This window comes from Symsagittifera roscoffensis, chromosome 10 (genome assembly GCF_963678635.1).
Source record: "Symsagittifera roscoffensis chromosome 10, txSymRosc1.1, whole genome shotgun sequence".
In the NCBI taxonomy this organism is placed as follows: Eukaryota; Metazoa; Xenacoelomorpha; order Acoela; family Convolutidae; genus Symsagittifera; species Symsagittifera roscoffensis.
Window position 1 is genome coordinate 17,464,764 of NC_087071.1, and position 60,948 is coordinate 17,525,711.

A 60,948-nucleotide genomic window follows, 5' to 3' on the forward strand; every position below is an offset into this window, starting at 1 on the left:
ATAATTGAGTTAGTTCGCGTAGTGCGTATTCTTTTGGGTAATAAGGTAATGAATTGTTTCGATATTGAACAATTTCTTTTTGGTCTGAGTCGGTGATTTTGTATGTTACGTCAGTGGGTTTGGCAATTACTTGGTATGGTCCTTTACAAAGGGGTTGTAATTTTTTAGAAATTCCTTTTTGAGTGTTAAAATTAGGTATTGAAACAAATATTCCAATTTTCAAATCGGAGGCTGGTGTAAAGCGTGAATTTATTTGTTCATTAATGTTTTGCCTTTGTAACAACTTTTTTTTATACTTTTTGGTAAATTTCATTGTGTTTTTTATCTCTATTTAAAATCCATTCGGTGTGTGTACCGGAGGCTAATTTAAGAATTTGTGGGTGATGAAAATGATCTTCATCATGTGTGTGTAAAGGTAGGTTATAACAAATTGAGTCTTTATTCGGTTGACAATGACTTTGTGCATTTTTATGAGAGTTTGCTGTAAACATAATTGGTTTACGTGGCTTTTGATTAAAAACCATTTCATTTGGTGACATTGCTAGAGTTGTCGTAATTTGTGAATTATATGCTAAGGGGAATAATTTTACATCTGCTGACCATTCGGTGTATCTTGTATCATTTCCATTGGTGATACATCTAAGATATTCTTGTAGTGAACGGTTCATACCTTCGACTAAGCCGTTTGTCCAAGGTGCATGAGATGTACGTGGTTTGTGCTTAATGTTATATAAATGACATAGTGTGATGATTTCATTATTTATGAATTCTGTACCGTTGTCTGTAACTGAAATTTCGGGTAGTCCGAACTTGGCTACCCAGTGTTCATAAAGTGTTGTGTAAGCGTAATAAGCATTACAATGTGGTACTGGGTTGAGTGCTACATAATGTGTAAATGCGTCAATAATTACCATAATGTAGGAGTTTCCTTCAGATGATGGTGAAATTGGTCCTTTTGTATCAAATGAGATACGATGGTTAAAGTATAAACTCTGTCCTTTAAAATCTTGTTTTTGTGCTATTTGTTTTTGATTTGGATAAGGTTTATTTAGCTGACATACTATACAATCATTGCATAGTACTTTTATCCAAATTGGTGCATTTGGGAAATAGAAATTTTGTATAAAATTTGAATATGTTTTTTCTGATCCTGAGTGTCCTTTAATGTTTTGTGTATGTGAAATGTTAAAATCTATGAGAATCATACTTAAAGGGAGACATGGAACTGTAGATTCATTTAATTGGTATTCTAGAAGGTCTGTATTTTCATTGATTTTTGTATTATTAAATTTTCGAAAATATCGGAGGAGTGTTTTATTTCCTAAAATCGTGGTATCTGCTTTTACGGGTTTAGTTTTGTATTTATGCCATGATTTCAGTTGTCTAATTACTGGGTCAAGATTTTGATATTGTTTCAAGGTATTAATTGTAATTTTATCTGTTGGGGGGAGAAAAATGTTTTCAATTTCTAATTTAGATAAAGGAATTGTGTCAAGTGGGTCATGGAGGTCAAAAACTTGATTTATTGTGTATTTTGAGTCATTTGTTTGTGGTCCTGATAAATTTATTTTATCAGTTAGATTTTCTTTTTCAATTAACGGAAAAAGGTCTTTTTTATGCGAGTGTTGTTTTACTCTTTTTTGTTGGGTGTTATTTTTTATCCATTGTGAGTATGGAATTGGTTTGAAAGTTGATGTTCCAAGTAGGTCAACTTCGTAGTGGTTATTTTGGCAATCTAAGTAAAGTGGGAAGTGTTGTAGGTTATTTATCTGTGATTGTTCAACGTCAGTTTTTACTGCATATTTGCATTTTAGTCGGGGTGATGTTTCGTTTTCTGCAAAGTAAAATTTTATATTTTTGGGTATTTCAACTGTAGTTTTTCGTGTAAGTAATTCAGGTGGTGTATTTCGACTTAATGTATCCGGTAATGCAAGATTCTTTCCTGCTGTCCAAACTCTTGAAATCTATATTGAAATCTATAAACTCGGTGATTTGGGTTTGACTTTTGTGTAAAGAGAAAAATGATTGGTTTGTGATCTGTGAATAGAACTGTTGGATGTTTTGATCCAAGTATCAGAAATTCATATTCTGTAAGTGTATAAATTATAGCTGTACATTCTCTCATTAAAGTTGAGAGTCGTAGCTCTGCTTGAGTGAATAATCGAGAATTTGCTGATATAAGGTTCATTTTATTTGTACCATTGTGTGATTGTAATAATGCTGCGCCGATGCCAAAATTTGAAGCATCGCACATTGCATAGAATGGTTGATTTGGATCTGGAATTGTATTTGAAATTTGTTTAGTTAGAAGTTTTTTAATTTCTTCAAATCGTGTTTGATGTTCTGTATTCCATTCAAAATTATTTTGTTGTCCGAGGATATTATAGAATGGTCTTAAATATAATTCCATTTTATAAACGTATTTGCTTAAAAAATTCAACATTCCAAAGAATTCTTGGATTTTCTTTTTTTTTATTGGTGGTTGAAGGTTTTGAATAGCATCAATGCGTGATTTTAATGGAGTTTTTGTCTTTCTTTCTATATTATGTCCTAAAAATTTAACTCGTGTTAAAAAGAAGTGTGACTTATCGGGGGCGGCCTTCAGATTTTCGTTCTGAAGTATTTTGTGATAGTGTTCTAAAACTGTAAACATTTCTTCTTTTGTCTGTGATTGCATAAAAACATCGTCTAAATAGGTGATTGCGGTTTTCTTGAGTATTAGTGGTCTAAAAATTTTGCTCATAAAAGCTGAAAATGCTGCTGGTCCTATGGATATTCCATAGAATAGGCGGTTGAATTCATATTGCGGATTTCCAATAACAAATTGTGATAAACGTCGTGATTGTTCATCTAGTGGCATTTGATTGTATGCACTATTCATATCTGCGGTTGTAAAGTTTTTTCCGTTTATTTTTGTTAAAATAACTTGTATTGGTTCAATAGGCCAATTGCATTTTGATTCGTCTTTTAGTGAATTTAGACATCTAGCGTCTAAAACTATTTTTAATGATTCTCCTTTTGCTAAGATGATAACAGGGTTAATAAATGTGTTAGATTTTGGTTGTTCTTCTTTGTTTACCGGTGAGATAATTTTATATTGCTCTAAAATATCGAGTAATCTGTTTACTTTATCGTGTAAATGAATTGGTACTTTACTTGCTCTTTGTTTTTTGAAAACTGCGTCAGGTTTTAACGGAAGATGTAGTGATGAACTGATTTTGCCAACATCAAATTTGGATGTTGCATAGACTGATGAATATTTTATTAGTTGTTTGGCGAACTTCGTCTTGTTCAAATTCGTCTTGTGTTATTTGTGAATGTTGGAAGTTAAACATTGTTAAAAATTTCTGTTGATCCTCTGTATAGTTATTTATGATGAATGTAGGTTTGAAATATGGGGTTTTTGTGAAATAATCTGTATTTCTTTTTTCATTACTTATTATATTATTTATGGATAGTTCTTCGTTAAGAATTGTGGATTGACAAATATCTAATAATTGGAGTATGTTATTTACGCGGTATGCTTTTTCATGCATTGGTGATATTGTAGCGTTGGTTTTGCAATATCCTAAAAGTCCTAAGGGTAATGTTACTTGATACGGTGTATTATTATATACATGTAACGAAATGATGTCTGAGTTCGTTTTTTTCAAATATTTTATGGATGAAATTGTGATTTTGAAAAACTTATGGATAGGTTTGAGTTCAAGGTCTGACATAAAAAGTTGTTGTTTATTTTGATTTTTATCATATTGGTGAACTTGTTTTATTGAAAAGTTATATATGTTTCCTGATAGTGGTTTCAGGTGTTTCCGTTGTTGGTTATAAATTGGATAAAATTTTGAAAAGAATGGTGGTTGTTTATTTAATCTTTGAAAAAATGTTAGGGCTGTATTTTTTATTTTTGTGTACTTATCTTTGATTAGTATTTTACTATTCAAGATGTTGATTGTTGGTATATATTTCGAGATAAATGGTATTCCAATGATATTGTGTTTAATGTCAGTGATACGAAATATTTGTTTAAATGGCTTGTTTAAAATTTTATTTTGTTCTATTGTTCTTGTGGGGAGAAAAAATAATTGAACTTTTCCATAGTTTACTAATGTTGATCCTTGTGCTGTTGCTAGTTTACTGGAGGTTGCAAGAGGCGTTAATTTTGGGTGAAATGTTTTGATTTCATTCCATGTGGGCATGTTAATTATGTTTGATTCTGCTCCTGAATCAATTAAAAATCAATTTCAAGGTCTGGTGGTTGAAATTCTTTGTTTCTTGGACTTTCTAAAAGAAATGGAATTGTCCAAATTTTTTCTTTGGGTTGTTCTTTTTGTACATTTTGGTAGATGTGATGTGTATTCAAGCATTTTGGCTTGGCATTTTCATTGGGTTTATTTACAGTGTTAATTTCGTTAGTTTCTTGTGCCATTTGTGTAGTATGGATGGGTTCAATATAATATTGTGAAGGAGTTCCAATTGATTTTCATATAAATGTGATGAAAAAGGTTGTTCATATATAATAGGTTTGTAGTCGTTCTCGACTGCTATCATATTTATGGAGATAGTGTTTTCTGTATCACTTTCTGTGTCTGATGATTCACAGTTTATTTGATTTAGTTGTAATTCGTTGTTTCCTGTGTCGTCAATACCTGGGGGGTCTGATGTTGTTTCTTCATTTGATTGTACTTGATTAATATGTCTTTGATGTTTGGGTGTACTACTTCTGTAGCGATGTTTAGAATTATTATAATGGTTATTATTTCTATGTGGTGATTGAGAATAATTTCTATATCGATTATTATAACTTGAATGTCGATTTTGTGAATTATTTCGTGATCTGTTTTGATAATTATCGTTTGATCTGTGATAGTTTGATCTCTTATATGAGTTATTTCTTGATCGATTGTTCGGGTAATTCTGATTTCGGTTGTTCGAATAACTTCTATTTCGATTATTTGAATAGTTTCTATTTCTGTTATATGATGAATTTCGTGATTGATTGTTTGGATAGTATTTATTTCTTGTGTTTGATTGGGAATTGGATCTAGAAACAAATTGTGTTGTATTTGGCTTTGATCTGGAGTAGTTATTTCGACTATTTGGTCGATTATAATGATTTTGTGAAGAATTCTGTGTATTTCTTCGTTCTGGTGATCTTCCTCTATAAGTTGAGTTATATGGTGATTGATTCCTTGTGTAATTAGTATTGTTCGGAAGTGGTTTTCCCGATCTGTTGTTGCTGTATACATTTTTGTTTGGTAGATTTTGATCTTTTTTCATATATTGATAGAATGATTTATTTGGTTCTTTATATTTTTGAGGCTTGTTTTGGTTATCTTGTTGTTTTTGTCTACATTCAGAAATACTATGTCCGTATCGTCGGCAATAATTACACCATTTTTTGAAAGATGGTTTGCCTTTAAAGTTTGGGTGTTTTTCATAAATATTTAGTATTTCAGTGATTTTTTCAACGAGGTCTGTATCTGATTCCTGTATATTATTGATATTTGTGGTGTTTGTTTCGATTCGATTAACATACTGTAATTTCAGATTTTCTGTTTCTTCAAGTTTCATTGCGATTTTCGCTTGTTCCAGTTTGTCTACTAGTTTTCGAAAATCTAAATCGGGTTCTCGGATTGAGGAAGGATGGGATGCTCTCTTTTTTATTGCTATTTTCCTTAATTGAGGTGTTAAGGTCATCATTAAAATTTCTGTCATTTTTGTGTTTTTATAGTCATGTGTATTTAATGAATATGCTTTTCGAACTAGTGTTTCGATACGTACTGCTAATTGTTTGATGGTTTCATTTGGTAATCTGCGAATTTCATTACATAAAACTCTTTGGTGTTGTTTATTTCTTTCGGAATCAAACATTTTTAAAATTTCTTGTGTAAATCTTTTCCAATTTGATTTTATTTCTATTGGCAATACTGAAAACCATTTTTGGGCTGCGCCATCTAAGGTTGTTTGGTATAATTGGTTCAGGTCCTATATTTAAAATTAAATTTGCTGTTACTGCATTTAAATAATCTTCTACAGAAAATTCAGGGTCTATTCCTGTGAATACCATTAATGGTTTGTTTGATGTTATTGATGATCCACCCATAAGGTATGGATTCATTGTCATTTGTAGTGACTCTGCGGCATTTGGTATTTGTGAAAAATTTGAAAGTTGATTTTTTGTTATTTCGTGTTGTTGAAGGTAATATGGGAGTGGTATTTCACTTTGCATTTGAGTTGGTTGATACGAGTGTGTGATCATTGGGTTTTGTGGCTGAATTGGTTGAAAAGATATTTGTGGCTGAATTGGTTGAATTGGTATTAGTTGGGTTTTGCATTTGTATTGGTTGTTGATTTTGTGTATCTGTCGGATGTGGAGAAAAAATTCTATGATATGTATATGATTTTTGCACTCCTTGTCCGCGATATTCTTGAGTATATGGTGCAAAAATATCTGGTTGTAAATAATCATCATGAGATGATAAGTAATCTGTATGATGAGGTGCTTTTTATTTTTATTTTGCTGGAAAAATGGGTAATTTTCACTACGATCCTGTGGAGGATGTGAATTAGTTTGAAAATTTACTGAGTTGGTTGTTGTCATTGGGTTATCCCAATATCGAGATCTTACATGATTTTTATTAGTTTTTCGTGGGGGATAGTTTGTTTTCGATGAATGTGCGTAATTATAATTGTGTTCTGCAAAAACGTTTCTTGTGAGCGTTCTTCGTGTTTTTGACGGTACTATCATAGGTCTATTTGTTTGATAATCCATTTGTGAATATTGTGGAGCAACCGAGGGTTTAACGGTTGATTGTAAGGTTAAGTCTGCTAGTGAAGAGTGTGTATTTTTTGGTGTAGTTAAATTTGGACGTATTGGTGAAATGCTTTGTTGTGTAGTTGTTGTTGTTTGTACGATTTCTTCATTTATAAAGTGTGATGGTATTTGGATATCTTGATGTGTAAGATTTCTAGTTCCATTAAGGTTTTCATTGTGTATGACGGTTGAATTTAAACTGTTGTTTCGCGTATCAGGTAAAAATGTATTGTAGTTTAACGGTGTTGCATCAATGGTTAATGGTACTACTCTTACATAATCTCTTTGATAAGATATTGTACTTATTGCTTGACTTGAGATTGATTGTGGGATGTTTATAAATGCAAGATGAGACCATTCTGGGTCCCAAACGTAGTCTGACTGTTCTGTGATGGCAGTATCATCGTTTGGATTTTGAGGTCTGAAATTTTTTCTTGCTTGTGAAATTAAGTCTATATTATGTGTGAAATAATCTATTATAAACCATGCCAAAATTTTTTGTAAGTCATGTTTTGTGTGTTGTGAAACTTCGTCTTTAGTTAAGTTTTCTTTAATTATATGTAGAAAAGTTGAAAATAATGTATTTTCTGTCGTACTTTTGTTTGTTTGGATGTCTCAGTTGGTGAGATATTTGGAATTTCTGTTTTTTCTAATATTGAAATATAACTATATATTATTGCAAAAACTTCGTTAGTAAATATTGAGTTTGCTCTTTGTGAGTTATGATGTTGTACACTTTTAATATATTCTAAGAATACTTTTGAAAATTCTAAGTCAAGATCGTCTGTTTGAAGTACATATTTGTGGTGATTGGTGTACTGAATTCTATGGTGTAGATTCCATATTGTTGTGTTAAATTACATATATCTTTCAGATAATGTTCTATAATTTGTCTTTTGATTTTTACATCTGGGAATTCTGTTTTGCATGGGCTGATTCCGGGTTCAAACAAATTTAGGAGTAAATTCTTGCAAAAGTCATGCTGCCCTCTATTATCGGGTGCATCTACGAGGAAGGGGTAAATGTCGTCGTCATCTGGACTATCGTCACTTTGAGTGTGGCTGTGGCTCATTTTTTTGTTTAATGACTGTTAATATATAACTATCGATGTGTCTAATTGGTTGATTCCAATTATACAAGTGTACTGGTTTGTGTTTATATTGCTTTTTTATTCTTCTTTTTCCTCTTTTTGATGAATTTGAAGTTGTTTCTGAGTCGGAAAAATATAATTGATCGTGAATGGGACAATTTTTATCATTGATTCTTTTAATTTATAGAGTTCATCTAAATTGCTGGCTTCTGATTCTGAAAATGCGTTTCTATTTTTTGAAAATCTTTTTCGTGTGATTTGTCTTTGTTTGTTTATTATTTTTCTTTTTATTGTTAGTCGTTTTGTTCTAATATATCCAACTGTTTGTGTATGAGGTGTGATTACAAGATCGTATTTTTTGTTATCTATTTCACAGTTGTGTAAAACGATTGTTTGTTTATTTCCTAGATTTTTGAATGACATAAGTTTTAGGAGGAGGGATGCAAAAAGTTGTTAGATGATGTCTACTTTCTTAAACTGTTAGTCCTTGCAATTTTTTGGTTAGCTTAACCTGGGTCTATTTGTTCAGGCTTGGAGAGAAAAGTATATCGATTCCGAAGAAGGATTTTTTACTTTCTCGTGGCTAGTATAAGCTAAGGTGTTAACTTACTTAATCTTACTTAGGGGTAGTGATTGTGTTCAAGGGTTGGAGAATAGTGAATCGATCCACAAGGTTCAGGTATAATTAGAACGCGAGTAGTTCGTTAGATACTATTTTAAACTTACTAAGTCTAAGATTTATCCTGGGTCTGGTAAGAGGAGGGTTCAAGTGAAGGATGAATAACCGAAGTTCTTCACTGTTTATCCTAATTTGAATGGTTAGTTTTGTTGAAAAATTTCTATTAGTCTTGGGTTTTTTTTGGAGGGTTGGATAGTGAATCGACGTTTGAGGTCGTGAGACACTTGCTAAGTGGGTGGGGGAGAACAAAATTGTTATTTTTGATCCAAGGGTTGGCCTTGATGATCAAGTTTTAAAATTAGTGAAATAGAAAATTAATTAAGATCCAAGGATAAGCCTTGATGATCTGATTTTAAAATTAAGTGAATTTAAGTTTAAAATGGTTTAAATTTATTTAAGAAAAAGATTTAGTTTTTTAATGATATTAGTGAGCTTATGTTTGCTGTTATGTTTAGGTGATGAAGCTGGGACAACAGATGATTTTATGATTACTAACAATTTATTGTGATTCTACTAAGTTTTGTTTTTATTTTCAATAAATATTTTCCAAACATGTTTTATATAATACTGCAGAATTTAAGAAAACGATCTGTGATCTTTTTATCAATCGTTATTGTATATTAGTAATTTTGTTTAGCGCCTGAAATGATCATGAAGATTGACTTCAAGATTTTATGTTTGCAAATGAAAATCTAAATTCATTGCTAATAAAATTCTAAATACAAAAGTTTGTGTTGGCTTTTGCCGTACTATCAGATAACTATATGGTAAGTTTCTACTTTGTCGTATGTCGTCTCTGGTTCGAGGTCTTCTTACGATTCCGGGTAGTTCTGTTATCGTTCGGAATATTGGCTCTGATCTATTGAGTCGTAGAGACATTTCGATTAAATTATCGTCGTATAACATTTTGAAAATGTTTTGTCTAAATTCTAATCTATTTTTAGTTAATTCTAAGCTATTAAGGTCTTGTTCGAGACTTATGGTCGCACCAGATGAGTTATGAGCGATGTGGTTAACTCATAGAGTAAATTCGGATAGGGTACACCGTCTGCTCGTCACGCTATCTTATTTTCGGCCGGATAGATTCGTGCAACTTCTTAGTCTAATACCGATCCTAATCTTACTCTTATACTATCTAGTCTCAGGTTGTTTAACTAGTCTCTGCTAGGCTCAATAGATCTAGGGTATACTGGTTTATTGCGGCTGCTGAAGTTCTCTTGGAGAGGCAACTAATTTCTAAGTTAAATTCAAATCTCTCTGGTGCTGAAATTACAAGTAATTTCAGCACTTACAAATAAATGGGTTGTTAGTTAGATGGATCATGATTGGTTAATATTAAATACTTTACAGTGGTAAAATATCTAATTTATCCAATCATAAAATATAGTTTAGATCAGGTTCCAACCCCAAAAAATTAAGGTATTTGCAATATTTACTCAATAGTTCTAGAACCGTTTAAAAGATACATTTTTCAAAAAATTTTTGCTACAAATTATAAATTTACATACTCTATTCAGTTTAGGAAAACTATATTCAAATATCAAAACGCTTTCTCGGCCAAGCTTTTTTTGTTAAAAATATTTTTGGATCATTTTTAAGCAGGGCCGCTGTTTTTTTTTGTTGCATAAGAATCCAAGATTTTTTTCAAGCTTTTTTATTCAAGCTGATTTCAGAATTTGATCTTAGGTTTCAATTATGTCATGCTTTCATAAAATAAGAAAAATTATCAACGAGTATGTTATGGTTTTAGAATTTTTTGACTAATGTTTTTCCTTATATTAAATTTTTATGGTGCTTTCATTACTATTTTATTGTGCAGAACAATGCTCACTCGATTTTAAATTAGTTTTTTCGTTACGCTTTAGCATTAAACCTCTTTCACTTCAACGGGCGCTTGTCAGCACTCATATTATTACACCGAAGACTTTAGTCAAGGTGTTATGGTATCGTGTAACGGTTTTTTTTTTAAATGTTGTCTGTTGTCAAGTGTCGACAAATAACGTCCACAGTTATCAATTATCATGTGGGCTGGACTATATCGCGCTATGTCACGTGATTGCGTATGTTTGTTTCTTTATTTGTTCATCTTTATTTATTTAATTATCTGTTCTTCTATTTATTTAATTATGTTTAGTTTGCTTATATTTATTTATAATTTATGTATGTACATATTTATTTTTGTTTATTTTTATCACGTGTTTTGTTTATTTATTTAATTATTCTTTCTTTCATTTAGTTTTGCTTTTATTATTTCTGCGTGTGTATATATTTAATTTATTTATTTTAACTTATTTATATTATGGGTCTGTTTGTTTGGTTATTTGTTCATATATATTTTTTCATGTCTATTTAATTATATGTACATTTCACTTTTGCTTTTATTTATTTATTTATTTATTTATTTATGTATTTATTTATGTATTTATTTATATATTTATATATTGATTTATTTTTTTATTGCTTATTTATTTATCAGGTGTGTTTTGTTTATTTGTTGATATTTATTTCTATATTTATTTAATTATTCTTTCTTTCATTTAGTTTTGCTTTTATTATTTATGTATGTGTATTTATTTCATTTATTTATTTTCATTTATTCATATTATGGGTCTGTTTGTTTGGTTATTTGTTCATATATATTTTTTCATGTCTATTTAATTATTTGTACATTTCACTTTTGCTTTTATTTCTTTATATATTTATTTATTTATGTATTCATTTATGTATTTATTTATTTATTTATGTATTGATTTATTTATATAGAATTTTAGAATTTTTTGACTAATGTTTTTCCTTATATTAAATTTTTATGGTGCTTTCATTACTATTTTATTGTGCAGAACAATGCTCACTCGATTTTAAATTAGTTTTTTCGTTACGCTTTAGCATTAAACCTCTTTCACTTCAACGGGCGCTTGTCAGCACTCATATTATTACACCGAAGACTTTAGTCAAGGTGTTATGGTATCGTGTAACGGTTTTTTTTTTAAATGTTGTCTGTTGTCAAGTGTCGACAAATAACGTCCACAGTTATCAATTATCATGTGGGCTGGACTATATCGCGCTATGTCACGTGATTGCGTATGTTTGTTTCTTTATTTGTTCATCTTTATTTATTTAATTATCTGTTCTTCTATTTATTTAATTATGTTTAGTTTGCTTATATTTATTTATAATTTATGTATGTACATATTTATTTTTGTTTATTTTTATCACGTGTTTTGTTTATTTATTTAATTATTCTTTCTTTCATTTTGTTTTGCTTTTATTATTTCTGCGTGTGTATATATTTAATTTATTTATTTTAACTTATTTATATTATGGGTCTGTTTGTTTGGTTATTTGTTCATATATATTTTTTCATGTCTATTTAATTATTTGTACATTTCACTTTTGCTTTTATTTATTTATTTATTTATTTATTTATGTATTTATTTATGTATTTATTTATATATTTATGTATTGATTTATTTTTTTATTGCTTATTTATTTATCAGGTGTGTTTTGTTAATTTGTTGATATTTATTTCTATATTTATTTAATTATTCTTTCTTTCATTTAGTTTTGTTTTTATTATTTATGTATGTGTATTTATTTAATTCATTTACTTTCATTTATTTATATTATGGGTCTGTTTGTTTGGTTATTTGTTCATGAGATATATATTTTTTCATGTTAATTTAATTATTTGTACATTTCAGTTTTTTTTGTTTATTTATTTATTAATTTATTTAATTATGTATGTATTTATTTATTTATGTATTGATTTATTTTTTAATGTTTATTTATTTATCAGGTGTGTTTTGTTTGTTCGTTGATATTTATTGCTATATTTATTTAATTATTTTCTTTCATTTAGTTTTGCTTTTATTTATTATTCATGTATGTATTTATTTATTCATTTATTTATTTATGTTTATTTATTTTTGGTGTGTTCGTTCATTTGTTGGTTTGTTCGTTCATTTATTTATTTATTTAGTTAGCGTCTTTGTTGTTTGATTGTGAAATTTGATGTTTTACTTCTTAGCTATGTAGTTAAAAGCGAAAAATGATTTTCAATTTATTGTTCTGTTTAGGATATTTTCAGAAAGATCTGTATATCACCAATTAGCGTACAACGATTTACAGGGAACGCTGCCAACGAGATTTGTCCACTTGCTTTTGGGTTGCAGCTACATCAAAAATGATTTTAAATTATTTATTTTAAAGATTTATCTATAGTTATATCTGTCCGGTAATTAATTTTCAAATTTGCTTTTGTATTTCTCAAAAAAGAATTTGTTGGAGCGTGGACTCAATAACGTAAAGCAAAATGTTAAATTTTATGTTACTTCTATTTTCAGTCATGTAATGGAGCCATTTCGACCCACGGGCATTGCAAATGATGACAACAGTTGCTATCTCAATTCTGTTCTTCAGCTTTTGTTGTCAAGCGCTTGCATCAGAGATCGGCTCAGTAGACTTACTGAATTTGACCATGGTGGCGTGTTAATTTCAACTGTGAAAGAGATATTTTGTCAAATGCTGTCCACAGAAAACTTTTTCATCAATGCGTCTACTTCCAAAGTTAAAATTCTCCAGCATCTTGATTTGAATTACAGCTTCTCATATACCTATGGACATCAGCACGATGCTTCCGAGGAAATACTGTCAATTATCAATGCATTTAAATCTGAGGGCCAATGGAATTTCTTTGAAATATCGTATTCAGATAATTTCACGTCTTGTCTGTGTAATGTGTCATGGAGAAGAACTGAAACTACTTCTGCGAAATTAATTTGTGAGAGAGTATCCTTAACTCTTTTGACATCTGCCGTGGTAAATACTTTTTGTCTATTCTATTTTTTTTTTCTGTTGTATTCCACTGAGCACTTAAATGTCATAATTTTATTTTTGCAGCCGTTTACTATCAGCTCATCTTCAGTGTTTGGCGTCTCTCAAATTTCCCTTGACGTTTGCAATAAATCTGTTTTGAGCATAGCTGATTCCCTCTTTGCAGAGCTTTACAAATCATACAAACAGGAATCTTGGACACATGTCAACGGGCGCTCTGTCAAGTGGATTTCAGAGGTTCCATACTCATATGGAAGCGTTCGCCACCCGCCCAACAACTCTTGGTCACCACAGTTGTTGTTGTTAAAGACCTTGTTGGAGAAAGAACTCAAAGTTTCCTTCAAGAGTGTCCTCATCAACATTTATTGTTCCCTCGAAGAGGTAATATCACAAAATACCGTCATAACAATTAGATAACATAGAAAATGTACTTTGCCTATCAGTATTTTTAGGGAGTTGGATTTCACGCTGACAACGAACGTGGTATTCCTGATTATCCAACCATTGCCAGCGTATCCCTTGGAGCCACCCGACGCTTTGCAATGAAAAGAAACGGGACCACGCGCTCTGAAGTTTCTGTTTTGTTGCCACATGGTAGCGTTTTTACCATGCTCGGAGCTTGCCAGAAAGACTGGAAGCACAGCATCTTGAGAGGATCCACTGCACCCGATGGATCGTTTGAGAAATGGAATGGCGTCCGTTTAAATTTGACGTTCCGTAATCAGTTTGACGCTGAACGTTGAAGTTTTATGTCATTTTTATTACTTGCCGGTTTTTGAAGGTTGAATTTGAACTTGATTTCGTGGAATACTTAACTGATATCTTTACCTGATTGAAGTTTTGTTCATGAATACCAACATTGGTACATTTTTCAGATCTGTGTCATGTCTTTGCAAGTATTTTTTTTGTTTTTTGGATTTGTTTTTCGGATTGTTTTACTGCTACATACTGTCAATTCTGAGACTGCTTCACAATTTCTCAATATAATAAGACTAATAGCTTTTTTTCATTTTAGCTCTTTCGTGTAAGTATATGTGTAAGTACGATTTTTAGTTATTCCGGAGACCCATATGAGTCTACATGCCAATTTATACGATTGGCCGATTGCAACGACAGGAGGCGTTTTGCTACACATATAAACACAATCTTTTGTATTTTATTATAGCTATAGAAATTGATCTACAATGCGTAAGTACGACATTTAGTTCTACGATTGTTATTTCAGGTCCTTTGTCAATATTTCAGGCTCTTTGTCAATATAGCAAAATTTTGGTGTATATATGTGTTAGTAAGATTTTTAGTTCTACAACGTTTATTCAGGCTCTTTGTCGATATAGCAAAATATTGGTGTATACATGTGTTAGTACGATTTTAGCTCTAGAATTGTTATTTCAGGCTCTTCGTCATTATAGCAATATTTTAGCGTATACATGTGTTAGTACCATTTTTAGTTCTCGAACTGTTATTTTATGATCTATGTCAATATATCAAAATTTTAGTGTATACATGTGTTATTACGATTTTTAGTTCTCGAACTGTTATTTCATGATCTTTGTCAATATATCAAAATTTTATTGTATACATGTGTTAGTACCATTTTTAGTTCTCGAACTGTTATTCCATGATCTTTGTCAATATAGCAAAATTTTGGTGTATACATGTGTTAGTACGATTTTTAGCTCTAGAACTGTTATTCCATGATCTTTGTCAATATAGCAAAATTTTGGTGTATACATGTGTTCGTACGATTTTTAGCTCACGAACTGTTATTTCAGGCCCTTTGTCAGTATAGTAAAATTTTGGTGTATACATGTGTTAGTACGATTTTTAGTTCTAGAAGTGTTATTTTATGATCTTCGTTGATATATCAAAAATTTAACCTATACATGTGTTAGTACGATTTTTAGTTCTAGAACTGTTATTTCAGGCTCTTTCTCGATATAGCAAAATTTTGGTGTATACATGTATTAGTACGATTTTTTGTTCTAGAACTGTTATTCTTCAATTATTAGTTGTTCAAGTTGTTTGGTTTTTGCTTCAGTTTCTATGCCTTCGGTGTATTGCGCGTAGCGCCTATGTTCAAGTATAGCAGTGATCAGGCATCGAAGTGCGTTGTTTGTAACAAAGTGTTTAACATCAAAATCAGCCATCATAATACTGTGTATCGAGCCCAAGATGCAACTAATTCTCTGCCCGTTGATGATGGTAGCTCAAGAGAGAAACGCTGAAAATGTGATAAAGAGACAGTATCGCAGCAATGTTCCTTTTGCGTGGTGCTCTTTTAAATCATTGCAACCACAAGAAAAGTAACAAACCTGTATTGACAAAGCAAGCGCAAAGTTTTAGCATTGCTACTCTACTTTGTGGCTCATAAAGCCAAGCAGTGGTAAGCTTCATTAAGCTTGTGTCGTATAATGAACTCTCTTTTTTCCAACCCAAGTCGCAAAAATTAATGCGGCGCAAATATTGTTACGAGAAAAAGGTGTTTTTTTTTAAAGTGTTCATTTTGATCAACAACCAGCTGTTAAGTACAGCCAATTCCAATGATATTAACAAAGACTATGATATTAAAAAAAGCGCTTTAGCTTCAAGGTATCATGGATCTGTAGCGTAGAGGTAAGGAAGGAGAACATCAGCAAAATAAGAGGGTTCGAACCTTGGGCAGTTTTAGATATTTTTTGAACTTTTTCGTATACTAGTTCAAATGTGTCAGCTCTTTAAACTGAGGCATGTTAGTTGCTATTTTTTTTTCAAATTGACTGGTACTGTTAATGCGTCATGATTGGCCTGCGTCACTTTGCAACTATGTAGACTCATAATTGGGGTGCGTCACTTAAGAAGTTTTGTAGACTCGAAGTTATACTCATTCAGTTTTTCTCAGTAGCGCATATTTTTGCTTGTGTTTGTTTTTCCATAAACCAAAAAATTTGATTTTTTTTTCTAAATTTAGCTTCTGAATTTTTTTGTTGTGTTTGCAACTAAACACAAGTGAAAAAGACCTTGGTTACTCAAAGCACCAAAGGTTGGACGGTCTTTGCATTTACAATGCAAAGAAAACGACCTGAGTTCGGCTGTCTTTCACAATTGATATAACAAAAGTAACAAACTTTTATTTTTGGCAAAATTTTTTAATGGTGATTATTTTAAACTTTCGAATTTTCAAATTATCAGACATTGATCAAGGCATATATAAACACCCCATACAAAGGAAATAGGAATTTTCAGCGTTTTTAAAGAAAATAAAAGCCAATTTTATTGTATCCAGGACTACGTTATTCACAAAAAAAATTAAACTTTACGTGCAAAAAAAATTTTCGATAAAGGTTTGTTTGCGTACAAAATTCGATTTGCGGCTGAAAAAAAAAACAAAAAAATTATGGGCCAAATTTTCAAAATTACTTGGAAAACTTTTTGTGTCGCCATCAAAAAAAACGCCAGTCATACAATTTCCATATATGGGAATTGTATGATAAGCATTTTTTTCAAAAAACGAAAGCCTCGGTTTTTTTTACCAGACTGTTCTATTAGAATCAAACAGCCACAGAAATAAGTTTATATCTTTTTTCAACCAGTTTTAGAAATTGTATGAAAACTGTATGACAAGCATTTTTCCACACACTTGATGTATGGAATTGTATGATAACCATTTTCGGTGTATGAAGGTCAACCCGGGTGATGATTTTCGGCACCGTTGATCTATAATTTTTTTTGGGCCTCTTGTACATCGGCCTCTCTTGAACGCCCCTCTAAAGGGCACAACAGTGCCGAAAACAATTTTATTGTTCAACAGCGCCAAAAATTGGGTCTAGGACAACAGGCCGACGGGACATCAAGCCGAAGGGTTTTGAGGCCGAAACTTGAACTTTACAAGCACCTCAAAACAATATTTTTTCATCTGTAAAACGTTGTTTTTCAAAAATTTAGGCAAGTTTAGTCCATCAAATGCGTTATTCATGACAATGCACCACTTGGGATTGGCATCCATTAATATCATTAGCCGGTTTTTGAAATGCATAAATTATAAACATGAAAAACGCCTTCAACCGTGTTTTATGTTTCAACTTTCCTTAACATCATATGGAGGATTGAATTTAATGAAAATGCCAATAACTAGTGAAGAAAGATCCTGAAAATTCCGAAATTTTTCAATAAAATTTTCAAATTAATCATATTTCACAAGTTTATAAGAAAATATTCGGCTTGAAGTCCCTAATTTTACGATTCGGCTTGAAGTCCCGTCGGCTTGATTCCGGAACCCCCAAAAATCATCAATTTTCGGCACTGTTGAACATTTTTTCATTTTCGGCACTGTTGTACTTCGGCACAGTTGTACTGTCCCGAGCTGTTTGATGACAAAATCGGTCGAAATCTCAGTGCCGGCAAATGCTGCCTTCTGGGGATTGATTTTGAAACATTGTTATTATCAAGCAGATGTCTCATGTCTAGATTATCATCCCAGTCTTCGTAAAGTTTCCAACGTGAATTGATTGTTGGGTTCATTGCCACTTAACAAAACTTTAAGTGAATACAATTAGATAGATGAAAAATGACTCCATGACAATAGATCACACAAAAACTTGAAGAGTAAAATGGATGTAAAAAATAAGATTGAAAATAAGATGTTGAGACTCATTTCAAATTCGCTTCAAATAGTATCTTTTAAAAGAGCATGTGAGTTGGTGTTAGATAATTAGGACGACAGGCTATCAAGATGACAAGACATTAAGACGACAAATTATATGTAAAATGAGCAGTTCGAATTTAAGCGGTTTAAAATTCTCAGAATTAGAATAAGGAGAATTGTGTGTAGCATCGTCTTAAAGTCGTACCATCACAAACGATTGTCGTCCTAACGGCTGTCGTTTTTTTTGCCGGTCACCATGTGAATTCATATGTTAGTTAAATATATCAGGCGTATATGACCCGTTCGTCACTCTGAAGATGAGCCAATCTTCTCTGCTGCCATTTCTTCTTCTGCTTCCTGTGGAAATTGAGACAGAATAGATTCAATGGGTGGATAAAAGAGATCACTGCCAGCAGCACCAGGAACAGATGTACCTATAAAACACTTTCGTTTGTGCTCGAGGCGGTTGAAAACAGACCCTCAGGTTTAATAGCGTCCTCCCAATCTTTTTTGTCAATCGATGATTTCGCTTATTTTTGTTTTATATAAAATACCATTAGTTTAGATTGGAAACATTTCATTATTATCATTAACCTATACTGCAACAAGAAATAGCGTATCAGAAAAAAGAACCATGATTATTTATTTTTCAAAACATCCAAAAGAATTTGAAACAGGTTTTACTTGAAAAATGGAACTGACATTTTTGAAAATTCAAGGAGTAGTCAAGAAAAAAATAATTTTGTTTTTGTTGTGATTCGTATCTTATTTTGCATCTATTGTAAACCTTACTTATCCGAATTAGATAACAGGTCACTCTCATATGACCTTCACTTGCCATTCTCTCCGGAGGAGAGAATGATCTCTCACTTTTTTAATGTTTTAACTTCAGACTAATTCACTTTAATTCCTGTATTCTTTTCAATAGTTTTAAATTAGAATTAGCTACAACAAAGTAACTTTTTATCATGGCGCAGTCAAATAACGAATCTAACGTGAGAGGAATACCTTCATTCAAAACCATACTGTAGATCCCCCCATTCCCTGGGAAGTTTGGAGCGATCTGTTTCACTTAGCTATAATCGCTAAAGAAAATATAGACATCGAAAACTTACTAAATCCTTCGGAAAGACATCATCCTCAACCTCCCAAGTTGGAAAATCCGATGGACGGTGAAACAGATAACCAAAGACAGTCGAGAATGGACCGAAACGCCCAAGAAAAAAGACGCTACGATGAAGAGGAATCAGCCTCCATTAAATCTGAAACCAAGAAATTCAATGGAATGCGACTAGAAGAAGCAGATAAAAAACTACGATCTGTCTTGTACCTCGCATTGGGAAACGAGGGAAAAAGGATTTTCGGACAAAAACTTACAAAGGTGAAAATCTTGCAAACTTCTTTTAAAGAACTTTGGGACTTCCTAGCAATCGCCTTCGTAAGAAAGACAAACGTCACATTCGAACGACACAAACTGTTAAACTGAAAACAACCGTATAGAGAATCTTTAGAACAATTTTGGGGTGCCTTAGCAGAAATGGCTAAAATGTGCGACATAGCCGCAGGAGAAGAAGAGTGGATTAGAGATAATTTCATAAATAACATGAAAAACTACGATATCCAAAGGAACAAAGGAAACTTTTAACAGAAACACTTCCCCCACGAGAAGCACTAAACGTAGCACTCATCGATGAAGAGGGATTTTTAAATCACCTAAAACTTACAAACAACTTTAAATCCGACGGATCATCCGTACTTAAACCACACAGCCATTTCAACGTAAGAAGAGAGCCAACTCTCAATACAGAAAAAAGCAACACCTGTATGAAAAAAGGTCCCAAAAGGTCACCTAGCAGTTTGCGCAGCAAAGGACACTACCTGTACATCTTGTAAATATAAAGGTCACTTTACCAGACTTTGTAGATCTCGTCGTAAAAATGTAAACATTGTAAATAATCAAATTGTAGATAATACAGATTTTAATCCGTCGGATATTCCGGATGTAAATACAGGTCATGTAGATAGAGAATGTTGTGGCGTCATAAACGCACGGCCGGAATCTGGACAAAACGAAAACGACGATTATTCTGTATTAAATGTAACTACGATTTTTGACGACGACGGAAAAGAATTGAAGAAATTATTAAATTTTGACATCGGAAAAGAAAATCAAGCATTTCTAAATATACAAGTGGATTCAGCTAGCCCGGTCACTTTCCTCAAGAAAAACGTTTTACACGATTTGAAACTACGAGACCTCTACTTGAAAATCTATCCGGTGGACAAAGCAACCAAGTACTTTTACTGTGGATTCACTGACAACGCTATAAATATTTCTGGAAAGGTTATAATTCCGATCTTCTCAAACGGTTGGTCACAAAACGCTTGTCATTTCTTCTTGACCGAGGGACACGAGAAAAACATCCTAGGAAATGACAATCTGCCGAAAGTGGGGATAGAAGTCTCACAGAAGTACTTCCCGCATTTCCAGACTCGCAAGCAGTGTAAGTCAAAAAATTCTATCTCTCCATCAGACAAAGATAGGGAAATTCTAAACATATCAAAAACTTTTAAAAACTTATTCATTCGGATTGGAAAAATAAAAAACCAGATGAAAATCACTCATTTTCACGAACCCCTAAAACCAATCCAACTAAAAGGAAGACGAGTCTCCCTCCACTTACTGGATTCTGTTTAGATTTAGACAAAACTCAACAGACTAAAAGACGAGGGACATAATAAAAAACTAGAAAACTGTGTCGAAGATCGTTTTATCAGTCCAATACTCATTACTTGCAAAAAAGACAAATCTATCAAGTTAGCTCTGGATTCAAAGTTCGTAAATAAACAAATCAATCTACAGGAACAAATACCAAATGCCGAATATCCACAAACTGATAGACAATGTCGCGGCGCAAATTGCAAGTGATTCCGTTGGAGAAGTGTGGTTTACTAGTTTAGACATAAAAATGCATACAGACAACTTGCATTAGATAAATTTACCAGCGATCAAAGTAATTTCAGTATCGTCGGTGATGATATTACGGGTACATACCAATTTGTAACCGGCGTTTACTGACAAGGTGATATACCTAACGAATTTCAAAGAGTAATGGATTCAACGTTAGATTCTATCCCATTTAATAATTGTTACCCAGACGACATTTTAATTGCTTTCAAAGGAAGCTTTTTAGACCACAAGAACATTGTATTAAAAATTTTATCCACATTGGACAAATAATACTTCGCGGTCAAATGGTCAAAATGCAAATTCTTTCAAAAAGAAATCGAATGGCTGGGATCTCGAAAACAGGAATCATACCTATATTTGATAAATCGAAAGCAATAAAGGACTTACCTATTCCAAGGAATTTGGAAGAACTAAGATCATTTTTCGGATCTATGTTTCAGTACCTCAAGTTTTTCCCAAATTTAGCTTCCCTAGGAAGCTCACTTCGACCGCTACTTGATAAGAAATCGATTTTCCAATAGAACGACGACCATACGAAAGCGTTTGAGAAAATTAAACAAGAAATTGAAAATCTCAAAGAGAATACCCATGTCGACGTAAAACGCAACACTAGAGTAAAAACGGACGCATCACACGATGGTTTGGGAGCCTCCCTCGAAGAACTCCACGGGAAAGACTGGAAAACGATTTCTTTCGCCTCTCGTTTTTTAAACTCGCACGAGTCAAAACATTCTACAAATGAGCTCGAATTGTTAGGAGTCGTATGGGCCGTCGAACATTATAAAATTTACCTTTATGGATTGGAATTTGAAATAATCACTGACCACAAAGCTTTACTTTCTGCCCTCTCACCAAATCACGGAAAAAAAACATATCATAGTAGATTAACAAGATAGGTGGACAGATTTTTACCTTTTAATTTTACAATCATACATCTAGCAGGAAAGGATATGGGTTTCCCCGATCTTATTTCTAGGGTTCCATCTGGAAAAGCCCTCCCAATATCTCATTACGACGACGAATATATAAGATAAACAAATCAATTAATCCGTCGGAGAAACAAATAATTACCTGCTCAGCCATTGGTTCAAATCTGTAAAATTCTGATTACGCCAAATTACGTAATTACTTAATAGCGTCAGTACTAAAACTAATCAACTCGACTTTCCCAATTTGTTCATCTAAACACAATAGAACGGAATTTTGTACTTCAAATTGTATTCCAAAGGATTATTCAAACACAAACCCAATAATTATTTCTATGCCGCATTTTTTTACTTCTTAGTTCTTAATTGAAGATTGATTAACTCGACTGTAGATAAAAAAAATTGTAGATATCGTTAAAATGAATCATAAGAATATTGTAATTAATCCCCCTACTTCCGGTATTTAGTAGATTTAGATCTTCCTTCTTTTACCAGACCACGCTACTCTCGTCAAAAAATACCGAGAAAACTTGAAGTTGCCCGATCGTTCCTTGGACTTGAACATTCTCCTTAATGCCAAGCTGGTAGCTCTTTTTACTGAAGCTGATCCCATGTTGAACCCGATAGTCAAGGCACTTCAAAACAAAGTAGAGAAGATAAATGCCAATTCCCCTTACTTCAAACACTTCACCAGAGATTTACACGAATACACGAACGGGCGGTAAACTAGTTATACCTTTTACCCTGAGAAATGCTATGATGAAGACATGACACCCATCCAGGTAATTCGGAATGAAGTATTTGGCCCAATACATCTGGTGGCCCCATATTAACAGGCAAACTTATTTCATGGCATAAACTGCTCAGAAAGCACATCGGCGCGTAAGAATTTGAAAACTGTTATCCCAAATTCACAAACTAGTGAACTTCCTCCCTTATTAGAACCAAACGAAGAACTTAACTTAGACTTCGCCGGACCTTTGGATTCCTATTGGGGGTCAGATTTTCCAAATTTCTGTCGGCAAAAATTACTTCATCAACTTCTGCAAAAACAGTCATCGAATTTCTACAGGATTACATATTTTTACATGGTATACCGTATTCAATAAGGGTAGACCACGCGACTTGCTTTAAAAGCCATAATTTTAAATCATTCTGTGATTCGAAAAATATCAAAATAAAATTTTGTACAGTAGGTGACCATCGTTCCAACGGATTAGTCGAAAAATTGATACCCACTGTAAAAATTAAAATACTTGCTATATGACAAGAACATCAAAAGTGTACACTTCAAAACGCGGTTTCAAAAACTATCTGGAACTTACGATCATCATACCAATCTAAAATCAAATGTTCTCCATTTGAAATTCATTATAACAGAAAACCAAATACAATTTGGAAACAATTAGTTTCTGGTAAACCTTCCATTGGAATTTTAGACAGAGGGAAGTCCATCTTATATAAAGAACGGGCAGACAACTGGAACTCGGACGATAGACTCGAAGATGGATACAAGGACGACTTGGTAGCGAAAAAGAACCAAACACCAGTCGAAAAGGGCTACGACACTGACTATGCCTCATCCTCGAAAACCAAGACCGATAGAATACCTCTCCAAAGCCCCTTCAAAGGTAAAATACTTCGGAAAACAAGTGGTAACATCAACCGAGACTATTTCTATAAGGAACTAAACAAAAGAATTATAATTTTGTCTACATCGACAAAAAAAAATTTCGACGGAAAATTAATACGAAAAACGGATATTGCGATTCCTAAATCTATCTCGAATAAAATTAGACCTTTTAAAGGAAATATTTCATTCCCCAGTTTCCCTAATTCTAATGTTGAAGTAGATCAGAAGAAGGAGGGTTCGAGACGAAAACCCAAGCCGAGAAAGCCGCATCCAAAAACACGCAAGAAGTCGTCAACTCTCCAGGTTATCTCGCTTCATATGAATCCATGCTAATTCCTTTGGATATTTCGGATACTGGCGAATGGGAATGGATAGTGGGCCGTTTCCCTTGTAGAGACGTGGATAGAGAGCGTTTTATTTCCGACTCATGCAAAACTCATATTCCAAATGGAATTAGCCCTAACTCTAGTTTATTCAAAAATAACTTTAAATCTGAGGTTTTAGAGGACATCACTGCTCAAACGGAGACCAACTACTGAATGCCCAATAAGCATTATCCCCGCAAACCGAATCTCTACTACACTCGACCAGAGTGCTACACCACAGGTGGAGGAAGATTAAAACAACAAGCCACGGGAACTTCAGGAAACATCTAATCCAGCGGACACGGACACATTAACAGACTTCCCGGTTTACGAAATAGTAGATTCTGCTGACGATTGCACTCCAACTCCCTATTCTTCCAACGAACCTGGTAACGTTCCTTCTATCATTCGACGCACTAATCGGAATGTTGGACCACCAAAATTTTAAGGTCAAAGGTACTATATAGATGTTGTAGACTTCCCCCAAGAGACCTCTGGTTCTGCAGCTAACCCTATCGTATTAGAAATCGAAGACAACACCAATCATGAAGCAGACAAAACTCCGGCGGAATTAATCTTAATTGACTCGGTTTCACCATCTCCTGAACAAACTTCTACCTCTTCAACTGAATCGTTAAGAATGGCAGTGGATAATTTTGGAGAGGATTCAGAACTTGATAGTGAACTTTTCAATGCCGAACTCGAAAACTTTTTAAATGATTATGGAAATTGTAAACGATACTTTAGTACCTATTTCCAATTTTGAGTACTTTTCGTTTCACTTACCGGTGCTAAACTGCATTTTCCCCAATCTTAAAGTTGGAATACTTAGTTTGCTTAACCTTATTTTTACTTATTGATCCTTCGGATGGGTTAAACAGTATTTTGCTCTTTTTTTTCTCATTTGCCTTCTCAAATTCTTTCAGATTGCAGTTATTCAATTTTCCTGACCTCATACCACATCACCCATCAAATCTCGGCGATAATTTGTTTTTGTACATACTACTACATATCTGTCTTTCTAGCTCATATCCGTCGGATACCGGATAACCTCACCATTTTAATTACCTTTGCATTACTTAGCGTATCGTTGGTACATAGTTTAGTTTCAGTTGCTTACACACTCGTGTAAGAAAAATTTTCTTTCTCTGTCCCGAAAAAGGGGAGAAAGGACTCAGTTAATTCGTTTTATTTATTGGGCGCTAGTTAAATTTTTTCCTGCTTAGAGGAATGTTGTGATTCGTATCTTCTTCTGCATCTGTTGCAAACCTTACTTATCTTTTTTAGATACCAGGTCACTCTCATATGACCCTCACTTGCCATTCTCTCCGGCGGAGAGAGTGATCTCTCCTTTTTTAATGTTTTAACTTCAGACTAATTCACTTTAATTCCTGTACTCTTTTTAATAGTTTTAAATTAGAATTAGCTACAACAAAGTAACATTTCATCAGTTTTGATCTGTTGACGAGTTATTGGGATTAGTTAGACTCAATTAAGAATTTTTGATTCATTTTAAACCTCCGCCGAATCTAATGGAAGTTAATATATTGGGTTGATCCAAGGTAAAAAATGACTAGGTTAAAACTTGTTTAGATTTTTAGCAGAATTGATATGGTGCAATTTATTTTGCAAAACTCTGGCTCAAAATTTTACCCAAACATTGATAACTTTTGGCTTTTTTAGTCAACCAAAAATTAACCGAAATTACTAAATCAATCACTGACATACTTAAGTCAAAAAAAAGCTTTTTACATGGCTCAATAATTTTTATGCAGGGTAAATGAGCAAAACCTTGTAGAAATTAAATTGTTTTTGTTTGATCAACTATATAGATAAGATTCCCAATTTTTCTTTGTAAACGTATTTGAAAACTTTTGTCAAAAATTTTTTGAGATTATACCCTTCTTAAAATTGTTGCACTACGTATGAGGCTATCTTTGAGATAAATAAGTCCGTGGATTTTTATCAGTTTTCACCAGACAGCAACCCAAGTTGAGAAAAATGTGTTTTAAATGTCAAGTTTAATGGGTTTGTCTGGATAGCTTAAATCAGCACTGTATAACAAAAACGTATCATTGTTGAAGTTTTTTGGAAATCTCTAACGCTTTGTGAGAAACTTGTAATAATAACTCCTTTTATTGCTTCGACTTTCGAAAAAATGACGGAATGTTTGTGCTCGGGGGATGGTTTACTGTTCTCCAGACAAGTTTGACCTTTTAACTAGCCTTTTTTGACGAAGTTTTTTAATCATCCGAAACCTCTTGCTGCCCTGAGCTGTCCAGATTTAAAAAATTATATGTAGTTTACCTATTATTTTTTGTATTGTTTGGAGGGTTTAAAAATTGCTAATTTGGCACATTCGTGACAATTACGCGCGATATATTTTGCGCCATGCACGCGTAAGCATACGGGTTAAGCATACGGGTCAAGTTGATATGGGTTAAGCATACTTTTTGCACTTTGAAAAAAAAATAACGCAGAAAAAAATTATGAAAAAGTTCAATTTAAAAAAAAAAAAATCCTCTGTTTTTGTAGAGCCAACACTACTCCATAGAAGTGAAAAAAGTTAGGAAATTCAAAACTTCTCCTTGATACGAGCAGTCTTGTTCTTCGTACCTCATGAGAAAGGGGGAGTAACTTTGTGATCCTTTGTGTTTCAGTTATTTTTTTCTTTTTTTTTCCACGTAAAATCAGGTACCACAAATAAGCATCGAAATGAGTTGAGTGATATATCATAGCGAAAACTTTCAGTCGTGATTCGAATGACATTAAACAGTTTTCAAGAAGTTGTTCCAGTATCGAGAAAAAAACTGGTTTACATTTTTTAATTTTTAGTCTCGGGCGAATAATGCGAGCGAGCAACTTACAAATGCTTAATTACAAATAATATAAGCCATGAAAACCTAATTTGATTCGGTTAGAGTTGTTTTTAGCACAATTTAAGAATTTAAAAAACCTCACGGATGTAAAAAGAACTGTGTTTTTTAACTATGGTCTGAACGTACTGTTTCACTTGCATTGGATCAATCTTGGATTTTCCTGCTTATTTTCCGGCATAATTTTTTCTAAGTTAACCAGAAAATTCGAATTTAGAAGAGAGTCTAACTAACTAAGTGACTGAATTGGATCAATTTTGCTACAAATGCGTTAGTTTGCATGATTTCACAGTTTTTAAGCCGTTAAGCCGTTTTCATTTTGAGGAAAGAATCAACGAAAATCTCGATGAAACGTTTTCAATTTTGCTCAGTATCTTTTTAGAGAGTAGGAAAGTAAAAATTTGTCCGCTAGTGTATGAAATGTATAATTTGGTATAGAGGATTCAACGAGTAAACGATTTCATTTTCTCTTAATTTCTTATAACCTAGTCTCAGAGTCGAGGTACTCCAAGAGACAGATCTAGGGAAACAGCCTTGACTATTTGGGACAGCAATGATGACGAGTACTTCATGAGTGTAATACACATGAAAACACAGGTCACTTTTGCGCCAACTGCTTTTGATTTTCTATATAAATGATTATTTTTTGAAAAACCCCTTTAGAGAAAGTTGAATATGCCGTGTGAAACATTTCAAACGAGAAATTTGCTTTATTCAGTGCGCAAATTTCCTCAAGTTATGTAAACAAATAACTCACACCGTTAGAAAAACTATTAGAAAGGTTGAAAACCGGCCTTTTCAGACCCGGGGTGAACTGGCAATTGCTTAAAATCAAAATTTGAGACTTTCAGTGATTTTAATTCAGATATTTTGCTGTCGGTCGATGTAAAGTTTTTTATTTGCTTTTAATTAAATAATTTAGTTTAATAATTTTTTTTATTATTTCTTAAAATATTGCCGTTAAGAAAAGGTAAACTTGGCGATATTGAAAATGCAAAGCAATTTTTTGAGAAGCCAAAAAGTCTTTAAATGACTGCTTATGACAAACTTATCAGCTGGTTCTGATAAATAGCAACAGAGTGATGACCTGTCTATAACTTCAGTTCTAAAAACTTTTGCGCGAAGACAACGTATAACATAATCTATGTTTTATTGTTCCGACTTTCGATACAAAAGTAACGGAATATTTGTGCTCGGGGTGGGTTTTTTTTTCTTCAGACAAATTTCGACTTTTTAACTAGCCATTTTTGACGGATTTTTTTTATATCATTCGAAAGGTATTGTTGTCCTGAGCTCAAATTTGAAAAGATATTTTGCGTGTAATTGTTTTTCGTAAAGTTATGGAGGTTTAAAGATTGCCATTTCGGCCAATTTGGGACAATTAACGCGCGATATATTTCGCGCTATTAACGCGTAAGCGTAGAGTTAATCCGTCTTAGAAATCATTCCAAATTGGTTTAACGAAGCTTATTTGTCATAATTGATTTGTTACAATTAGCAAAATCTATCCTTTTGTACTTTGTATGGCGTGTAGGGGGATGATTAAAAAAAATTCAAATTTTTGAAAAAAAAATTTCATTTTGTTTTATTACTTTTAATTTTTTAATGATAATACTGCTCCATAAACCTTAATGGGCAGTCGGAACATTAAGGGCTTCGCCCTGATACGAGCAGTTTTTTCTGACTTTCTAATGGAACCTACTTTAGTACCTTGATTCAGTACTTATTTAAAGTCAATAAAATAACCAAAATTGAAAGATACGCCATACATTATACCTTTTTCTTTGGATTAAAATTAAGTTTCCCTGATTCATGTCGGGCATAACTTTTTCTCAAGCTTAACCGAAACTTCAAATTTTGAAAGGAATCAAACGTAAACTAATGGCTGAAGTGTGAACAAATTCGCTTCAAAAGCGTTATTGTTCCGACTTTCGATACGAAAGTAACGGAATATTTGTTCTCGGGGTGTGTTTTTTTTTCTTCAGACAAATTTCGACTTTTTAATTAGCCATTTTTGACGGAATTTTTAAATATCATTCAAAAAGTGTTCTTAACCTGTGATCAAATTTGAGAAGATATTTCACCTGTAGTTATTTTTGTAAAGTTATGGGGGTTTTAAGATTGCCATTTTGGACAATTTGGGACAATTAACGCACGATATATTTCGCGCTATTAACGCGTAAGCGGAGAGTTATTTCGTCTTAAAATCGTTCCAAATTGGTTGAAAGAAGCTTATTTGCCATTATTGATTTGTTGCAAGGAGCTAAATCTATCTTTTTGTACTTTAAATGGCGTGTGGGGTGATGATTTTCATCAAAACAAAAATCAAATTTTAGAAAAAAATATCATTTTATTTCATTACATTTAATTTTTGAATGTTATTACTGCTCCATAAAACCTTAAAAGGCAGTCGGAACATCAGGGCTTCGCCCTGATACGAGCAGTCTTGTTTTGTATGATTTCAACTTCTCTTCAGCCATTTTATTTTGAGGATAAAAGCAATGAAAATCCTGATGATTCATTTTAAATTTCGCTCCGTAAAGAAAGGCCACATCTAGAAATTGAATCTTTATTCATTTGAAAAAGTGTAGGTTAAATCTAAAAAAAACATGGCAACGTAAGTTTGAAATTATTTCAAAACATTATCCTTTCATTACTACAAACGAGTGCATTGTAAAATTCTCCCTAGTTTTGTTGTATGCGCCACGTCTGAAGTTTCTAAAGATGACTCATGCTTTCAAATTTTATTGTTTTTTTTCTACTGCAGCACATTCAACATTGTGCAACATCACGTTCAAGAAAAAAAACTTTTGAGGCTTCAAAGGTATAATCAATTCAGCAAACCTTCAAGTCATGAGTCATTTTCCGAGAGATCAATTAGATATTTAGATTGAACAAGACTGCTGGTATATCAGGGCTAGGCGTGTTTTAACATTGCAAAATCGCAATTTAAAAAACCCTCTAGCTTCACAAAAAATGATCACAGAGCAAAATGAGCAGCGCTGAATAGTCGCTTTTACTTGCCGCGTTTAAACAAATTGTTTTGCTTCGAATTTCTCAATTCTTTCTTTACGTGTGAAATTTCTTTACTACTAATTTCAAACTTATGTATTTAACTGAGAGTTCCTTTAACATGGGATCACGTTTTGAGAAAGATATGTATTCCTCGATGCTGGAAAAGATTTCCGACACCAATGTGAGACAGATTTTCGATAAATTATTGACGGATCTGGGCAAAAAAGATGAGATTATTCTAGATCTTGAGAACTAAGTGGATGATTTGGAGCAAAGAGTATCTGCACAGAAAAGGTATTCTTCTAAGGATTGCCTAATTTTGGAGAACCTGCCAATAGTAAACAATCAGGTACCGTTGTCACATCAGGTATGCAATTTTTTGGCCCAATTTCTTCAGTATAAAACTAGCCCGAGTAATTTTAAAGCCTGTCACTTGCTTGGAACGTGGAAAAATATCAATTATCCCCCAGCTGTGATAGTTAAAGTTTTATATTTTGGGGGAAAAAGTGAAATCTACAACAGAAAATCTTGGTTGGCTAACATTCGAAACCCGAATAACAACAAACAAATTTTTCTCAAGGAAAGGCTTCCACCGGCAGACCGTCTACTCAAACAGTACGCTGATGATTTGGGTCTTGTAAATACCAGTCAGAATTGTCAGGTTAAAATGTTTAAAATGGACGACAGAGGAATTTACAAATCTTTTCCCGTTAGTTCGAAAAAGACGATTGATGATATGAAACACTTAGCGACTAAGAAATCTGACAAATTTCAGTCGAAAACTGGAAAATCTACGGAAAATTATAGTGTATCTGATTATGAAAGAAATACGACACCAATCAGAGCAAATAAAATTCAATGGGCGGAGAATATTAAATCTATTCTGAAGCGATTACGTGACTCCCCAAAAAAAGAAGGAGAAAAATTATTGGAGCAATTATGCAAAAACAGAAAAACTCTTTCAGAATATGTTGTAAATCCCTACGAGGAAGGTTCATAGTTATTCATACATTCTTGCATGCTCTATGGGGTTGGGATTGATGAAGCATACAAGAATGTTTGAGCGTGGCTTGCAAGTCAGCGCCTAATTTTTTCTGTTTCTTATTTTTGTTGATAAATGAGTAAATTATATTATCGAGAACTCCTAGATGGGAGACAAGTGGGCGTATTAAATAGCAGTTTTCTTTTTTTCTTGATAATTAGATCTTTGCGATGTCATCATGATGAGTTAAAAATTCTTATTGACGACTTTGAGGTTAAGCCACCAATAATAGCCCTTTGCGAGACATGGCTAACGGACAATGATCCCTTATCAATTTATTCAGTTGAAGGCTACCAACCTATAATAACTACTAACAGAAAAGGTACTCGCGGAGGTGGTTGTGCATTTTTCGTTAGATCGGATTTAAAGGTGTCAAAATTGCCATTGGAATCAGATCTTGAGTTTCTAGCTATATCTGTTAAAAATGAGAAACATTCGAAAAATTTTATTGTTTTGTATAGAAAACCATCTTCTGCACTAAACGACTTTTATGAAAAGCAAGAATCTTTCCTGGATACGGTGGCTACTTGGAAAAACCAAACAATAAAATGTGGTGATTTTAACATAGATTCACTTGATGTTTCAATCACTAGTGAGAATTTTTTGACATTAATGAACTCACATGGGTTTCTCCAACGCAACTTTGAACCCACACGTGTTACATCTTCAAGTCAGTCTTGTATTGACTATATTTTTACCAATTCTTGTTTGAACAAAATAAATACTTTAAAAACTGTAATCAGTGACCATTACTCAATTTTACTTGAAATTGATGACTTTAAAAGTAAAAATGACAATAAAACACAGAGCCTTTTCCGAAACATAAATCCATTGAAAATTGACAAAAACCTGATGGATTTCCTTTTCTTACTACATGAAAAACTCAATAAAATGCAAAGTTCACTAAACGCTGATGAGCAGATAACTTACATTGTAAACAGCTTAACACGTATTTTAGATAAATTTTGCCCATTATCTCAGGTGAATAATAAAGCAAAACCAACTTGGATTACTCAGGATATTAAAAAGCAAATGCAAAAGAGAAACATGTTCTACAAAAAATGGATAATTGATCCAACTCCGACAAATTTAGAGAAATATAAATTGTCCCGAAATTTAACCACATCGCTAATAAGAAATTCGAAACTAAAATTTTTCCAACAAAAAATCGAAAAATCGAAAAACAATAAAAGTATTTTTCAGGCACATAACGATTTCATACAAAGCAAAACATCTGCCAAAATAGAAGTTGAAGCTGATGTCTTCAATCAGTTTTTCGCACAAATTGGTAATAAATTAAGTGGTAAAAAAGTCAATCATAAAATTGCCTTAAGGCATGTTAAATCTGTAACTAATTCAATATTTTCAGAAAATAACAACAAAAGAAGTTTTTGATACAATTATTCTTATTAAAAATAAGGGGTCTTCAGGTCCGGATGGTATAAGTAATCAAATTTTAAAACTCTCGTCGACGGTTATTAGCGAACCTTTGTCAAAGTTATTTAATCAATGTATAAAGCAAGGAACGTTCCCGAATGCACTAAAAATTGCAAAGGTGCTTCCGTTTTATAAAGATGGTAATTGTCAACTACCAGAAAGCTATAGACCAATAAGTTTACTCAATTCGATAAGCAAGGTTTTTGAAAAGATCATTTTTGGCAAAATGTATAAGTTTCTAAGAAAATATCGAATTCTCACACCAGAGAAATACGGATTTCAACCTAAAAAAAGTTGCGCTGATGCTTTATTAGAATTTACCGAGTTCATTCGAGAAGTTATTGATAAACGCTGTTACGGTGAAACATTTTTCATCGATTTTCAAAAAGCTTTTGATAAAATAAACCATGAGCTACTTATTCTTAAGTTAGATAAGTATGGAATAAGGGGTAAACGGAACAAACTTATCCGGAGTTATTTAACTGATCGCAAACAATATAATGCTTTTGACCAAAAAGAATCTCGAATAGATTTTAAAAGTATTTAACATGTGGCGTTCCGCAGGGTTCTGTTTTAGGACCTCTGTTGTTTCTAATCTTTATTAATGATCTTCCGATTGTTTGTAATACAATTAAACCAGTTTTATATGCAGATGATACAACTTTATGTTATTCAAGTACAATAAGGACAAATAAATTTGAAAACGAAATGAAAAATATTGAAAAATGGGTTGATTGTAATGGCCTGACAATCAACTGTAAAAAGAGCGTTTTTATGAGTTTCGGTAAAAATGTTGAAATGATCAATGTATTTGGAGATAATTTTCAATCGAACTACCAATTGCCTGTTAAATATTTGGGATTAAAAATTGACAATAAACTGAGTTTTAAGCAACATATATGTGGCATTGTTAAAAAGTTATCAACTTTCTGTGGAATAGTTTACAAATGTCGTGAAGTTTTTCCGAAAGCAAGTCTTCTGTTGTTCTACAGAGCATATGCTCAATCCGTAATTCAATATGGTACTCTTATTTATGACAAGACATATAAAACTCATCTCGATTCAATTTTAAAACTACAAAAACGCATCACGCGGGCTATATTCTTCAAACGCAAATTTGAACCAATAACGCAATATATGAGTGAAAACAAAATTTATTCAGTCTTTAATATGTTTCTGAAGTCTCTCTTCAAAGAATTATTTGAAATTTTAAGATGCCCCGATAAGAATAGTTTTTTGAGTTTATCGAGCCTAGAAAGGCTTCCTCACACCCGTAGCAAGACTAAAAAACAAATTACAAATATAGCATTTAAAATCAAACGCCATGAAATTCTCTCTTAAACGTAAGCTAGCAATAGCATATAATTTTGTTTTTCAGAATAATTTACTTCCAAAAGATTTTTTCGAATTAAATAAATCAGAACTGAACCGTTTTAAGGAATCTTTTTTCCATAATTATATTTTTGATAATTAATTCTTACACAAACTGCTCTTTAATTGATGCCCACTCTGGAGACTTTATGTCTCTGCTCTTTAAGTTCTCGAGGTGTCCCACTCGATGAGATGAAATTCTCTTTGGGTCACCCTCCATGCCTTATAATAGTATTCATTACTGTTGTAATGTAGATGGTAAATTAAAATTATTATTCTGAAAATGTCTTTTCCAAGTTGGGCTTCGAATAACAATGTTTTTCAGATTCAAAACTTTTCCCTCAAAATTGCTTCAAAAAGTCAAAAATTAGCCAAATAAAAATTTCATCCCAAGTATAAATATTCGCTTTCTTCAAAAATCGGGATGATAACTAATAAATAGATTCTACTTACATTTTTTAGCGTGCTTAATCAGTTTTAATTACAAACAAAATGGGGTCAAACTTTCCCATTCAATTTTCCCATGATTCAGTTGGTGCATTGCCCATAAGTATGGAGTTAAAAACTAAAAACTAAAAAATGTAAAATATGAAATTTTAATTGAGATTTGATTCTAAACAAAAAAGATATTTAGATAAGCTAGACGGCGACTTTTCTCACCAAAAATGGATCGCCAGCCAGTTTGTCTCTGACGAAATTCTGCAAGAAGTACTGGCCAAACACAGTGAATGAAGATATCAGCACTTCCGCGCCCACCAATTTGCCAAAGAACTTAGTGGGAAATCTAAAAAATTCATTGATTATTTTGTGAATGAAAACACAGCCAATATTTAGTAATTATAACTGGTAAATAGTAATCGTATTATTCAATTTTTTTATACTTGCTAGCAGGGGCGGATCTAGGATTTTCTCGAGGGGGGGCGGATTTTCAAAAATGTTTCAAAAATTTTGACGACCTTTTTTTTAGGTCGACCAAATTGACTTTCCGAGCTCTCCTCAAACATTAAAAAGACTATGTTTTGCTCAATTTTTATTCGCCGCAGGCAAAATTTTGAAAAACAGCTCAAAAAAGCCATTTATTGGCAATTTTTAAAAATGTTGACAAAAAATCGTTTTTTTTGGCGCGCGCTCCCCTTCAAAATTAGTATATATTGGCGCCAAAGGCGCGCTTAGAAAAACTTTAGGGTCGGTCGGTTAAAAAATGAATTTCTTAAAAGTACCAAAGGGGGGACCCTTCGGGTCGGCAGAGGGTCGAATCCCTGAGGGTGGAGGCTTCCGCCCAACCCCCCCCCCCCCTAAATCCGCCCCAGCTCGTTAGAATAGCACTTGTAACTTGCGACAGTGGCGTGCGTAAGGAGGCTCCCTAATTTAGGACTCCAAAATTTTGCAAAAGGGCCCATTTTAGGGTACTCTTTAACGACAGCCGTTTCTGACACACCCGATCTCAAAACTAAAATGTCTTTGGCACCAACTCTTACTAATTTTGACAAAAAAGCACATTCCAAATTCGCAATCTTGCTGCCATTTTTCTTACAAAAACAGCATGCAATGCGTAACAGTTTTTCAAATATGGCCATTCTAGGGTTTTTGCAGAACCAAAAAAAGACTCGTAGCCTTGCTAAAACGAGAACCGGTGAAATTTTTTCGGATTTAGTTCTAATTAAATTATTTGAGTTAAATTCAATTTTCATCTGAAATGCTTGCGCGGATCTCAAATTTGTATTCTTTAATGGTTCACTTATGTTTGAATATCTTGATTTCTAAAACAGTACAATGTACTCCGATTTTTGACCCGTATTATTCAAAACTGTCCAAATAAATTGCGTCCACGTAAAACTTCATCCATGGAAGAATTGAGAAAACTTTTTAGCTCATGAAAGAGGTGAAATCTTAAGAAATAGAAGATCTGTCTGATGGCCTTATTATCTCTCCTCAAATTACTTAATTCAAAATGCTCCCTGAAAAAAAATTATTATTAAACTAACACTAGAAGGAAATACGCGCCCCCTAAAGTGTAGAGGAAGCCTCGCATAGTAGCCATGAGCACGGTAGATACATACAGTACGGGCATCCACAATCCCCCCAACAGCAGGGAACCCTGGAATACGAGGGCCAGGATAGAGGTCAAGAAAAGAGGGAACACCACGTACTCCATTTCCTCCTCGCGAGTGAACATTTCTGAAAAAAAAACTTTTTGAGGTCAATGTTTTGAATGGGTTCGAATAATCCTAATTTTCATTTGAAAACGTGAAACACTAATTGCGATAGAAAACTAAATAGTTTTTCTAAATTAAATTTGTTTGAAGACACTGTCATTCATGTATTGAAATCTTTTGGAAACATTTTTATCAGCTGTTATATTTCAGCCGGTTTGGATGTCGAGAGCTGATTTTAAGATTGCTTGATACGTAAGTGAACATTTTTAAGCATACGCCTGTAATAACCACCGAACCCTGTTGATAAAGCTTTTGAAACTTACTTGGTGCAACTTGTTCGTATAAAATTTAGGACGGTGGATCTAAACTTAGTAAGACAGGCTAATCCATGAGTCGCGTCGCGACTTGACAATTAGGCCATCATTTCAAACAGGATGGTTAGTGGTTTGTAGAGCCATATACTAACTGTCGTCTTTTCTGTGTCTGTCCATGACTAGTCCAGCTATAGGACACCAGAGAAAACCAGTGAGCAGGGCATACTGGAACGCAGATGTGTATTTCTCCACGTGTTCTAAATCACATATGAAACATAAGCTAAAATATGAAAGTCAGTGAAAAGTCCAGATGGACTGTTACTTAGGGCAGCCCTAATCTCTTCTACTATTCCCCCTTTTGCAAAATGGGGGAAATTATAGCTCTTTTCCAGTCCCCCCCTTTCAAAATACCGAGTTTTATGTTTGTTTTACGTGTTATTACGGCTAACTGCGTGATGTTACGCTGTAAAGTATGAAGATCAAATCTGTTCACAGTTGTCGATTTGTTCACCACGCCAAATTTCATTGCATTTTGACAACGTTAAATAGACTTTTCAAAATTGAATTTGAAAGGGGGGAACTGGAAAAGAGCCAAAATTATTACTAGGTACAAAATTTGTTTATTTCTAACCGTTGAATTTATTCATTATACGGATGCCGTTTTGTTATTAGGTACCATGGGGGGAAAGCTCAAAAGATCCGGCAGCACAAAAACTAAGAATCAAAGTCAAAAAAGATTTTACGATTCCAAAGGCTGAATTATATCCGACTTTTTTTATTATCTTACATCTGATTTCTATTTTATCCCCCCCTGGTACCTAGTAGCCCGGATGATTAAAAGTCGCTATTTTAGATTTTTTCTTATAAGAGTCTTACAACTTCTGAAAAACTTAGGCTCTAAGAATGTAAGAAAATAAGGATTATTTCTTATTAGAACGTTGTAGGACAAAAATTTTTACCTACAAAACTTACTCAAACTTTTCAGCATGTTGGTTTTATATTATTTTTCAAACAATTTAAAAGTTCTATGCTGTTGTAGAGTACGTACAATAACGAAATTCTTAGGTCACACAACTCGTTTCGCTACATGAGGTTGCTGCAAAGTTACTAGGGTTAGTGTTTTTGCTGATAACTAGCAGTTTCATCTCAATATATGCCTCAAACCAGGGGCGGATTTAGGGGGAGGGGTGGACGCCCCCTCTCTCTCAGGGATTTCACCCCCTGCCGACACCCCAAAGGGGCTCTTTTTCGTTTTCCCCCCACCTCACTCAAACATTAATTTTTTGGTCTAACGAGTGGTTTTACAAGGTTAATTATGAAGACCAAATATGTTTGTCGTGGCCTAATCAGTCTGCATGTCAAATTTCATGCAATGTGAACAGTAACTTCAAATATGAAAACTTGCAGGTGGGGGGGGGGGGCGGAAGGAAAAAGAGCCACAAAGGGTCCCCCCTTTGTACTATTTTGAAAATCAATTTTTGGTGACAGACCCTAAAACTTTTCTAGAGGCGCCTTCGCAGGGGAAGCGCGGGGTAATTTTGAGGGGGGAGCGCGCGCCAAAAAAAAAACGCAACTTTTGGTCAACATTTTCCAAGAAGTGCCTAAAAACGCCTTTTTTGGCCTGGTTTTTCAACATTTTGCCTGTGGCGCAGAAAGTTTTGCCAAAACAGGGAATTTTTAGTGCTTTGGTAGAGCTCAAAAAATCAAATTGGTCGACCTAAAAAAAAGTTTTTTTTTGAAAATGTGCCCCTGCCTCAAACCCACATACATTACATTACGACCGCAGCTAGATTACAAGATTCATTAAAGTTAATTTTTTTTTGTCTCCAAAGTAATTTCGTACCGCTAATTACGTATAATTAGGAGATTTTTTCAAAAAAAAATTTGTGTTTCGAATTTTTTTGTTCAAATTGCATTCATTATAAGCACTATGTAAATTTTTATACGTCCATTTCCATAATTGGTTGAAACCACAAACAAACAATAATACTTATGCATAGTGAAGTTATGCTGCAGTGGAATCCGCAGCTGTAAGTGGTATCCGCAAACTGTGAGCGGAATCTGCAATTTGTAAGCAAAATCCGCAAATTGTCTAGGAAATCCGCAAAATATAGGCGGAAACCACATTAAGTTGCTGTATCTGCTTGCAATTATGGAATTTGGATCAGATAGCCAGATTTACTCGTTGCGAAATCCGCGACAAAACTCACGTGCCGTTAAATTTTACATTCCAGATTTTGGTGAGCGCAATCCCATCAAATTTTTAAAATGGAATCCACTTACATCTACTAATGAGTGTAAAAAGTTGTATATTGTTAACTAACATACAGACCCCAAATTGTGCGCCTATCCAGTGCACTGTTTGGCCTCGTAATGCTTATAAAGAAGTTCTAAGATAGGGAAATTTTTTGTAGAATGGTCTTGCCGGTATGCACTGCCACCCCTTTATAGAAATAATTCAACGATTAAGACTCTGTGGTTTTTGCACGTAGTATATTGTGTCTCCCTTCTATCTTTCTGCAAAAGTGGGTTGTTAATTAAACCTTTTTTCTTGCGTTTTTTTTTCAAAGCAAAGTTTTTATTGCGACTGGAAGTGCTTCAAAAATTAAAACATCAAATGGATCTTACTAAGGTGACAAACACTATGCTTTCGTTTTTTTTATGGTTGTAGTCCATGGTTAAGCTGAGTAATGAGAAAAGAAGATCAAATATGATTTAAACGCTATCTTGGAATGATGAAATGTCGCCAGAATGAAAGAACTAGCTTGAGTAAATTTAATATTTATAAATTGTTAATAACATGGTTTTATTCAGTTGTTTATTACACGTTGTTTATTACCTCTCTTCAACTGCTCACTACATAGCTTTCTTAGTTTTGTTGGTTTCTGATTTTGTTGGTTTCTGATTTTCTGAAATACTCATTTTTGTAAAAGAAGACTGCTGAAAACAGAAAGAAACTTGTTGGCTTCTGATTGTGCAAACTATGACAACAGCTAGCATTTCCGAGTTCCTCAAATGCCCAATTTGTACGGAAACTCTTGTCGATCCTCGGACGCTACCTTGTGGTCACTCATATTGTGGACCTCCTAGAAAATGTCTGGACTACATCAAACTCGAAAGTGACCCCGCCTCGAAATGCGCAGTGTGCAGCAAAGTTTTCCAAGTGAAAGTAAGTGATTTAAACCCACTTTATGGAATTCGGGAAGCAATCGAAGCCTTCTCTCTTGACAACAAGGTCGTTGAAAGAGGACAACCGTGCACTCATGCTGAATTAGAATTTAAAATGTGGTGTAGAGATTGCAGCGTAGCTTTATGTGTCCCCTGTGTTGATGCGTATCATTCCAGCCATTATTTGAATAGCTATAAAGCGGTTTTAAAAGAGCAAGCAGAAAAGATTCTTCCCGAATTAGAAGGTCTAGATTTGCAACTGTATCAAATTTCGAATGAAATTAAGCAGTTGCAATTAAGACAAGAAGAAGTAGAAAAACGAGCTAAGTATAAAACAACTGTCAGACAAATTGCCGCCGGAAACACTGTAAGCCAAAGTCCAGAGTTATTGGCTTTTCTAAATTCAAAACTCACAGATGTTCGACAACACTGGGTTGATAATTTTGAGCGGAAGTCTTTCGAGTTTATATTAGCATTTAAAAATGTACCCTTGCAATTCGCAAATTTGAAAGAAGAATATTCTTTGGATTATCATGTTCGAGATTTCCAATTCCGCATTAACATCGACATAAGGAAATATGATGACAAAGAATGGCTTAGCGCATATCTGAAGGTACTCCCTATTATACCAAATGAAGAACCCTGGAAACTTAAGCTCGAATACAGAATCACTATTCTGAACACAAACGTGGCTAAAAATGTTGTTCATGGATATTTCCCGGATGTGTTTGGAAATGGCGCTTCCTCTTGTGGTTGGAAGAAATTCATACTATACAAGTATATTATTAGTGATCAGAGTGGATTCATTTTTGAGCCTACCACAATAGCTGTCAAAACTGAGATCAAAGATCTCACGCTGCTTTGATTCCAATGACGACTAATGAACCAAAATAAGTGGTCTCTGACATATCATTATTTAAACACAACTGAATTATATCCGAAAGAAAGTCTCAGTTTATTTTGTTATGAAAATCAAAAGACCCATTAATACTGTAATTTTTAAAAATATGTCAGAAAAGCTTCAATTATCAGTTTATCTTGTCGATACCTATTTTGATGGAATTAAAGACTCTATTAATTTGTAAATACTTTGGGAGATTTCATTTCAATCCATCACAACCCCTATTTTCAAATAATAACAAGAATGTACATTTTCCGAATTACAATTAACAAGAACATTATTTTGCCATGTCAAGGATAAAACATTATACATCAAGGATAAAACTCTCACCATCATAGTATAAGGAGTAGTGTTGGTTCTGTGCTGTGAGGTGTTTGACCCAGAAGTAGTATGTGCCAATGTAGAAGTTGCAGATGAAGGAGAGAGACAGGAACCACACCACTTGGAAGATGAAAGTGCTGCTGCAGAAAATACTCGATAGACGGGGACAGGGTTCTGTACACAAACAACACGCATAAACATGGGGATTAAAACGTTATGCTGAAGTTTTTCTTGGAATAATCTTCAATTTTATTCAAAAAATTTTAGAGACAAACGCAAATAACCGTAAAACGGGTTTTTTTTCTCAACTCATCAAAACATTTGTTTAAAACATTTAGATCAAAATAAGTAAACTGTTGTTAGAGTTTAACACTATTTGAAACAAAAACACACCTACAAATCTATTCAAGAAAAAGATTTTGAGAAGCCGAAATGAACTTAAGGCTACGGTAATTTTTGATAAACTTTTTAAATAATAAATTGGATACGTTTTCGACAGAAAAAAAACATGTTGACAACAGAGGTAACAAACACTCACTTATTTGCACTTAAATTAGGCACGTCTGAGGCAAATAACGCGGTAAGCATTCTAACCTCAAAGTTTGAGCAATTTTAAAGTTTTTCGAGACCCACTTTGTCTGAACTACTCAATTTTGTCCTGATCACTCTCAAAGAGTTAAAAATAACGGTGGGTCTTTTTTATATTACAGATTTTTTTTTCACGTAGGTGTTTTTTACATGACTCAGAATCTCAGCATAATTGATTTTTTGTGTTTAAAGTAGGTGGATCAAAAGTATCAGTTGAAAGCTCTGCTCAAATGGTCAGTAGAAGGAACAATCACAGGAAAAACAAATCATTTTTTCCCCTTTTTTTCGCTATAAAAATAGTCCATTTTAAAATAACTTAATTCCATTACCCCATTTTCGCTAGAAAATTAAACCGAAAAGAACAAAGTTAGGTTGTTTATCTGTAATGTCCCTCTATTTCAGAAATAAGTCCATCAAATACAAAATTCTGCTCAATTAAACCTAGATTTTTGTTTTGAATTCCAAAAAAAATTAACATAAAGTTAGTGCTTGCGGTAAGTTTTTTTTTCTGCGATCATTTTATACACAACTATAAATAGATGAACTTGAGATTACTTTGATTAGTATAACTCAGACTAGGATAATCAACGCGTTAGGTACTTTTTCCTTATCAATGCATAGGCGTTAAATCAAATCATCACAATTTGAACTGAGGCAAGCAACTTGCTCTTATTTGCATGCTACCAGACGCAAAACATTTCATAACATCTAATTAACGTAATATGTGAGAATTAAATTCAGAGATGAAAGATTCACCTTGATACGAGCAGCCCTACATCAAGGCCATCCCTGTTATTGCAGAATACCTTATTTCGGCTTCAGCTTATATTCCAAATTTTTGTTCTGAATTTTGAAGTAGAGCTGAAGTTTTGTCTTCGGGTTCGTTTTTAAACCATTGGAGATTTGCAAATTAAGGAATAAAACAATTCTTGCGAAATTTCTTTTTCCTAATGTCACAGTAAGTAAATAAATTGGCTTAAAATGCATTCTACCAAAAAAAAATTGCAAGCAAATTGATCCAAGGGCTGTGCAAAATTTATCATTTATCTTTTCAGAATTGTTATTTTCACAATGACAAAAAAAACAATTATTCAGCCAGTTTTATAAAAAACAAGTTTTGTAATTTTCAAAAACTCTCGTGTGATTTCCTCAATTTCTGATGGCATGGCTTGTTTTAATCAAGAAATTTTGTTTTCCTGAGCTCAAATTTAGGAAGATCTTTTGCGAAAAATTGTGGGAGTTTAAGGATTTACCAATTTACTCAGTTTGGGACTATTAATGAGTTAAATATTTTTTTCGTTCTACTTAAGAGTGAGCTGGGATTTTGTCCGTCTTTGTAATTGCTTAAAGTTGAAATTAGGCCTAGTACTTAGTCTAAATTATACTGTGAGCGAATGATTTCAAACAAAATTCATCAAATTTTTAAAGGGAACATGAATCATTAGAGCTTAGAGGGCAGTCGGATCAATCAAGGCTCCTCCCTGATACGAGCAGTCTTGTTATGTGTGCCAAATTTTTTAGGACTTTGAAAATTTTTATCCTGTTCAATATGCTACTTTTCCAAATTTTAGACCGGGGCTATAGCTATTTTAAATTTCTAGCCGTGTGTAACAAAATTGAACACAGTCATAAAAAATAACAGTTGTCAAAAATAGTTAGTGGGAATGTTTTTTGTTCGAACGGTTCGAAAGGGTTCTTGTAATGAAAAAACAAAGAAAATAGTTCGTAGATGAAGCTCTGAGAAAAAACATCTGCAGAAAGGGCTTCATATCAATAATTTTAATCAAATTGAGCATATAGAAAAACCAGATTGCTCACGTCAGGATTTTATTTCTATTTTGCCGAAATCATCACCTCACTAGCTATATAAATTACAGTATGATGCCTCTAGCATATAATAAAGTATTAAGCAGAACAAATAGCATACCTCAATTCAGTTTAGAGCAATTTTCAAGAGGGTTAAATTGTCACTTACACTTGAATAACCCGAAAAAAATCGCGCATTTTTTATTCCCAAATTGACCTAATTGACAATCTTTGAACCCTCATAATTTACAAAGATAAATCACATATAGCACTTTTTTTATTTCAGCGCAGGACAAAAAAAAGTTTTCGACTGATATATAAAAAACCCTTTCGTCAGAAATTACTAGTTAAAAAGTCAAAATTTGTCTGAAAAAAAAACTAATCACAGGCTAATTATCTTTCTAAGCTGAGCTCAGGACAACAAAAATTTTTGAATGCTAGAAAATACCGGCAAAAATTGCTAGCTAAGTAGTAAAAATTGGTCTGGAGAAAAAACCACTTGAGCATAAATATTCCGTCACTTTCGCAACAAAAACGAAGAAATTTAATAGAAAGGAATCAGCTGCAGGAAAATGAAAGTCATAAAAGGATGTGCCTGATGAAAACTCCGTGCAAAACACTTGTAAACAAAATGTCAGTGACGATTAGAAATTTTAAAATAAAACTTAATAAAACTATTAAATTAAAATAAAACTTAAAATTTTAAAAATTATGTGATTTGCAATAACCTGATTTCAAAAGTAAAATTTCAATAATTCCCGGCAAAAAAATTGAAACAAGGACGCAAAAAAAGTTTTAATTGAAGAAAAAAATTGAAAAAAATTGAATCATTGTAACTTAAAAAAGTGTTATTTCCTGTCTAAGAGAAACGACCTGCGTTAAGATTTGCATTAATGGATCCATTTGATAAGCCAGCGGGTCTATTTTCCCTCAGTGCCAGTTGAAGATTAACATTACTGGCAGATGCCCTTCCGAAATTGTCAGTCTGTATTGCAATAGTACCATTGGCGTTGACATCGTCTGCGTATGATTTGAATCTGGGGTCTTCTGTTACCAGCATCATGCTAAAAAAATGCTACCATCATGTTACCAGCAAAATGCTTTATAGATGATTTCAACCTGTTGCAAAATAAGGATATTAGATGCGATTTGGATGAAGGTTTTGGAATTTTTTGGCGTTTTTTAAGTCAGGCAACTTGCATTTTGGCGCGTTCTTTACACTTATTTGAGTAATCCTATCTTAGATCAAAGCAAGAAGCTTGTTGCCTGAAAGCTTTTTCTTTTTTTGCTTTTTTTTGGCAGCGCTCGGATTATCACTTTGCTCGACCCAGAGAAACTTAACTATTTTTCTTGAAAATGTTATTCCGAAAAAGTGTCAGTTATTTCGATTTGCAATAATCCTTTCCCTTTTCGCTAGTAAAACTATATGGAACGGTTTAAACTAACCAGAGAGAAGTATCGTCCATTAGGCTTTGTTTAAGTTTTTCCAGTATTTAATATTTAATCCAGTATTGCAATTATCAATCTCTTGCCAAAAACAACCGCAGAAAAGCCATGTTTACATCACAGGTGCCAAAGTACGCTGGCGAAATAAACGCCTCAGGATGAAATCCACCAGGACAAAATCAACAGATAAAATCCTCCCGGACTAAATCCTCCATATGACTAAACTCCTTTGTACGAATTCCCACGGTATTTGTGTAAAATCCCTCATGGACAATTGAACAATAAAGCGACTTTAAATTTAAAAAAAAATGATGAAAAACAATAAACAGAAAACAAATTGATAGATGGCCCTGAAGTAAACGTTTTCCACATGTTAGTATCGAATCCCGATTGTCGTTTGGTCAGGTTTCGCGTTTTTTCTGCCTAGAAAATGTCCTCAAAAAATTATTGATGTCGGCAACTTGGCTTTTTCGAAGATTTGCTTGCACTATGTTTCTACACGAAAAAGGGGCAAAATTAAGTTTTACCAACAAGTTTGGTGTTTTTTGTGCCTACCAGGTATACTCAAATTAGCATAAGATGCCGTCAAAAGTTTGGCAACTTTTGAGAAATTGATTGTACCAAGATTCTACGGGTTGGGCAACAGCGATATCAGCTTTAAAGCGTACAGCTATACTGAATTCCTTGTCCTCTCGACACTGGACGGCGAAAGCAAAGTTGACCATCTTCCTACAAACGGCTTGAGAGAAAAGAAAAAAAGGACTTGTGAGTTTAGTGTCCGAACACCAAGTATTGCCTACCGCGTCCAGAAATGTCAAGTATTTTAACAAAAAAAATTTCGTCCACGTTTTGCATGTATTTAACAAGCAGCTACCAATCGAATCCTGTTGGAATTGGTGGCTGACTTCAGTTTTTGTGTCAGACTCTTCGGATTCTTCTTTTGAGTTGAGGCACTACAGACATCTTTTAGGAGCATTATAATCCGGTTTTTACAAGAGTCCATGTAGGTCGCTGCGTTTGCATTGATCTGTTCATTGATGGTATACGTTTCTGTGACAGTTTTTGTGTGGCGAAGACTTGGAAATTCGCCCTTTGATGTCATATGCTGGCTTTGCATTGTCGTTGTGATCGCAGGAGTTCGCATTTTTTATGGATAGAAATTACTAATTTTTTTTTTCTTATAACAATCGTAGTTGTTGTGAAGCGCTTTCTAGCCCCTCCCTTTTGTTACACAATACAACTTTGATTTCGTTTTTTTTTCTAATTTTAAGTGTTATGAGCAAGTCATTAGTTGTAAAATGGACGTGTTAAGCAAACTGAATAAATTTTTGCGTCAAAAAGCAATAGTTTAACTGCTAATGGGGGATTAATTTACCACGGCGCAAACCGATATCGCACTTGTTGAGCTAAACGATTTACTGGGTCTTTATGTGTTGTTAGTTTTGGAAATAAGTTGTTCAACAGACCGCTCTGTACATTGTTCAAAAAGTCAAATCTGGATTCGAAATCACGCTGAAGGGACCAAAATCATTGTTCAAGCCTTCAATAGGTATACTGAGGCCGGCTTTTTATTCAATATACTTTCGAAGTTTTAACTCACTATTTTTGTCAAAGGCGGATTATTGCATTCCAATGTGAATTGAGGCAATTTTTTGGTCCTCCTCTCAGGATACGGGGCGCCCTTGTTGTTAAAATTTGCGTTTGAGTGGAGATAATATGAGAAAAAACGCATGAAATTTTTTTTTTCGAATTTTGGCTCTTTTTACTTACGCTTCCCCCACCTCACGCGAGCATCAATTATGTGGTGTCACGATTCGTTTTACAAGGTTGATTATAAAAATCAAATATAGTTTGTTTTGTTTTAATTAGTCTGTATGTCATTATTCATAACAATCGGGAAATGTGAACAAAATTTCACTTTTGGGGTGAATAAGAGAAAAAGAGCTGAGTTTTTTTAAAATCAGTTTTCTGCCGAACATTTTTTTTTGATTGACTTAAATGTGCACTCGGATCGGTTATGGTTTTGCTCTTGAAATACGAGCAGTATTGAATTTAAGATGCTGGAAGCGTAACGCAATTTTTAATACATGCAAGAAATTAGAATGTGGAGGAATAAATTGTAGGCAAACATGAAACGAAAACACTTTTTTTCTGTCTTTCGGTTTTTCAGTTTATTTGTTAACCATAAAAAAACTCAAATGGTTTTTTTTTCGATTCGTTTGTCTTACCAATTGTGCCACGTGGCTTGATTTTTTTTTGCAATCAAAATTACTCCTTTAGAAGTCGACTGAAAATAAAAATTGATGAAAAAATTCAAATTACAAGGTAAAACTGTGTTTTTTGGGAAATGTGAGCGGAATCTCAACATGGACGCTTCCTTTGATCTTCTTTTGTTCTTTCATTTTTTTTTGTTCCGACAGAATTTTACCATGTTTAAAAACTTGTCTCTGTAATCCAGTGCACAGTTTGGCCTCGTGATGCACATGAAAAAGGAGATGCATGTTCAGATGTAAGTTAACTCAACAAAAAATCAAAAGGAAAAAAACCAAATCGTTCCACATTTATGTATAAAATTAGATTTCCGCAATAATGAGACAAAAGTGGGGGGATTTTGTCCGAGGGGGATTTCATTCTCCTTTTTAAGACTTTTCATGCTATAAATTGCATAAAATGCGTCAACGTGAACAGGTGAACTAATTTTTACAAAGATTTTTTCATGCAAAATGCCGTGTGAACAATTTTAGAACAGCTTTAGTTTGTAATTTTACAAGGGGTGAGACATGGGCCGATGTAGGATTTTCTCGAGGGGGGGGGGCGGATTTTCAAACGTTTCTCAAAATTTTGTCAACCTTTTTTTTGGTCGACCCTATTGATTTTCCCAGCTCTCCGCAAGCACTTAAAATACCCTGCTTAGGCCAAATTTCCGCGCCGCAGTCAAAATTTTTCAAAAAAAGCCAAAAAAGGCGTTTTAGGCACTTTTTGGAAAATTTTGACCAAAAAATTGGGTTTTTTTCGGCGCGCGCGCTGCCCTCTCAAAATAAATATATATATACTCAACAGAGGCACCTTTACAAATTTTTTAGTGTCCGTCACCAAAAATGGATATCTCAAAATAGTACAAAGGGGGACCTTTTGGGTAGGCAGGGGGTCGAATCCCTGAGATGAAAGAGAGTGTTCGCCCCCCCCCCCCCTGATCCGCCCTTGGAGTGGGAAACTGGAAAAGAGTCGTTGAGGGATTTTGTCCCAGGAAATTTAGCCAAAATATTTTTTTTTTCAAAACATTATCCCAAATTTAAGTTCCTTCTGATGATAATGAGATTGTTTTTATTTGAGCACGCGTTTTTGTTCTAACTGATTTAAAAATACTGGTCCGTGGGCTTTTTCCACTCCTCTCTCATTTTTCAAACCATTTCTTGTCGTTGTAGTTTAATGTGTCATTATGGCTAAATGCGTTGTATTACGAGAAAAATAATTAAATGTTTACTATAATTAGTTACCGTACAAAATTGAATGCGCAATGACAACGCTTATTTAGCTTTTAATGCAATTCTAGTGTTGTGAGGATTTGGTGAAAAAGAGACAAAGTCTGACCTGAAGTTGTAAGACTGTGCTTTGGACAGTGTCGGCACCTGTAAGTTATTCCTGTTTGAGCTACCATGATGTGTATTCCTGTTCTGATTATTGGAATGGGCTCCTCCTGATTTCGATTTGTTCTTCTGTTTCGACCCAGATGACTGTCGGCTCAATTCAGTCACATCCAAAAACTCCCTAAACTTATAATATTTATACAAAAAAACTTCAGTAAAAATCAAATAAAACTGGCAAGGCGCAAAAAACGTGTTTCTATTCTAATAAGGAAACGTGATTACAAACCGTTCAGAAAAATACACTTGGAAAAATAAGACACAAATTTAGAAGAAGCTAAATTTTCAGTTATGCATGCGAAATTTGGTTGCGATGATGATTGAATTAAAGTTCTCGAGTTTCTAGCTAAAATCGCCCGGGTTGACCTCCATAGACCAAAAATGCTAATCATACAATTCCATAAACTAAGTCTATTAAAGAATACTAGTCATACAGGTTTCATACATTTGGCTACAATGGTGTCATCGAATTCGCAAAGAACTTTTTCGTGTTTTGGCATAAGAGTTGTGGTATCTTACTAAATAAAATGACAAATAATTCTCAAAAAAAGGTAGTCATACAATTTCCATATATGGAAATTGTATGACTAGCATTTTTTTAATGCGACAATAAACAAAATTTTAAGTAACTTTGAAAAATGGGTTTGTTTTTTTTTCAACCGCAAATCGAATTTCGTACTCAAAAAAAACTTTTTCCAAAACAAAATACTTTGCATGCAATTTTATTTGTTTGTGTTCATAACGTAGTCCCTGATGCATAACAATTGGATTTTTTTTCCGTTTCTCTGAATAATTTTTGTCAAAAACTCTTAAAGTTCTTTTTTTGTTTGGCTTGTTTATGTAAGCGTTGATCAATATCTGATAATAAGTTTAAATTTAAAAAATAATCATTTTTAAATACTTTTGCAAAAACCTAAAAGTTTGATTCTATCAATATATAATTTGTAGAAGAAAGCTCTTATTCAATTCAAGTAGTTTCCAATGCACTGTAAATGCAAGACAATCAAGTCTTTGATGACTCTTGTTTTTAGTAAACGATGGTTTTTGTCACTTACGAACACTTCGCAAAAACTTTCAAAACAAAAATTAAAAAAAAATCAATTTTTGTTGGTTTATGGGAAAATTCAACTAACTTCCTTTTATGACAACTAACTTCCTTAAATGAAAAATTACTTATCAAAGATTTTTCATGCAAATTTCTGTACATATATAAAAATTGAATGACTAGCATTTTTGGTAAACCCGGGTAATTACTTCGCAAAAAATAATTTTTAAAAACAAAAAAAAACATCCGTTTTCTTGAACAGGGACTCGACCCCTCACCAACCAAAAATGTACCCCCTTGGCATTATTTTAAGACATCCATTTCAGACCAATCAACACAATTTTTGGTCAAAATTTTAAACGTTCTATGGATGAAAATTGATTAAATTTGAGTTTTATTGTAAAAGTCTAGAGAAGTGAAAAATAATTGATTAAAATCAATTGAAAATGGGTTAATTTTCTATGATTTATTAAAGCTTTAAAATCCATTGCTAATCAAATATAATCAATTGTTCTTCACTCTTATAGATCTTGAAAATGAAATTCCCTTATAATCGAACTTTTTCCACTTTAATTTTGATTAGTTCGTTGCTGTTCCAGTAACAGATAATGTTCCACCCATATTAGGCAAGACAAAAAACATGAGTTTCGTTTCTTGATGTTTTTGGATGTTTGTTTACTACATTACGAGGCCGAACTGTGCACTGGATAGGCGCACAATTTTGTGTCTCTGTGTTCCTGGATTCCAGAGACAAGTCTTTAAACGTGTTCCATAATGTAAGTGGATTCTACTTACAAATTTTCAGTGGATTCCGCGTACAAATAGCTGTAACGTAAACTTTGTCGGCACATTGATTTTGTTGCGGATTCCGCAACGAGCGAATATAGGTAGTTGTTTTAGATTCCGCAAATGTAAGCGGATGTAAGTAGAATGTAAGTAGAATCCGCAAATATAAGTAGATTCCACAAATTTATGCTTACAATTTGCGGATTCCGCTTACAGTTTTAGGATTCCGCTTACAATTTGCGGATTCCACTTACAGTTGCGGATTCCGCGACAGCTTAAGTTTTTTAAACACATAAATTATTATTTGTTAATGGATTCAACAAAGTGGTTCCGGATTACACACATTTTATTGCGGAGTCTACAAAGTTGCCTGTTTTTGGAGCAATTTTGAGCAACACAAAGTTTTAGCTATTTGTCTGTGGAATCCAAAACAGCAGAGAAGATCAAAGAAAAATAGCAAAGTTGCAGATTCTGCGACAAATCTGATTTTTGCCTGTTGCTGAATCCGCTTATAAATCACAAAATGCACAGTTTGGCCTCGTAATGAAAGTGTTCAGCCCTTTGATAGACAGCAGCGCAAAATTGAAGTCAAGCTTTAGGAAGTAGTCATTTTTAAAAAAAGTCTGAATTCCTCGAAATTTTCACAATCAACCAAACAACTATCCTAATACACATGACTAACTTGGGGGGTGGCCAGGATATCTTTCCAGCTGGAAGTATCTTCAGGGTATTAATCAACAGAAAGCCACAACTGGCAGCCCACGCGTAGAATATGACCCTGGTTGAGATTCCCCAGTCGAACAGGATATTCACAATGTGGGCAACTGATCCAGAGGAGTCGAAAAATCCGTAGAGGAGAGAAATGACAAGAGAACGGCGTTGGATGAACATGTTGCCAATCTGAACAACGTCATTATACGGTTATAAAAAAACACAAAATAGTTTTAAAAGTATAACAAATTTCTAACTATTACAAATAGTATAAAACTAAAAAGGTCAATTTAATGCATCACAAAAATATCATTCTTTTTTTGGAATCAAGCTTTACCTGCCTCAGAAATTAAGGAAACTTTTACCATAATGCCGAACCTTTTTTATGACATAATGGAGAGTTTTGTCTATTATGTGCCGAAAAATTTCATTTTATTAACTTCTAGTTTTTTGCGCTGTTTATACTCCAAAGGACATTGAACCGAGTAGTGAAAACATTTATGAAAACAAAACGATGAATGAAATCATAATATTTGCTCACGTGGACGTTTGTGATCATGAGTCCATTTCCACAGACAGATACAATCACAGAAGCAGGAAACAGAAGCCAAGGAGTTTCTAGAACAATCTAGAAGATTTTTTTAACCAAACCTTAACAATTAAATTTTTGCAAAATGAGTGAAGTTTACCTGTTGAGCTGAGACCGAATAAGATGTAGCCAAAGGCAAGACATATTCTAAACACCAACCAGAGTTTAAAAAACCAACGAAGATACGCTGACATTTAAACGCGCTTTTTTTCTACTATGCCAACTTTTCAAGGACCACCTTGGACAAATTTCATTTTAAATTTCAACTCAATTGTTCCTATGACCCATATCAAACTATCCAAATTAATTTTTCTGGAAAAAAAACGGATATTTAACTTGAAGGACTCTCACTTCAGTGATTTCAGTTTAATCCGGGTCTGAGAATGGTATTTTTCAACATTTTGTTTTACCGACGGCGCAAGTTCCATCTTCACTAAAGAAAAACTAGATTTTAAAAGTGTCCCACATTGTCCTTAAAACAGGAATTGTAGGGAGTAACATCTTGAGCATGCTAAAATTTTGTCAATTTTTTTTGTGTCAAATCTGCAAAAATTTAGAATAAACAAGGATAGCCGGTTTCTGTGCAAGTAGCACAGAATAGAAAGTTCCAACCATCTCGTAGAAAAAAATAGATTTTTTAAAATTGTTCAGTTTAGTGTTGTTTTCAGTGGGTCGTGTGATTCGAGCGTAAAATAATGAAGTAAACAAGATCAAAAACATTTTTTGGAAAAAAAATGTATAATAGAAAATTAAAATGAAAAAAAAACCACAAAAAAAATTTCTAACACTTTTCACGATAATTTTAAGTTTTTTTAAGAATATCTTTTTGCCAATTAAACGCTAATCAGACCATATAAAAGAATTTTTTTTGTTATCAGAAATAAATTCCATCCAATAAGTCTTACAAAAATAAAGTTCTACATAGCGAGCTCAAAATTAGGATAAATTTCAAACCAGTTTTTCTCGGCAATGAAGCAATCTTTTGAAAGTTTTAGATTTTGTTCTTATCACGACTGAAAGGGCTGCAATATGATATATGACTCGACAAATTCCGATAAAATTTTGTGAAACCTGATTTTGCCTGGAAAAACACTAAAAGACATTCGAATACAAAGTTCCTTCCTATTTTCAGCGGTCGGAACAAAAAGTTCGGGTTTTGGTATGAAAAAAAAATCTGAAACTAGAGTCAAAAGCATCCTGATTGTCCAAAAACATCAATTTTTTTTCAACGCAAAAAAAAAATATTCTCATTTTATTTTAAAAATCAAAAACTAGCTGATCAAAGAAATAGAAAAAAAAATCAAGGAAGCTGCTTTTTTATGATTTCAAGGTAAAAATCAAGATAAAAAACTCGATATCACAAATGTCCTTCTCGCGACAACTGGAGACGCGCAAGAAATGAGAATAAGAAATTAGGACTGATTTCAGGCTATCTCGATTCGAGTTAATTCATTCAATCATATACTAAACGAAAGCGCCGCGGAGCTCCTAAAGTCTTGGCTTGACAAAAGCAAAGTAAACGTGTTCTCATTTGTCTGTATTTCGATGTTTTCATTTAGCTGTGGAAGCAGGAGTAATCCTGATATTACTAGTTCGTGCAAGGCTGATATGGCAATGTTTTAAATTTGCCCAAATCAGTTTGGCTTAGTTTTTTGTAACGTTTGGTCAATATAGTAACTTAAGCTAGAATAAATCTGGGTCGCATTTTTTGATTCAAAAAAACTCAACAACTACAAATTCATTTTTGTCACAGTTTATGAAAAAAGAGCGAGCCTCGAGCTCACAGATTTTCTGGAGTTTGTGATGTTTGAAAAATGAGTTTATGACCTACCGCCAAGTTTATAAGCAAACGTACCAGTTGATTGATCAGTGATTTAAAAAACTTTCGAGGATGTTCAGATACTTAACTCTTCTTACAGAGCGTTGGACTGAAAAACGCTATTTACTTTTGCCCCTAATACCAAAAACATTCCAGTGAGTTGCCAGAACAGAGTGACCCAACAAATGGCCAATTTGGGATAATCAACGCGCAATATTTTGCGTGCTTCTGACGCGTAGGCGGAGATTTACTGTTTTAGATTCGTTCCAATTTATTTTCAGGCTTATTTTTGGTATATTTATCACTTTGCTACATGCAAAGTACATGGTTCTACTCTTTAAATATCGACTAGAAGGATAAATAACTTTTTCCCCTCTTTTTGGAATTTTTTTCATTTTTTAAAGCTAAGGCCGCTCCATAGACCAAAAAAGACACTCGGAAAATTCAGAGCTTCGCCACAAGGAGAGCAAAATTGTTTCAAATATATAATGTTATTTGCTCTTTTTAATATGTTACCAGTATAAAAGCTTTTGATTGATAATACAGGGTGTTTCAAATAAACTGTAATTTTATAAAACGCTATAACTTTTTTTTGAGAAGAGATAAATACACAATTTTTTCTGCACAAGATAGATAAGTGGCGGAGATTTGAATATCTGATAAAATTGTTTTATAAAAGATGCTGAAAGTGTCCGCCGTTTTGAGCAACACAGCTTTGTAATCTTTTCGTCAAATTTCTCAATGACTCTTCGATATTATCGGGCGTTATTGTATTTCGGGCATCTTCTACAGTTTGCATGAGTTCGTCAATACTTCGTGGATTCGCAGCATGAACAATTTTCCCCAGATGACTCCACAGCCAAAAATCCAGGGGATTCAGGTCCGGACTCTGAGGTGGCCAGGGTATAGGGGTTCGTCTACTTATAATTCTGTCGTTGAACTTTGTCCCAAGCCAACTGAGTACGCGTCCCGTGCAGTGACATGTGGCTCCGTCTTGCATAAACCATATGCGCCTCAAGTTTCGTCGTTCTCGAAGGACTGGCCAGAGGTCGTGTTCCAGCATGTTCAGATACGAAAACTGGTTCAGTGTTATTGGTCGTTGATGTTCGTCTACGAACCAAAACGGGCCAAGAACAGCTCCTTGAAGGAAACCCATCCAGCACATCACTTTCTTTTTGCCCTGGTACTTGCACTCCGCGTATTCTCTGGGGTTAAATAAACTCCATCTCCTTTCGTTTTGAGAATTTGGAGAGTTGTCGAGCACCCACCACTTTTCGTCTGAGAAAATCACCCGTGATGTGAAATCTGCCGCTGTTTCAATCTTGCTCAAGCACTAGACACCAAAAGTAAGTCTCAAGCCGAAGTTCGTCTCTTTAATTTGGTGTGTTTTGAGCACTTTGTAGGGCTTCATTTTGGCAGCTCTAGCGACTCTCCAAGTTGTGGTGCGGCTCAACCCCAAATCAGCTGCTGCTTTAGTTATTGAATCTTTAGGATGAAAATCAAAGTGTCTTATAATACTAGCATTCGCTTCATCGGTTCCTGGTAACCCCGTTCCTTTTCGATGCTGCCCTTGAAATTTCGATAACCCGCCTCTTTCTTGGAACCGTTTCCACACTCTGATAAACTGCGTAAGTTGAAGTGTTGATGCAACGCGTGGGGCAATGTAATATTCATTGATATATCTTCTCCGAACTTCAGTTGGGGATTCATAAATTGCAAACAAACAAATGATCCGTTTTTCTTCGTTTACTGTGAAAACCATTTCGTTGTTTTCATTTACGTATGAACAAATAGTTTAAAAATTTTTTTGTTGCGTGGAAGCGTGAGATAGTTGGAAAATCGCGGGTATTCACTATCGAGTTCAATTCATCAACGCATTTTTTGAGTTTTATCAAATCTCCGCCTGTTCTACATAATATCACCGAATTTGAAGTCGAACTGATCAACAGTTATGAAATGAGAAGCTTTTATAACATTACAGTTTATTTGAAACACCCTGTAGTTTGAAGTCAGAACACTAAGAGCTTTGCCCTAAAACGAGCAACCGTAAATTTAGTATGATTTTATTTCATTTTGATGGAAAGATTGATAGTTTATTTTCAAGGATTCACTCATAACAAAAGCAATTTTTTTCCATTCGTCAAGGCTAAATAAATATATTTTGGATTATTCAGCATGCTACATGCAATCAAATCTAATCTTTAAGGCCTCAGCTAAAACAAAAAATTGCAAAAAAAAACATAACGAGGCCAAACTGTGCACAGGATAGGCGCACAATTTTGTGTCTGTGTGTTCCTGGATTCAAGAGACAAGTCTTTAAACATGTTAAAACTTTGCCGAAACAATCAAAGAGAATGAGAGAACAAAATAAAAACAAAGGGAGAGTCTTTTTGGCGGAATCTGCTTCTCAAGGTCATCAAATAAAAATTGCATAGAAAAAGTGCTCAAAATTAGCAGATTGCTCTTGTTAACTAATTCTGTTAAAGTTCAATTTTTCGTAAGTCTCCATAATGACATAAAATAGTCACATGAGTATAATCAAAAACGGTAGATTGCTCTCTTTTAGTAAATCTGTTTATTCGAATATTTCACTTTTATTTTTCTTATAATGAAAAAAAGACATTGCATATATCTTTCATCCAGCTCAAATCAAGATTGCTAGCAGCTGAAAATGTTGAAAATTGAGACGTCTGAAAACAGACATAATTTGTCTATTGACAATCCCCCAGTCTTGAATCTTGTAAGATGATTATATATTTGAATATTAATTTGAATAATAGTGACCAATTCTGGAAGCAGTGTATTGTGATTATTATTAAATTAAAGTACTAACATGAGCACAATTTTGGACCTCCGTGTTCCGTATTCATCAAACAGCCACCCAGTGCCCATAGTGGATGCATTTAAGAAGAACAGAGCCCAGATGAAGACCAGGTTAAACATCCTGTCTTGCTCCTCATCCACATATGTCACAAGAGTTTTGTGGGGGAGGTGAGTTGGGTGGGGTTGGTCGTCTGCAGTGAGTAAATGGGGGTCTTTTTACTTATTCCGCCCAAAACAAAATAGCAGCGCATCAAAAAAATCATTGACAAATTTTTCAAATTTGGTTGTGGCTATGCATGTAATTTCAGCCAATCAGATTTGAGCATCGTCAATCCTCGTTTCCATATTTTGATATTTACGAATTTGGGCGGAATAAGTAAATAGACCCGTTGAATGAGACGAAGATGAGTTGAGAGGATGTTGGGAAATGTAGTTATAGTCGGCATCTAAAAATATAGCCGGTTAATTAATTTATTTTCATGTTGCATATATGTCCCAATTTGATATTAAAAACCAAAGTTGGCTGAGTTTGAAATCAAATTTTTACAAGACTGCTCGTATCAGGGTGAAGCCCTGAATGTTCCGACTGCCTCTTAAGCTCTGTAGACTCTGTTTTTCTTATGTTAAATAATACAAACTCTATGATTTTTATTTGTCTTCTTTTTGTTAAAAAAATACACTTTTAACAAAAAAAGATAAAATCATCAGTTCATTTTTTGGATTCCACTTGAAGAAATTGAACAAGATCACTCTTCTTCCACATCTCTGCAAAGGTTTCTAGAGCTTTTCAAACCTCTTTTTTAACCTTTGTAAGACTATTTTAGCTCAATATGCACCACTGCTGTTTAGTAAAGTAAAGAACTAGGCGTGTATTAAAGTATGTAATAATAGTGGCCTTATTAAAAGATGGTTTTTGTTATTTTTAGGATGACTTTGAACCCATTTCATAACCCAATTGGTTGAGAAAGGATTTTGAACATTTTTATTGACCCACTCTTTGACGTCTTGAAGACTATCAAAATTTTCAAACAAATAGGTACAATGATGCTGAAAAACTTTACAATAAAAGAATAAAAAAGTAAAAACAATAAAACTTTTTCACCAAAAAACATGGTAGAATAAGAAAAAATGTATTGGAAATGCTTTCTTCATTGCTCCCAGAAAAGCATTTAACATCTTAGATGCTCCTACTTTGCAGTTGAGAAATCTTTTATGGTATTAGAGGCAATCGATTAGGCCACATAAGAAGTTATTTATAGATCAGGAGGCAGCTTAAGGATACAGGGCTTTTTGCTGCCTCTTATCGTAATGTACCTCAAATGTCTATGCTTGGGTCGCTTTATTCAAATTCTGTATCAATAATCTGGAGTCATTTAGGTTGAGAACAAACATTTTTTTGCAGATAATAACTCTACTTTTGGTAAACCTGAGCATAGTACATGTGCACATTCAGATTCAAACTATTTACTAGCTGAATGAAAGCAAATCGTTCAAATCTTAATAAAGATAATGCAAGTTTAATAGTTTTTAGTTAAGACTTGGGCGGCTTCGACTTATGTTAAAATTGTTAAAAAGTTAGACTCCTATTTAGATCAGAAAAAGTCTAGTTGCTGTCTAGTTGCTGTGGAAATCTATGGGTGCTCAATTATTACAATTCGTCTTTCAGATCAATCAATAGTTAGCCTGATTAATTAGTGGATGTCCGAAGGAAACCCGATGGGATGCTATTGTAGAAGTTCAAAAGCAAATTGTTTGTAGTTTTTATGCAAGCATTCTGATTCGGAAACTTTTCCGACTCTTCTCGAAAAAAGTGACAAAAATTTTGTGCTCTGGGTGGTTTGTTTTTTTGTTCAAACGAATTTCGACCTTAATACTACCAATTTGACGGAATTTTAAATCAATATATTTTGTGCTATTAGTGCGTAAGCGGAGAAATTAATAGTAATTGTTCCAAAACTGTTCCAAATTGGGTTGAGGTATCTTTTAGGTCTATTTAATATATTGCTTAAACCAGACAAAATCACTGAAGAAAAATATTCTCAAGAATATTTAAAAATAAATATTGAAATTTTTCCATTTTTTCCAAATTTTATCAATTACTTAAATTTGAACTACTCAAAAGTTTTGAAGTTTTTTCAAAAAGTTCTATCGAATATTTTGATTTCAAACTATTCCAGAGAGTTCAAAGAAATTGAAATGCAATCGGATCATTCAGGGGTTTGCCCTTATACGAGCAGTATTGTTGTTTTTGTATTTTGGTATGTTTTAGCTTTTCCTTTTCTTTTTGTTGTCCACGGAAAATCAGGTACCACAATTTATCATCGGTGTGGGTTGAGTGATATATCATAATACAGCCTTTACAGTCGTGAACTGAACCACATTAAATTTCCAAAACTTTTCCCAGTGTCACGAAGAACCGGTTTGAATTTTTGATTTTTGTTTTATTTTGAGCGAACAAATGGCTTATAATACCTTATATAAATTGCTTACAAACCTACAATACCATAGTTTTGATCGTAAATAATCAAAAATATTTGAATAAAATTAATTTTTCCAGCGTTTTCTCTAATCAAAAACTTCAAAAACTTAAAACTGCAAAAAAAAGAACGATTTTTGAGAAATTTCTTTAGTCTTTTTTTTGTTTTTACAGTCGTTTTTATACAATTATTTTTTTTTCAATTTGCTTATCTTATTATGACTATTAAAACAGTTTAATCCATATTTTTAGTTCGACTCTTATTATCAAGCCACGCCGAAAATAACGACACTATTTTAAAAAAACTTTGTTTTTGTATCTTTAAGACTATGGTGGTGATGATGATGATGATGATGATGATGATGATGATGATGATGATGATGATGATGATGATGATGATGATGATTGCGTTCTGGACGGAAGTGAGAGTAGTTGGATTTATGGTGCAGATGAACAGGTGGGCGGTGATGTGGGTGTCTAACTCTGGCAGTCTGAAAACAGGTTGGAGGGTGTTCTTGTGAAGCGATTCTCCTAGGTAGGAACTTAAAAGAGGGGAGTAACTGGTAGTCTTGGACCTCGTTGATGTGGAGCGTCCTGATGATCCGCTTAAATTTGTTCTCTGAGAGCCTTAGGTACTCGTTAGTAGGATCGCCCCCGTCGGAGTCTGCGAGTTCATCGACACATTGCTCTTCAGAGTTTGAGTTTGCTTGACGAGACGGGGCGGATTTTCGTTGACTAGCTGGCTTCTGCTGGGGTGGGTGTTGAGGTGGCGAGAGGTCTGAAACTGCGCGGTCTTAAGGCGCAGGTGGCGTCTCACTGGGAGGATTTTGCACCCCTGGTAGAGGTTTTCAATGTCTTTCATGGGGTGCAACTTCTGCTAGCCCCAGTTGGTCCCGGAGAGCGCTTTGAGGATGTAGACTCGTTTGATGGCTCTTGAGGCCGCGTTAAGGCTGTGTTTAAGACTATGGTCGGAATAATCTGTGCTACTTACATATTAACCAGCTATGTTTGTTGCTTATGTTTGTAAAAGAATAAATATAGGTGGTACAGTACAGCTATTTAATTGAAACTTAAGCATATTATAGGTCTGCTTTGGGCCGTATTAAACTACGAACCATTACGTTAAATTGCTAAAACACCACCTTATCCTATTTCATCTATTTCATAGCATGGAAAGGGCATGTGCCTCTGGATTGAAGCCTATTTACAACAAGCCTATTTATACTATTTATACTATTACCAATTCTTTGATAGAGTTATCATTTTGTAAATCAAAGAACCCTAGTTATGACTGGAACTTAATTGTAAATTTACACAAAAAACTTTGTTCGAGAAATTGTTCCGGGCATTTTATCAGTTCGAAAATTTTTCGTTTAGGATATTAACAATTAACTGGTTTTCAAAAACTAATTTTTTCTCAGGAATTGACTACTCCTAAACTTTCTGTGTCACAAACTTCAGGTCTTACAAAATTACGTTGCAGTTTTTTGAAACCTGAAAATTGAGACACCTGAAAGTGGAGGTGAGATGAATTTAGTAATTGAAAACGGAATAATTTTCATACGTATAGTTTTCATACGCAAAAATTTTGAGAACTGGAAATATTTCCGAACAGTTTCCGAACAAAAAAAAAATCCTGATTTATCTTTTCTTTTTTTTTTGGTAAGTTTAAATGAGTCTACCTGATTTGAAATAGCCCTGCGACTGGAACACGTGGGTAAGCGAGTTCCACCCGAAGATAGTGCCGGCGAACACGAAGCACTCTATGATTGCCAATATCAACGCAACCTTTCTTCTGTAAGACGGAAACTTAATCGCCATAATAGTCAAGGTGTAAATCACTCTTTTACTTGATTAAAACATATATTAACCGATTGATGAAATTTTATGAAAAACATCAAACTTTAAGTTTTTCATAAATGGATTTAAAATTGTCTCGGAACGAGTTTAATTTTATCCATTGATTTTTGTCTGGCTCAGGTAAATACAAAGAAGATGTTTGTATAATGAAGACTATAACGTGTTTAAGGCAACATTGTAGTTAAATCTGACTCATTTGAGATTTATCATACTTTGTAAAATACGGATCACGAGCGAAAACTTTATCAATCGATAGTATATTTGAATTATCAATGGAAAATACTCTGAACAAATCAATTAGGGCGAAAACAGGATGATTTATGTTGCAATGAAACGTGTAATCTTTAGTCTTAGTTTGGTTTCTTCAGATGGTGAAGTTTTACTGTTTCGTGTTGATTCAACGAGGATGACTTTACTTATCTCTAGCCCAGGTTATAAATTCTAATCATAGTTTCTGTTTATGGGATCATCTGACTTTACACTGTTCGAAACAAAACAGTTGAGAAATGAAATGATGATTTAAAATATTTCTTACCATGAGATCAAAATAGCTGAACAAAATTTTAAGGAAACGATTTTTATGTTTTATCTAAAATTAAGTGCAGCGGGTTGATTTTTTTTACATGAAATCAATTTTTCAGAATGAAACAATAATGCTTCCTTGAGCAAATTGAACTGAACTGATATTTATCTGTTGTGCGTTTTTTCAAGAAAGATAATTAATTAAACGTGTGTGTGATTAATTTTTTTAAGCTATATCAGTCATGATTAAATTTATGGGCAGATTTAGGGGAGGAAGGTGTTCGGACCTAACCACCG

General features: G+C 33.7%; 2 protein-coding genes across 3 annotated transcripts; one reads left to right on the top strand and one right to left on the bottom strand.

Moving 5' to 3' along the window:
• Positions 1-18,156: 18,156 nt before the first annotated feature.
• On the bottom strand, positions 18,157-60,522 carry LOC134855200 (equilibrative nucleobase transporter 1-like). 2 transcript variants are annotated; one of them, XM_063871646.1, is made up of 14 exons: positions 60,413-60,521; positions 59,952-60,118; positions 56,180-56,239; positions 55,804-55,984; positions 51,252-51,298; positions 51,104-51,180; positions 50,534-50,751; positions 47,968-48,144; positions 43,804-43,994; positions 40,546-40,710; positions 36,299-36,403; positions 35,662-35,854; positions 34,337-34,460; positions 18,157-18,474 (listed from the first exon to the last, which is right to left on the bottom strand). In XM_063871646.1, exons 2-14 carry the CDS (start codon positions 60,088-60,090, stop codon positions 18,325-18,327), a joined length of 1,827 nt encoding a protein of 608 aa, XP_063727716.1. In that variant the 5' UTR covers positions 60,091-60,118; positions 60,413-60,521; the 3' UTR covers positions 18,157-18,324. The 2 variants fall into 2 exon arrangements, with proteins under 2 accessions (XP_063727716.1, XP_063727714.1); XM_063871644.1 differs by having other exon boundaries at positions 59,952-60,522.
• On the top strand, positions 38,987-40,244 carry LOC134855563 (E3 ubiquitin-protein ligase TRIM32-like). Its single transcript, XM_063872104.1, has one exon. It carries the CDS (start codon positions 39,130-39,132, stop codon positions 40,177-40,179), a length of 1,050 nt encoding a protein of 349 aa, XP_063728174.1. The 5' UTR covers positions 38,987-39,129; the 3' UTR covers positions 40,180-40,244.
• Positions 60,523-60,948: the final 426 nt, after the last annotated feature.

What these genes read in the sequence shown, in the direction of transcription:
- LOC134855563 (XM_063872104.1), top strand. Translation starts at nt 39,130, where the DNA reads ATGACAACAGCTAGCATTTCCGAGTTCCTCAAATGCCCAATTTGTACG.
- LOC134855200 (XM_063871644.1), bottom strand. Translation starts at nt 60,090, where the DNA reads ATGGCGATTAAGTTTCCGTCTTACAGAAGAAAGGTTGCGTTGATATTG. An exon ending in GCACAGTCTTACAACTTCAG is followed by an intron (nt 43,995 to 47,967) that starts GTCAGACTTTGT and finishes GCATTTTTTTAG; the next exon opens with CATGATGCTGGTAACAGAAG. An exon ending in CTACTCCTTATACTATGATG is followed by an intron (nt 36,404 to 40,545) that starts GTGAGAGTTTTA and finishes TATGTGATTTAG; the next exon opens with AACACGTGGAGAAATACACA.